We start from the raw sequence: 72,089 nt of genomic DNA, 5'->3' as shown, positions 1-72,089 counted from the left end.
TATTTTTCCACTAACTTATAGGGCCAAATCTTCAATTGGAGTAAGTCACGATAGTTTATGCAAAGTTAACTGGACCTTTTCCTCCCTTTGCTTGTTAAATTAAGGAACCATCTGCTGTGCCTCATACAGGCTCTCCCATCACAGAGGCTTTAATCAAAGTACATCAAAACCTTGATTTCAATACATTGATTACCTTGAGTTTTCCACATCAGATTTTTATATGTGTAGTCTGAACCTCTTCAGAAAGGAAGTAGTGGTGGGTTGACCTTGGGCTGCATCCAGACACCCACCCAGCCACTCTCTCCCTCCCACACCTCAACAGGATAGGCAGAGAAAATCACATGAATAAGCTCATGGGTCAAGATAAAGACAGCAAGATCACTTACCAGTTACTGTCACAGGCCAAACAGACTTGACTTGGGGAAAATTAAGTTAATTGCCAATTAAAATAGATTTGGATGGTGAGAAAGAGCCAAAATTAAAAGCAGACTGTCCCTCCTCACCCCCCACCCCTTTCCCCTAGGCTCAGCTTTTCTCCTTCATTCCCAGCTCCTCTGCCTCCTCTCCCCAAGCAGCACAGAGCGATGGGGAACAGGGGCTTACGGACAGTGCCTAATGGCTGCTCTCTGCAGCTCCTTCCTCCTCACGCTTTTCCCCTGCCCCAGCATGAGTCCCCTCCATGGGCTGCAGCTTCCTTCAGGTCAGACCCACCTGCTCCTGTGTGGGGTCCTCCTGGGGCTGCATGGAGTCCCAGCTCTGGCCCCTGGAGCTCTCCTTCCTTCTCCTCCTCTGCCCCTGAGGCTCACACTGCACTCTCACACTCTTTTTTCCCTCACTCACAGGCAGCATTTTGCCCCTTCCTTAAACAGGCTTCCACAGAGGCTCCACCAGCCTCGCTGATGGGCTCAGCTGTGCGCTGTGGTGGGGCAGCTGTGGAACCACCTGGAACTGCCCGGAACCACCTGGAACTGCCCGGAACCACCTGGAACTGCCCGGAACCGGCTCTGTCCAGCACAGGGCAGCCCGGCCTCCCCTCACAGAGTCCCTGCAGCCCCCGCTGCCAGCACCCACACACCGACAGCCTGGAAAGAAGCTTTTAAAAAAAGAGGGGCAATTTCCAGAAGCTGACGTGGTGTTCCTCTGTCAGAACAGTAGTTCTGCCATTAGTAAAGCAGTACAACCTGCCTCATCCTGCTTGGCTAAACAGTCATGCATCAGCCTCTCAGTTGCTCTGAGCAGTCACAAGCAGCTGGGTACATGCGATGTCCTCCATACCTCTTCAGATTAATTTACTTTTATGCAGCACCTCCTGGAGAGGTGTAGCCTAAATTATGAGCCTGGGTCTTGTTATATTGAAAGCAGACGTTGCACAACTTCCACCCACCACACAACCCCGGCATGCTACTGAAATCAGCCCTTTGCCTCATTTACACCAGCAGACCTTCGTTGGTGTTTCTGTGCCAAACCCATGACGAGACCCCAGAGGAACTGGAAACTTAACTTCCCCCGAGTGCCGATTCCTGATTTAGAGCTCCCTTCCACAAGCTATCATCGAGACAGTTTGGGAGCCGTTTAATATGTACAACACCGATTTTGTATAGCGATAATTGTTTTTAATCAGAATGTTGTGCAGTACTAAGTCAAACACATTACAGAAGTCTAAATATATTATGTCAACACAGCTACTTTAAATTAAGCAGAGCTAGGCCCAGCTCAAGAGCTCCACGGAAAACCACGATTCATTAGGAAGTAATGTTGATTTAGTAGTAACTATCTTGCCCCAGAAGAACCATTATCCTAATCATGTTTCTTGGGATGGATCTACTGGGAGGGAAAGAGAAGAAGTTAAGGGACTGTGGCCACTCTATTCACTATGTGATGTGGGCTACAGTCTTTCTGATACGGTAGAGGATATAGCAGCATTTTATGTGCATCATAGCTACCTTCAGTCCTGACAACACTATCACTGTTATCTTTTCAATAGCGTAGATAACGGACATCATCCCGGTAGTCTGCAGTAATTAAACATCAAGGCACCTTTTCTAAGTGTAACCATGTTATTGGGGGAGAAGGACAGTCTTAAAAGCTGTCCAGGGGTTAATTTTGTAGATATATTACTTTTTAAAAAATGGTTCTTAGAAACATTTCGTATAGACAATAATGGACTCATTTGTCAAAGGTGCTGATCAATGGAGGCAGCGTCAGAGCAGCGGGGACTATACGAGCTTAAAAGAAAGGGTCACCAAGCTCCCGTCTCTGCTGTTCTCTGCTATAAACAGAGGTCACCGCTCATGCATTCCTCTGCCACTTATTTGAAATCCATTTAAATTGAGTATTAAAAGTTCTAGATACTGTTCAGCATGCGGAAAACAGGCATGGGATAATGAAAAGGGGACATGGCATGAGTAAACAGGCTCCTGTCTCCAGCCTTTCCCTCTTCACAGTGCCTTCTGTGGTCCCATCAGGTAAAAAGGGAGGAAAAGAAGAGAAAAGAAAACCATTTTCTTCAGCTGGCAGGGGGGAATCAGGAACAAATTGTCCTTAAGCACCAATCTAAGTGAATTAAAGTAACTAACTGACCTTAATGATCGCTTTGGAAGAATCAGAATCTTGCAGTATTTTACTGCTCCTTTAATTCTAAATGGAGGAACAAGCAACATCTGATTTTCTTCAGTTTCATCCTGTTCCCTCTTTCGATCACAACTCTAACAATGCTGTATTTTAGCCCCCCCTCCATGCCTGCAGGAGGCTGAAGCGTGCATAGTCCATCACAATCTGTTCATATTAAAGATACCATTTTGATTCCTAAGCATTTTAAGAGTTTTATTTTTTCCCCTTTACAAAACCAATCCAAACCCTCCCCCAGCAAAATATATAGCGTCTTTTTCAACGAAATAGAGCAAATATGGAAATTTTCAGGCCATATAAATAATGGAAATGAACAAACAAAGGAAACATGAAAAAATGGCAGCTTAAAAGCAATTTCCAGTTATTATTATTATTTTATGCATTCATAAAATAAAACTTCTCTTGGGTTGTGATGCCTGAGCCTAATGATATAGGTGTCTGAAAGAAATAGACTTACTAGAATGGAAAATTGTGTAGCTTGGCTCTAGAACAGAATTTTCACCTGTCGTTATCACTAATCTACCAGAGCATCTCATGGGGCAAGAACTCTCCCTAGCCTTCCCCATCCTTCCTACAGAGATCCTGATGAACCAAAAAGCCTAATGCAGCAAAAAATTCCATGGCGTCCTTCACACAATGCTCTTTTTCACATGCCACATGCCCACGCTGTCATTGTCCCTAGCACGGCAGCATCAGGCAGTGAAGGACGAGTATACTTCAGCAAAACTTGCATGCACCGAGAAACAATCAGTGACTGCTACATAAAGCTAACCACATTACAGAAATGAACTTCCTTTAAGCCCACAAGCATGTTTCCTTGCATAGTAATTTGCAACAAAACCCTTTGACAACATTATGGTTATGGTACATTTTTATCAAACTAACTATATTTTTTCAGGAAAAAAACCCAGAGGCTCCAAACAGTATGGAGGGAGCTGACTCTCAGTCACCTTTATCATGTGCAGAGAAAATGGGAGACAAGAGAGAGCGTATCCAGCAGAGTGGTTCTCCCAAACCACTCCTGGGGAGTGACAGGTTCAGTTTTAACAAGCCAGCAGTGCACAGTTAGCCTTTCACAGAGAGGACTGTGGCTCATCAGGCAGGGAGTGCCGTGAGCTCAGAATCCTTCGGTGGTCCTGCACAGAGCTGTGAGATCCTGCACACAAACCATGTTTTTCTCTGCGTCAGACCTGGATCAGTAAGCAGAAGAGGAGACTCGATTTGTTTGTTGTGTGACAACTGTTCAACATGCAAAGTGCAGGCTTTAGCTGGAACCGCTAAAGGCAACTCACCATCACGTTCTCCCCATCCTCTGTGATCATTTACAGTCCCTTTCTCTCATAGGCTCATGGTTTTGGACACTACCCAAGGTGCACCATGTGTGTTGAGGCTTGTGCTATTTTGAACAGTGAAGCAGAACCACCCACCACCCTGGCTAAAATTCAGATTAATTAGGACCCCTCCGGTCTCTGCTTTCTGATGATTAAAGGCTAGAGATAGCCTGTAGAGATGACACCTGTCAACATGAGTTATTGAAATACATTAACCACACATGTAGTGGGGGTTGGTTTGTTTTTTAACTAAAGGAATCATTCTGCGTAATTCAAGCAGTTTTAAGTACCACCAGCATACTTCTTCAGCATAAGAAGCTATAACCCATTTTGAAAAGGGAAGACAGCAAGGCCAAATTAAACTGGCAGATTTGGAAATTTAAATTCAGTGGCAGTTCAGGTTATACACTACGCTTAGGTAAAAAAAACCTAATTCTATTTTAAAGGCTCATTTTCCACAAATGGCTGAGCTGTTTAAGTTAAAGTGAATAAATACCTAATGAGCCATTAAAGTCTATAAGACTGTATGGCCTCCAGGCACTGGTACCTGGATTCAGCCAATTATAGTTCCATAAGATAAGATGAAGACATCAGGTTGTTATTGGAATATATAAAGGTTGAAGACACTGTTAATAAGTCACTACAGGATGTGATAAAATTGTTTAAACTGTTTAAAAACTCTCAATGTGTTTTGCTAGACACATTTTTACTGCTAGTTTTTTTCCCCCATAAAGTCTAATCCTTTCTTTGCACAGCCTTGAGAACTACACTCTGCAATATTGCATTAATACCAAAAGGTGATTTGTTTCTACATTTCCATGTTTTTAGCACGTACTCTGAAGGTTATGAAATATTAATGGTGGCAATTCCTCAACCATGGCGTAGAGAGAATAGGAAGGAAAAGAAAGAAATTAAGGAAATACCTTTAAAATAAAAAAAAAAAACAACAAAAAACAAAACCAAAAAAAACCCCAAAGCAACCATCCAAGAGAAGAGTCATAAATAGTGAAAGCTATATTTGCTTTTAAGCAATACCAATCTTATGGAAATTATTCATACATAGCTCCTATATATCTACTCTTACATTTTTCCAAGCTGAAGAACTCAGCCTATTCATAATTAGAATATTCTTGTGCTGAATCTGTTTATTAATCTTTAATTATTTCCCCCCAGAGAACTAAGCATATAAGATTTGACTATACAATCCAAGTACATAATGAGAAACATGTGAAAAATCACCCTGAACACATAGGCACCAGTCCTGCAAAGATTTGTGGATACGCATAATTTTCATCCCACTGGTTTAAGTTTTCCAGGGGGAACTTTCAGTTGTCCTCTCGCTGAATCACCCCTAAGGCACGTACTCCTCAAGTACCTCGGAAGCAACTTATTTGTCTTCTTTTAAACCCTTCAGTAACAGTAAGCCTGCCATAAGTCAGGCCTGGCTAGACTTTTGCCTTTCAGACTGACCACAACATTTTGGCACTTTCTATACTCTGAGTCTGCTTCTTGGTGTCCATCTGTTTTCTCGTGACTTTACCTGGAAGACTGTTGGGCCAGAGATGCTTCTTTATTGTGTGTCTGTACAGCATTAGTGCAATAGCATCCCGATGTCTCTCCAGGGTTCCTTGCTGTTACCCGGCTTAACTAACTGATATTAAAGCAGGGCATCAGGGGGGCCGTAATGGGACAATTCACAGAGCTCAAGGTTAAGCATATGAATAAATATGTACAGAATAAGAGGCTGCCTGATGGAGGCTGAAACATTTCATTTGTTAAAGTCACAAATCCTTTTAAGATGAGAAAAATATCTCAGTACAATTTTCTTTATGACTTGCTCTCCTATGACTTAAGTATCAGTTATTTAAAAAATTGTGATTCCATCCTAAGAACTACCATATAAAAGCCATAGACCATAGTATATTTTTACAAGCACATTATAAACCTCCCAGACTGATCAAGGTTTCTGACAGGCACATTTACACATTTTCATTCCCCCTGCTTTCTCACATAAATGTACCGAAGGTTAAAAGCACACAACATCGCTAGCATAGCTTTATTTCCCAGCAGCATAACTTGCATAAAGACTTATGTTCATGCCCTGAACTAGGGAGCATCTCACCTAATGGCCTGTCGTGCCCTGAGCAGAGCTTCGGGCCAGTGCTCCTGAATTATCACCTATGACTAATTCAGTTTCCCACTGTCACAGTTCTGTTCTGTTTTGGCTCTAAGTCACCAAAGGGGAATAATCATTCCTCTAACTTACAGGATCAGATCCTCAGCTTGAGTAAGCCATCGTAATTCAAGTGACATCAACAGAAATAAGGCATATTATGTCAGTTTAGGGACCAGCCTGTGGATCCTCAGGACAAACTAGCACAGGCGTTGCACCAAATCGTAGAACTTTGCCTCAGTGTTGCAGCATGAAATCTTTATTTCCCATGCATGCATTCCTTATCAGTTCTGCAAAGGGTATCTAACTCCAAATTTACTCAAGCTTGTAAAATCTGGAATATCATAATACAATAGAAATTCCAGGTCCCCATGAGAATGTTTTACTCTTCAGAGCTGCATCTTGCCGATGAATATATGTATATTGATGCTATAGGCGGGAATTTAATGAAGCACTTCAGTAAGCGTGCAGCTCTTCATGGCTGTGCAAATGAAGGGCTTGATAACACATCCTTGGGAAATACAGTACCAATATTCATCCTGTAAGATGGCTTCATTGATTTGAATCTCCTGATTTTATACCTACCCCTCTCATTAATCTCGTGTGACAGAGTCCCTACTTCACAGTGGGGGTTTTTATGACACTGCAGTCTTTCCCTTAATGGCAACTCACCAGCCCTGAATTTGTTACAGACAAAAAAAAAAAAAGGAGGGGGAAAGAAGACATGGTTGAAGTTACACAACAAAGCAAATAAGGAATCTGACAGTGTGAAAAATGTATTCTAAAGTACAGCAATCATATCTCAGACAATAAAGAGGCTGAAAGTTGCGGCATTTGACTACTTCCAAATTACTTTTGCATGAGCCCTGCCTTTTTGTCTGTTAAAGATTGCGCATAGCTGCAAATTAAATATTTCAGGTATTATAGATAATGGAGACCCAACATCCTAATGGCACTTGGAGTCATGACTGTATAATGCAATCTGCTTTTTATTAAGGGAGATTATTTTCTTCTTTCTTGATTATATTTCCTGGTTATTTCTTTGCCTTTTATTTACTGTTACTATTGTATATTATAAGCATATTGTTTGCTACAGGCCAAGAACATAATTTAAAAACTGCTTTGAACAGCTGTGTGCTTGTTGGCCTAAGTCATATTGTTTTATAAGTCCCAAAGTATATTAAATATGTATAGGTGACAAGAAAAAAGCGTAGCTTGGGCTTGGAGGAGAATACTGGTGGGATGTGTAAATATTTTAAAGATTATTACAAATATTTTATTGTGATGTAAAGGATAGATTACCCATAGGTTGGATGCAAGGGTAAGTTAGTTTTTACTATTATTATTATTTTTAAAAGGGTCCATTCTTTGCTTAGTACACGTGGAATAACGTAAGTGGCATTTAATAACAATACAGTAAAATACATGTTTAACTTTCCCCAAGACAAAACAGACAGACCTTCTTTGGTTTGCAGTTACAAGAAGAAATTTAGAAATTAAAAGATTGCAAAGTATAGCAGTAATCTCCTCTAGTGCAAACTACAATTGCACTACAATTTACCGCCATCAAAAGAATGTAATGCGGGAACTACCTGGAAAGCCAAACTGAGCGGGCTGGAGAAAACTTTCCCATCCGGAATGGAAGCCAAAGAAAAAGCAATCAGTTAGTACCTATACTAAACACTATGCTGCAGATGAAGACCTCAAATTCTTCTGCTTAAACCGTTGTCCTGCTTTATTGGGGATCTGCTTGCATGAGGCACTGGAACATTGTCAGTTTTGGAACAACCCACCAGGGCCCTAACAAGTCATCTACATCTAGAATTCCAGAGCAAAACTCCTTTGTATTTTTTCAGCCTCCAGCTTTAGCAGTTGAATCCATACTTCATGATGATGCGTCACTTTTAGCTTAACGACAATGTTTTGAAGTTATATAGCAGCTTTCATTTCAGGATCTCAGTGTACCGTCAAACAGCATTTATGAGTAAGAACAGAATGCTACCCATTTTGCAAAGGAGCCAAAAGAGATTAAACTCTTTCTGAAAAAAATCACTCAGCAAATATTAGCCAGAAAGAATTGAGGAAACAAACACCCCCATGCCAACCTGCGCCTGTAAGCCAAAGAACTCAGCAGCCATCATTCCCACGCTTATGCTCCCAAGACTACATTTCACTGCTTAATATGTCCATGGCATGGGAGCTTCTATTTGCTGGATGAAACGCCCAAGCAGTGATTCTGTATTTATGGTGATTCTGTAAAACTGAACCTTTAAGAATACCATGGGAAGAAAGGTCTTCAATTATTTGCAGCATAATCAAGAATGCCTGTTCTCAAATCTGTTACCTCTGTTGAGCAAGCAGCTGCATATTTTCAAAAACCCCAAAGAGCAGAAAACTAAATACCAACAGATATATTCTCTTCAGATCTAGAGAGATAAAAACAACATTTTAATGTGTTATTTACCTTTTTTTCTTTTTTTTTTTTCTTTTAAGAGCTCTGAGAGAGCTCTCAAAGGATAAATTATATTCCTGCAAACCCTGTTTTCTTTAACATACATTAAAAAATCTCCTCTGTGTTTTGATGTTTACCAGACTGGGCAAGAGAAAAGCCTAGATCTCAGCAGCATGGTGGAATGGTTTGGGTGTCTAGCAGGAGATAAAGGCCACTGAGGTGCTCCCTGTGCCACTGACACAGCACCAAGGATGACGCTCGCCCCTGAGTGCCACTTTAGCCTTGGATGCGGATGAATTGCGTTCTGTGACTGCGTTACCCGGCTGGGGTCAATACAGGAGCGCTTAGAAGGATGGGGCAGTCTGTGTTGTCACTCCGTCCCTCCAACCTTCTGCCCAGGTGAACACAGACTATCTGCACACACCAGGTCCCAGCAAGTCTGACCCAGACAGTGCAGATTTCAGATTCTCTAATCTCCATTTGCCCACTCTTCATTAATGAGACTCCTCACTCGTCAAATTAATTTGGACCTACAAACCAAAAAGTGAACACTAGGTTATTATTCGTACCATATACACTTACAAATGTCTTCTTCTAACGAACTAATGGAGAAAACAGGGTCACAAAGATGTAACTGAGGAAATTTTTTTGTCCTTGGATTTGCTAAATTTGCTGAGATATGACAAAAGAATCTGCCCATCCAGCCTTTTTTTCCAAATCTGTTTTAAGCAGAACCATCTCAGAATGACAGAAAATAATATCATCATGTAACGTAGCACTCATCAAATGCAATCCACTTAGAGCTATGCAATGTTTCACAAGCTTTAAATAGACTGAACATTCCTTCTTTATGAATTATATATTACAACCATCTTACAAAAAGGTAAATTGAGACATACAGGGATTAAGACTAACAAGACACTGATTTCTGTGGCTCAGCCGGTCTGCTTTTTGGGGACACAAAGAAAACACCTCTCTTCTTATGCCAGTTTAAGTTGTAGCCTCTGACTGATTTTGCTTTACAATCTGTTTATTAAACTGGACATCTACTACTGGTTATGGTGATTGCTCAGAAAATAATGGGAACTGCTGAAGTTAATCCAGGAAGGAAGTGGGAGACTCGAGACCTAAATCTTAGTTTCCACTTCTAACTACAAAACTGATCTGGCTCCTAAAATAATATTACAGAATGGTTTAGAAGGCTCTCTGAACTTAAAATAGATACACCAAGGAGAAAAATTAATACACTTAAATTTAATATGGCAACACGAAATAAAACAAGACAATTTGTTACATACTACGGATTCTGAAGGGAAACATTACACCCATTATTTCTTATTATTGCTCCAGGAAAGAAATTCACAGTGAAGGCAAAAAATGAAGTTAGCAATGATTTTTCACTCATGAACCTTTCTCCAGGGATGATGTATAAAGGGAAAAAAATCTTGCTTGGAAGAAGAGAGAAAGCAAGGATTATCTATGTTCACGTATTTAGCAAGACACTTCCATCCGCACTTACACCGCTCTAGAAAACCATTAAACAGCACTTTTACACTTTAATTTTGTCCTAATATATGAAAGAACTGTTTAGTCAAGTAGTAGTAAATTAATGTAAGCATTATGGCAACAAGAGAGTATCCAGTATGAGGCAAACTCTTTCCAGAGTTCGGCTAAACTTCTGCCATGTGGGAGCCAGGTATTCATATCTGGGTCAATTACTGGAGTGATTGCGCGCGCTCCGCGCGTGACTACCTCTTCGCAGGAGTTTATTGCTCCCGTGTGCAGTTTAAGTAAAATATCCATGCAACCTGATTCTGTGTTGCTTATATCTTATCTGGGGAAAGATGAACCCCAAGGCGCTCTGAATATCTGCTGGTTCACAGAGGACCAATAACGCTAACAGAGATTATTTGTATAAAAATGTGTATAGAATAGGCTGAGGTCTCAAAGAAAAGCGAGCAGATGGGAAGACAGACAGCAATGAAGAAGTGTGCCGTAATAAAAATATGAGACGTTTTCAAACACGGAGTGGTAGGGAGGGAGCGCAATTAGAAAAGGTTACAAAGTGTTGATTTGAAAAGTAGTTCGGAAATATCATAGAGTGGGAAGTCAAGAATGATGACAGGAGGCAGGAGATCAAAGGTAATATTACATGAAGCAAAGCATGAAACATCATAAAAAGCAGTAGGTACTGAAATGCAAATAATAAGTAAATAGAGGAAAGGCTAGTGGAAATACAGGAAAGAAGGAACATGTGGAGTGAGCAGACTATGCAGAGAGCAGAGGAACTAAAAACCCAACAGAAGCCAGTGCAAAATGAGGCTGCCATTTAATAAGTTTGCACCAGCTGTTCAGTGGAGGATGGAGGGATTATGTTGGTTACTTTATAAGCCCAATTGCCAAATCGAACGTTAGAATCTTTGGGTATGTTTGTCTACTGCAAACAAGGATGATAGTAAATCTCTTGCAGAGGCATTGAAATGAAGCAAAACTGTATTTTCTGGCTCTGAAGGTGGGTTAAGAAGGCATGGAGCAGAAGCCTTAGTGCCTACCAGGCTAGAATCCTCCCAGTTTGCCAGCAGCTATACTAGGGTGCCCAGTGTCAGCATACGTCCGGGTTTTGCAAAGGATGTGCAAACAAACTCGAGCTCTTGGCGCAGTGGTGCTGGCTGAGCAGGAGACCTCGCAGAGCCCTGGGTAAGGCACTCATCCGGACACGCTGGCTCTGGCTTCCTCGCTTGTCCCGTCTGGTCAGCAACGCTTTGCAGAGGTAAGAGAATGGCAAACGGGGATTGCCCCTGTTATAACTGGGCTTGCTCTAATCTGAAACTGTTTAAACATGTGGGTCCAGACTTTTACCTAAGTTAGCTCAGCAACAAAGCTTATGAGCTTCGACCAATCATTTCATTAATAGGCCTGTACGGTTTCCGAAAGGGAGCCAGCTCCCATCTGCCCAGCTTGGAGCAGAGACGACAGAGGCTGGATTCATCTGATATAATTTGATACAATGTTGATACAACCTGTAGTCCTAATTCATCAGGGTACATCAGTAATTAAGTCAAAGAAATGGGACCACTCATAGGCTTAAGACTCGGCACATAATAAAAATATAAAATGAAGACTCTGAAAGATCCCATGGCAGAGTGTTTAGTCTCACCTAGGCCTCCTTCAGGGGTTTGTTTGGGAAATATCTCATGTTGAATTATTGATCATATAAATAAATAGAGATGGAGAGAAATGGCATACTTCCAAAGTGAAAACAAAGAATGGAGAGGAAGGAAATGGTAAAGTGTAGAAAAGCTGAGGTATGAAGCATAGACTTTACCTATATTAAAGGATATTTGTGTTATTCTATGTCAGAATAACAACATTATGCCTTCTGGCTCTTGTTAATACTTTGGTTAAATCCCGTAAGTAGATTAGAAAGAATTACACATGCTACTGGATGAAAAAACCCTACAAAGAGGTAGAGTGCATGTTCTAGTATATATAGCTACCAACAAAGTACTGTCATAGTACAGAAACACGTGGAGAAGCAGACTGACTCGGATTCGTGAGGGGGAAGTTAGTAAGAAAAATGAAGGTTTGGAATTTTAAGCTTTACATGTTCCCTTCTGATGATTTCCATGGTCAGCTGCTCCCTGTCCCTTTGGACAAATTTCAAGATAAATTCCTTCTCTTATAAAAGAGTAACCCCAAGACACTTAAGGAAGGATTGCAAAAGCAATCTTCATGCTGCTTTATTTCATATCTTCATGTGTCTTAATGTGGTTTTGACACTTATTGAGTTATATCCTAAGCTAGAAAAGTCCCAATGAATCAAAAAGTTAGTGTTAATTCCTCTAAAGGTTCCTCCGATTTTCACTCTAGAGCTGGTATTTTTACAAACTAAACATACTACATTCTTCCACACACCTCTGTTCATAAGTAAGGCTTCAAAATATAACCCAGATCACTCCTGTAACAATCTGCAATAAACATACAAAACCTGAATGTGTACTCGTGTCCTCTCCAGAATCTTAGAGATATGGATGGCTTTACCATAAAGCATTAAATGGTTTTTTTGTTAGCATTCAATAGCTGTGTTTTATTCGTACCTCCAGACATTTTTCATTTTCTGCTTCAAGCAGTACTTATCAGACCTCCTCATGCTTCTCTAATTGGATTGTTTGCCCATTGGAAATGCACAGCAACATTGTACTCAGAGAACAATACATCCAGACAAAACAACAACTTGTTTAAAAATACATAAGTGCATTTCTTGTTTGAGCATGGAAAAAATAACATTTCAAATTCCTCAAGAAAAACTTCAAGGACATCAGAAGATCCAGGGCAGACTGATAGTGACCCAGCAGAAGGGAGACCTGTGCTAAGTTTCACTTTAATCCAGTTTTCTCCCTCAATCACCTTTTGCCTACTCCCCTTCATCGATAACTTTGTTCTTATTTTGAAATGTTCCTGAGACCCCTTCGCTATACCCTGAAGTTTCGGTGCTCTCCAAGAAGCACAAAACCACCTGAAGCCCAAGGCACCAAACACAACTGAAAACACGCAGACCACAGTCTCGTTATTCAGGAGGGTACATACATCCCATAAAACTGATCAAATATAGTCAATAATTTTCCAGAAGATGAGTCTGCATTACTATTGCACAGAAAAGATTTACTGAAGTATTGTATAAAACAATTAGTAAAGCTAGGTGTAAGCTTGGCAATGCAGTATTTGATTTGCACAGCAAAATCTGCACGTATGAGAGAACTGCAAAGGCTGCAAACTCCGCAACAATCTCTAGACATCTTTCCAGGATTTCAAGACAACCTCTTTGAGATTTGGGGCGGAGAACTGTAAGGGAAAGGTGAATATTGATGTGAATGGAGAACAAATGGGAGTGTCCGGATGTGGAGGCCCCGCGAGGAGCACGGAGCAGGTCTCCGAGCAGTCGGTGTTGGCGGCACGCGGATGAGCAGCTCACCAGGGCTCCAGAAGGGTTCGAAACAGGGACGTTCAAAACCAGCACGTGGGCACCAGTCTAAGAAGACCCCAGGAGACACGAGGGGGACCTGACAGCTGGTACCTCCACATAACATTAAAATAATAATAATTTTTAAAAAAAATAAAAATAACTAAATAAAATGTTGATATTTTATTTTTAATTATGCGTCTACTGTATTCTGGCATGGGTATTTGCTACACTGTTGATACAATGTTGCAACAGTATTTCCTACAGAAATTATGAAAGAAGATCTGGATCAGGACTTTAATCCTATTACTGATTATGACTATTTTCCGATTTACTTGGATTAGTTATTCTGCAGATTTTCCCCTCAAAATGTCTTGATGCCTCTTATTGCTGGAACACGTGTGGCCACTCTAGGACAGTCCATCACTCACCGCTTATGAACTTTCCTTGCTGTGTACAGACGGACCCTACCGAGGGAAGGTAAATACCATTTTTCCTTTCTTTTCTTCTCCTTAAAAAGGGCAATTCCCTGGAAGTTTGCAGTAATATGCCATAGTTTCATGTGAAGAGCTCAGCTGAGACTGTAATATAAGTGTCAGTCATTTGATTGACAGCATGTGAGGGAGCGTGATTTTTTTCTTCCTCACCCTGATGAAATTCTGATGACAAATTTGTGCTTATGATGCTAGAGGTAGTTAGTCCTCACAACCAAAACATTTTGAGGACAAATCTTGACTCCTCATATAAAGAAAACTAGCAGGATCTAAACTGGAGATTTATCCCTGTAAACCCCAGTAACTTTCCAGGCCATTTTTTTCCTGCAATGATGAGCATGGAGCTGCCATTAACTGCATTACTCACCAGTTAAAAAAAGTACCAAACTCTCATCATGGCTTATCTGAGAAAGAAGATATCTCTTTAAAAATAAACTATCTTCTTCCCCACCCCCCCTTTTCTTTAAGAGTATCTGTTAGAATCTCTTTAAGAGAATCTGTTTTGAGAACTGAGATTCACCAAAGCCATGTAAGAAAAAAGTATCTGTCCAAAAAGCATGGCTCTGGCACTGAAGCTTAGTTGTGAAAAAAGGCCCTTTGGCAGCGGCTCCCGAGAGCCTTTGGACCATACTTACTCAATGTACCAGCTGCCCAGCCTGTGAGATGATGCTGGGATCTAGAAACTAAGCCTGACTTCTTTTGCATCTGGTCAGATGCTCCTAAAAGTGAGCGGACCTGTACGGGTGTGAGTACCTAAGCCAGGTATTGGTAATTCCTCAGTGTGAGGAGCTGGATTACTATAGACTTCAGAAACCCAGGCTGCAAATCAGCCGGAGGAGAGCAGCAAAGACTTGGGGCCAAACAGCAACACGGCTACATGGGAAGGAATCACTCAGGCAAGGCAAACTTGAATTTGACTCCCCATATGCGATGCTCAGCTTAATTTCAACAGGGTCCTTGTAGACACAGACTATCCCCTTTTGAAGGAAGTGAATTTGATCCGTGGGGTCAGGATTTTCAAAGGATAGTAAGAAGGGCTTGTTCACAGAACCTTTTCCTGCTCCAGCAGTGCTGGCTGAAGAGGTTATTAGCTGAACGCCCTACGCCGCATGCTGGGATCCTCATGCTGCAGATCGGTACCCCTTCTGACATCCCATCCAGGAATGTTTTTCTCACAATGAACTGGTTTGGCTCAAATAGTTTAAATGCCAGTGAGGTCTTCAGAGCCCTGAAATATGTTTGTGAATATTCCCGGCAGCCATTGAGCTGGAAGGTCTTAGGGGGAAGTAACTGCCTGAAGTGCAGAGGAGCAACGTGGGCGGATAGCACCTCGAGGAAAGAGAGTGGGCAGGACAGTTGTTAGGGATCATGGCATCCAGCTCCCAGGAAACTTCATTAAGGTTTAAGATAACATTTTTAGGCCTAGTTGAAAATGTCGTTCCGACATGACAATCCAGTGTTTCTGTTTTCAGTTTTACTGCTCATTTATATGATCCTGAGAGTGCGGGAGAAGCAACATGCAAATAGGAACAATAGGAATTAATCACTCTGTTAAAATAAGTGCATAAAATCCAGACCCTGTTGAAATTAATATCAAAGCAGTTTCACCAAGGGCAGGACTTCACTTACTGGATGTACTCTGGCAGAAAGCCAGTGGCAGTAGATCAGTGTCAGGGTAGCTACAAATGACTGCTCTGGCAGTGATGGAGCACAGGCACTTTCTATTTTTCAGTTTCCTTATTCCCATTAACACATGCAAATGATGTGCCTTTCTGTGTCTTTTTTGCTTTAGCAATCTCAGTTAATTCCCTGTTAACACAGATTTTTTTCAGTCATCCTCAGCAGACATTTATTTCATCTTTTTTTTTCTGTTGAGGTGGAGGGAAGAGAGAGCAACAAGCACTGATGGAGAGAGATTAAGAATGGCAGAGTAACAAAGCATAGGCATGAATACTGAAGCTACCTTATTCTTATATTAAGAACCCGATCAGACTAAAATGTACAGTACAGAAACATTCAAATAGCAGAGGTGTTTGTAAACTCTTGAATACACTTGTCAGGTAATTCTCAGCTGTGTTGCGTTTGTAGATGTATAACTGCTGCAGAACAATGGCCTTTGCATATGCCACGACTAGGTTTTGAACATATTTTTCAGACATATGCCATTCAGTGGTGGTTGTTAAATGCTCCATCCATAAACCATTATGCTCTTCTATGTCGAGGTTTCACTGCAACAGGCAGCTGTTTGACAGAGAATAAACTCCTGGGGACAGCAGCAAATCAAATTAAATATATCTCCACAGAGCTATCATAGAGGGTTGCATGGCTTGATAGGCTGCATCAAGAGCAATAAGCACACAAAGGAAGAGCAAACCTGAGATAAATCAAGATAGACCAAATGAACAAGCAGACAGACAAATCACTATTGGCTCCCTGAAAGTCATTAGGAGTTTCGATGTTGATTTCAATAGAACCAGTATTTCAGCTGTCTGTCTGTGGGCAGGAAGTTTCTAATCCTATAAAAGTCAGACATTATCTAATTATTGCTCTTTTCTCACTTTTATAAGCTCGGTTATGGGAAATGATACTCACTGATATGCCAATAAATAAGCTCACTGAGGACAAAAAAAGAAGTGGAACATGCTAATAGTTAAGACTTGGTTCATTCTCTTTTCAAATATATATTTTCCTCATGTAAACCTGTAAACACTGTAGAGTTTAGTAGGGGCTAAAGAATGAAAATGGCTCGATTACTTCAAGGAACAGACCCAGACGTGTATTCATCTCAAACATTGCGTTATTCTCATTAAGAACTTTTCTACAAACAAGACAATATGAATGTTTTCTTTCCTCCCATTTTTCTATTATGTATGCATCAAAGCCTATTAAATACATACTGGCAGTATATACGTACTCTACGTTAGGGAGGGAGGAGAAACAGCAAGAGAAGTGCCAACATAGCAAATAAATTCCTTTTGATAAAACCTCTTCCATTAACAATGGCCTAAGCGTAGAAGCGTGCACTTCAGGGAAGCACAAAGTGCTCACGTGATATCTTTCTTCAATATATTTTATATCAAAACCTGCTCTTTCAATACTCCCTTTCTCAGCCACTTGTTTCAGCCTGAATATACTCAAATCCTCAGAATCATTTCCTTCTGGAAAAGAAATGATAAATCTATGTAGAAGTGAGAACAACCTTCTTCTGTTTTAAAAGCGTTCACTCCTACATCATTCACTCTGTTAATGTTCTTTCTCACCTGACATTTCACAGGCTCCTGATCAAACTCTGTAACTGGGGTCTCCAACAATACCCTCTTTTGTTTTTACGATTTTTCTGAGTAATCTTATCTTAGTCAGATGCACAATGAGAAACAGAGGAAAACACTCTGATGCACAGAATAATTTCTTATAATCAAATGTAATCTTTCATGGATTTGTCAAGTGTCCCTCCACAGGCTGACTGGGAAAAGGTGGGATGGAAACAGTGGGCAGAAGTCCCTTATTAGGCTAGCCCAGTATTATTTTAAAAATACCATACATTTATTTGCCTGTCTCCAAGCCAAATTAGACCATTCAGCTTGAAAGTTCCTCTGCAACACTTGTAGTTGTGTGTTTGTCGGTAAATTTTTTCAGCAAGGAGAAAAGCCCTGGATATTTCTTTCAGAACAAAGCTATGAGGAACAGGTTCCATTTTGCTCAAGCGTGTATTACCACTATTTCAGCGAGATGCTTTAGCACCTTCCCCAACTCCCAGTGCCCTGGTGATGAAACTGGGAGATCACCTTGTTCCTGTGAAAGGTGGACAAATCTCTTCTGATTTTAAGCCTTGAAAATCTTTGCTTGCACAGGCTCAGGGTAAAAATAATCAGACAGCTAAATTCTCTGAAGCATTTAGCTGCACGCAGCAAGCTCCATTGCTTGGGATTGCAGAGTCTGAGCAAGAATTGCCCCTACAGCTGTGTCCCTGGCACCCAGAGCAGGGTGCAGCACCGGGCATTTCCACTGGACGCAAGCAAACCGTCTCCTGCAGCGCCAGCTCTGCCGCTGGTCACCGAAAGGAAAAAGGAGGGAGAGCCTACCCAAAGCAAGCAGGGAGGAGAGCAATGCTGTAAGGGGGTCAAGGAGCAGCTGAGAAGCAGAGAGCTGATGTCCACCCACAAAGCTGAATTTTGCTGGGGCCTTTTCCCATGTCTTCTCTAAGATTCTGAAGAATCCAGGCTTTCACAGGCACAGCGGGATCCCCCCCCACCCTTGTTTTTGAGTGTCAAGCAAGAGACAGCTGAGTCCCAATTCATAAAGTTGTGAAGCAGAGTAGACCGCAGTCAACAAACAGAAACTCCGCTTTGCACAAATAATGTGCTACAAAAGTAGTAGCTAGAATCAAGTTGCAGTCATCTCGTGTTGGGTGCTCAGAATTAGTAGGACCCTTCTGTCAGGCACAGCTCTGTAGCAGTTACCCTGCTTCTACCGCAGCGAAGCTAACAACCCCGCCAAGCACGGCGGTGACACCATCTCATGACAAAATCTGCAACTGTCATGTTAAAGAAAGGCTCGACTAGTGTGCCATAAATAAAGCATGGAGCTTCAGATTTTGAGTACGAGATCAAAGATCTGTGGTGTAGTATGTATTTCAAACACGGAACTATCTGAAATTTGGTTAGAACTCAAAAGATGATTATTCAAAAATCCAATTAAAACTTTATCCTTACCCTAAAGCCATCCTCTTAACTTTAACATAACTCCATATGAGAGCTTTACTTGCAGAAAGTGTATGAACTTTCAAGGCCATCTTGTCACAAGAGTATTCTTTGAAAAACACCACATTTATTTAAAAAAAATAAGCAAACATATCTTAAATATTTAAACTGCATTTGCAATGCTGTTCTGGAACGCAAAGTCTATCTAAGTATATTCTTAGATACAGACTGTAGTAACTTAACAATTTTTTCACTATTTATAGTTCTTGCATCATTTCATTTTTTTGTAATTAAGCAGAAACCACCTAGGTCATTTTAATTCTCATTCTTTCCCTTTCTCCACCACTCCCCCCCAACACTCCCAAATTCTGACTCTGGTTAAGATTCACTGAACGATTCCAGCCTAATCCCCAGTAATTGGGTTCGTGAGTTGTCTGGTTTAAAAATCACATTTGGGGGAGAACTTCACATATCTGTTTCAGCAAATTAGTTACCTTAATTTTCCTCTTTTTTTTGATTGCCATTTCTTAAAAATGGAACCAGAATTTATTTCCTCACAATCCTACTGCCCCAATGCCTGCCTAGTTTATGTCTTTCAGCTACTAGCTGCAGGTGCTGCCTTTCAGAGATTACAATTGTTAATTCTACCCACAATAAAGAGATGATAAAGAGGAAGAGATGGATATTGATAAATATTATACATAATACAAAAATGCAGTATAACCTTCTGTTTTTCAGTAGGTGAGCTACAGCAGTGAGTGAATGCATCCTGCAGGGACTTACGGCATCTCCAGAAACAGCCACATGAAAAATGAATGCAACTCCTTTAAAAAAAAAAAAAATTGTATTTGCACATGTTCATTATAGCTTTGGCAGCATACAGCTCTTAAGTTTGCATTTGTAAAGACTTTGCTGTGACAAAACAATCAATACAACCCAAATCCCACACTTTTTAAGAAAACAAATCTCCCACTGACTTCAACAATGGTAGCACTTAAACAAGATCGGCAGATTCCAGCATTTAGCAAACCAAATTAAAAGGGAACTCCTGAGCCTCACCTTAAGCAGTCTGCACAGACAGCAAGCATCTGGAGTTGATACCAGACTTTAAGGCTTGTTGATAACAAGAGAAAAGTTGGTTAAAATGCCAGAAGCTGTTCTTCCAGACCTGCACCACTGAAGGAATTAAGAGAAGCCCTCAGAAAACTAGCTCAAGCTCGTTCCAGGAGTAGTAGCTAATGAGTAGGCTGGTATTGAATCCAAAGAAGCCAATGAACTGTGACAACTTTAGCAGGGTTTGATATGTGTTGCGCAGAGTCCCTCCTACTGCAGGGCTTATCAGGTGGGTAATGGCTTCCAGAACTGCCATAACAAACCACTGTTGGAAACAGTGACTGGAAGACAGAATCCCACGTTAAGCTGTCCTCGAGCTACAATCTGAGTGTAAGGTTTAATGATTTATCCAGCATGTCAGATTACATATTGCCATTTTCTCAGCATTCTCTAAGTACTTATCAGTCCTGGGACAGATTTATTTTAAGAGCAATGAGTATACATTCATTTATTAGATGTCTTGAATCTAACCCACTTACACTATGCTTAGCTCCCTACCTAAAAGCAGCTAGCTTGGATGTGACACATCAAGGCAATCCAGCTTGCCTTTAGTACCCTGTGTACCGTGTAGTCGATGCCTTGATGGAAGATTTATGGCAGTTGCCATGTGGAAAAATACCGGTCAACAGACAGTTGACTTGAGTAAGTGCGGGAACAGATCTGAACAGGGTCATGACACAGGACTGCCCTTTAGGTCCATCTGAGTCCTCTTCTGAAGACAGGCACTAAATGGTGACGAACGTCTATACACCTCCCTGGTTAGCACACCTCCTTGGGAAACATTTGGGGCCTTCACCTCTGAGTGACAGTAATGTAGTATTTTTCTTCCAGCTGATCTTTGCTGTGTGGAAACGAGTGTCTTCAAGATATCTGTTTTTCTATCAAATTTGTTGAAAAAATCAAATGCTTTTGGAAGAAATAAAAAAGACAATTGTTTATTCCTTATTTTCTAAAGATACCAATACTAAAAATGTGAAAACTGCTCCTGGCATGCTGACCAGAACCCTGATCTTTCCCTTCCTAAGGGAGTTTCCTTATCAAGAGGCTGATGAATCAGACCTCCACTGCCTTACTCTATCCGGTTTAATAAAGCTTTGTGCTCATTTCCACAAGGAGACCACAGGAGGCATGTTTTATAGGTTACGACCGTCAATAACTAAAAGAAACTCCAGTAACATACATGGAAAGTTTGTCTGATTCAAGAAGCACTTACTCCTTTCTTTTAACAGGACTTTGTGATGGCTCAGCATCTGCAAATAAACTGAGTATCCCCCATACAAGCAATATTTTGGCCTCTCATTACCCATCCAGGGCACATGTTAAAACACAGGTCCTACTCAACTCCATACAACTTGTACAGAGGTCCTACGCCTGTGACAAGAAAAATAGTGTAAGCTGATCATAAAACAAGCATAAGTGACAAAGGAACATCATTTCTATTGATTTGCTTTCAAAAGCGGGATGCAGCTGTGAAACCATGATGTTTTTATAGGCAGCACCTAACAGCACAGCAGCTACGGTTGCCTACTGAGGAAGTGAGCCACTGAAACCAGCCACCAATTTCCTTTTTAGACACTTGGCAACAGAAGGTGACAGAAGTGTCCTGAAATAGCCAGGGATCTGGGTTGAAGGGCCAGGGTTGTTGGCAAAGTCTACTGGCAAAACCTGTGCTCTTAACAAGGCAACCGTATGACTCTGTCGGGGAGGGGTTTCCAGCAAGAGTTGCATCAGGTGTGTTTCTATGAGGAAGGAACGGCACCATAACTTACGAGTATTTTGTTTGCTACTGACTGTGCTGAGTAGGGCAGCTGAGAAAATAAATGATCCAAGAATGCAAAGTAGCCCCTGACCTAAACATGTTGGCATGCCTCCTGCCAATGATAGAAGGGCTGAAATAAACTTCCTGAAAAAATAGCTGAAATTTCACCTTCCTTAAAGGCCAGACAGTTACCTGTCCTTTAACATTACAGGCATGCTCTTCAGAAATGGCAGAACAATTTTTACACACTGAGAGGGAGAAAAAGAAACTGGCCACCTGAGTAGTGAAGACTCACTTCGATAGACCAAGATCCCTATTTAGCAACACAGTTATTGCCCTAGCAAGTAGTACAGATGGTGAATATTTATTTGTTTCTCTTCAGCATCGTTCATGCTAAAATCACTCCTTAATAGCAAGTTGAAAAATCCAAGCATGCTAGATACTTAAGAGTCAATGACCAATGAAAAAAAACTAATAGCACTTAACAGCTGATGGCTTTTATGAGCAAAGACTGTCCCACCTTCATCTTCAAATGATCCTTTTGCACTTCAGTTTGTGCTGTGATTCTGATACAGAACTCACTGTAGGAATTTTTTGGCCTCACATTGCTAACTTACCAATGTAACAGATGAAGTGACCTCAGAAAGTGAAACTGTTAACAACTGTTGAAAAGGAAATAACTGCAGGTGCTAGAGTTCTGATGGAGAACAGATGTCATATAACAAACATACCCATCTGTAATAGCTCCAGTAAGATGTTGCTCCATTTTTGCCTATAACCAGCTTCTCAGCCCTATATCTCAGACACCTTAGAACAGCTTCTGTGAATTTGACTAAATTAAATTGGCTAAGGCAGGAGTGACTGGTAATTCAGTGTCTAGAGAAACGTGGCATGTGCATGAGGTGAGGTAGAAGGGGTAGACCTGTTCGTGACATGCCAACTGAACTGCACTGGTAAGCAGCTGAGCAATCAGTCCTGGCACCACAGGGTACAAACAGGTTTGAATTTGAGAAAAACTCCTATGGCTGGTTTGACATGCCCAAATGCCAATATCTATCATCCTGATTTTAAGATTGGTAGGTAGAAAAAACGCCAACAGATATGCCTGCTTCCCTTAAGCTGCGGGCTGATCTATGGATCTGTAGTGTCTGTATTAGATATAGGAAGCCAGAGGTCTAGGGAAATAACTGAAGTGTGAACGAAATGTTAGCAGCTTTGCTTTTTCTTCCTTATAAGCTACTATCACTTCATGTCACTGAACCAATTCTCATACATTTCTTTGGGGGTCCAAGTGGAAAAAACTCATTATCCTTCAAGTCCAGCTGTTAAGAATATAGGATTATGTCGTATTTCCATCTGCAATAGAGCGGGAATGTTAGCTCTTTTTGAAGTATGGCCAGGTGGATGCACATTTAATTGCCCTCATAGCTCCTCCTGTTTCAAACTAAAAACACCTTTCAAAGTCATTGCATTTCCAGAACTCTTTCATTTGAAGTAAGTGACCTGGTTTCCTCAAACCTGAAGAGCTTAACATAAGACAGGGTTCTACTTCTCTATTCCTCCCAGCCAGGAATGGCTTGGACATATTTATATAAGCAGCTAAATTTCACCTTGAATTCTAAAGTTCAGAAAGTTTAGAAAACGCAACAGGAGAATGAAGCCATCTTCTGACCACTGTTAAAAACAGAAGTAGTCTGTTCTGTAGTAATTTGCACGGTGAAAATATCTGTACTAATACAGTTATGTGTGTAGGTTCACCCTAAGGCTCTGTACAAAAACCTGAGTAGCAAAATGCACATGCTACATAGAAAAGAAAAAGCAGCGTGTGGTAGTTTGTTCAGTCTGATATTCTAAGCCGTAGACAGCCACATTTTAGTATGCTTTTCACTCAGGGTGCTAAATACATATATATATATATACACACACACATACACACACACACACAGAGTGTACTCCCTAATGTTCATGTTCCACATCTAAATCTTGCACAAGAAACTTCAGATGGAACTTCAACAAAATTATCATAATGCCTTAAAAATTTGGGGTTTAAAGTAGAAGTGGCAACCAGGTTCTTCATGTAACAACGCTATGCCAGGAGAAGACGTGTCTTAATTAATCCAAAAGATTATATACATTTGACTCCAATTGTTCAGCTGCCTTCAACCCATCTCTTTTCCAGCCTTGAGTCTCCTCTGGACGTTCAATTGTTCAATACCTGTGATCAACTTTCAGCATTTCTTGAGGGTGAACCATAGACTTTAATTTTAAAACCTTCCATATGAAGTACTGTACAGACTATACATACATGTGGTTGTGCAGACTACTTACCATAACTACTGATCCAAAAGTGAAAATTGACAATCACTCTGAAGTTATCTCCTCAGGTTGGCCAGGATGGAGTTCCCTGTTCAAAGTCTCTCACTAAAAGTTTCCAACGCTTTGAGTGTTTAATCCTTAGTCTTTAGCTCCCCAGTTGAGAATAAGGAAAGTATAATCAAATAATCTTCAGATTTCTTTGTATTTCTAAGTGTTCCCTAGTGCACATTCAGCAAGCCACCCAGAGAAGGTGCAAAAAAACCAACCTCAACTTATATTTTGGTTTATACCATATTGCGCCTGGTATATACACCAGAACGCCACCACAAATCAAGGGAAATGCAACATTTCTTTCGTGGTTTTGGCAACTGAAAAATTGCTGGACACATCTTGCTTGCAAGGGGATGATAGGATTTTTTTTTTTTTAATCATAACTGGTCAAAATCCATAAACAGACTTTAACTTGTTGACCTATGAGAAAGCTGTTGACTTTTTGGGAATTATTCTTAAAAACATAATGAAGGCAACATGGCATAGGAGAGCTGCAACTGCTAACGTGGCATCACTGCCACTGATGACTAGCTGCTGTATAAAAATGTCCTTGCTCTCAAGGGAATAACAGGCAGTCAACGTACTCTCTCCTTTACCTATGAGTGTTGCAAAGTCTACCATCAACAGAAGTTACGCCAAGCTTTTCTCTGCTTGGAAGACATGTATAGTAGATTCCCACAACAAGTTACCAGCTTGGAGGATGAGATTTTTATTTTCTAATAACCAATATGAAAAAAACCATATCCAATTATATAATTTCATTCTAGGAGAAAGGCTAATTGGACACTTACAGCTTTCTTCACTTCTGTTTCATACACAAGCAGGAACTCTATCACTTTCAATTCCTCTGTATAATTCTTTTCTTGAAAACAGGACAGGAATTTGACCAGACATGGAATAAATCAGAAATTACAAAACAGCATGAAATTCTGTTAGGATGGTCCTTCTGCTGTGGTGATGCTGTTATCAAGGAGGGCTGTTAGGTGAAGGAAGGTACGTGCTGAAATACACAAGACATGATTTATTGAGAAAGTTTATTTTATTGGTTTAGAGGTCACACCTACCTCTTAATTAAAAAAGCTCTTTATTAACTTAAAAAATTACCAGAGCCAAAGTATAATATACAGATTTGGAAATTTCTCAACTGATCCCTAATTATGAGACTCTCTTATTCCCTTCTCCTATTTGAACACTTCCTTCTTGCTCATTATACTTTAGCAGACAAAAGCACAAATAGAATACTACGTACCTTCTGCACTGAGAGATCCTGATTTTTCAATAATATCAATGCAAGGCTTTTCCATGCTCCACCAAAGTAAGGATTCAGTGAGATTTTTAGTGGGTTTGATAAAAGGAAAATACCAAGAGGTTTTACATGAGAGTTTTTAAGGGAGAAAAAGAGAGATATTATTGAAATAAAATTGCAGATTACTGTTTTGCTAATATATTTGACCAAAAAATTACCTTCATTCAGTAATTCTTCCCAGGTACTTTGGTACTGCACTATTAATAGTATTATGACAAATAAGTCCGGCTCCTTTTGAAGACACAGTTTATACAGGTTTATTATCACCAGAATAATGGTACGGCTCAAGTCTTTTCCATTCAAGTTACCACTGAGTTGTAACTAACCGGGAGAATTTTACTCACCCTTTAATACATACCTCCAACCCATTTGCACATAACAGATATCTAGAACTTACAGTGGCTCAATCACACCAAATCAGGTTTTGAATATATGGCAATATAAGCAAGACAACTGATAAGCTAGATAACTTGCCATCCTGCTTTGCTGAGTAAATTTGTTTTATACCAGACATTCGCACTTAAATATAGACACTGCAAAATATTACACCTCTTTATAGGTGAGGAACACTTGTTCATAGTTTTCATGGTATTTAATTAAAGCTTGCTATTTTGCTGGAACTGAGACACCAAGGAAAGAACCTGCTCTGAGGCTTTAATTTGTTTAGTCCCTAGGTATGCTGCACTATTACTGGCTGTATCCTCTAAGAAATATCGGTAGTTTACCATCATGCCACAAGAAGCAGCAATGCCCCGAGGGCTTGTGTCCGCCATCCAGTTTATCCGCCACATCACAGAGCCGTTCTGAAGATGAAAATTTGCTACTGGATTAAGAGCATAGCCACGATGTTTCTCTCCATACAAATACCAGGCACAGAGTCTCATAAATGGTGAATGAAGCACTTTAACTAATTTCTCTGATCTCACCCACTCGTTGTTATTTAAGAGTTTCTTTAGTGTTTCAGTAGTAGAGTCTCCTGTGATCTCAGAGATTTCTTGCCATTCTGATTCTGTAAAAAGTTCACTTCTTTCCAGTTCTTTTGTTTGTGAAGAGAGGAGACCAATAAGCCATTTTGTGAATCCCGGGATAGGTGAAAGAGTAGAAAAAGCTTTTATCTGAGGAAGTTCTTTCTGCATGCAAAAGGAGAGAAAGAAAAATAATTCATGAGTTTTGTCATGATTGACAATGAGAAGTTTGAGTGAAAGAACAGCTGCTACCCTTCACTTGATGTCAAGCAAAGATTAGGAATTCTGAGAATTAACTGATACATGTAGACAAAAAAAAAAAAAAATCACCCTGCCAGTAATAGGTTAGCAACTAGAAAGCACTTGGAGAATGAAGAAAATTTTAATGCTGACTGAATTACAGTCCACACACACAATCTATATAAAAGTACTTATGCAGTACTTACCAACACCACATTCTGGTGTATCATTTTATAGGGAGATATAAACAAATACAATCGCATGCCAAAAAGAAGTTAATCAGAGGAATAAGATTTTTTTCTAAAAATAAACACACGAGTTTTCAAAACCTTTAAAATATCATTTATTTTTCATATGTAACTATCTTTTTTTAAATCAAGGGCAGTTTATTATTTCTATCTATTGTAAAATCAGAGGAGGTACAATTTCTAGATTTTAATGGAAAGAAGTATTTCCTGAAGTTCTTTTAAAGAGGTTCTTCATACAGGCCAGCTCCTTTTCATGCTATTCCCAAACTGTAAACTACATTGACAAAATAGCAAGATAAGAAATATATACTTGCAGTAAAAAAATTGATCACACAGTTTAGTATTTGTTTTAACAAAATAAAACTTCTACTAATTTATGAGTAAAAACTGTTCACTATGGAATCATGTAAAGCAAAACATACATAAGGAAAACTGTGTGTTAGTTTTGGGGCACACTAACGTGAAGAATAGAGAAGGTTGTTAAAACTCCCTGTCACTTGGAATTAACAAAAATTACACCAGTCAACCCTGCTGAAGGAGTTGGGGAGGCAAGGGACAGAGGGAAGACGGAGCTGAAGTGAAACAACCACTGTGTTGTTTTAATTACTGTTCATATAGGAAGAAGTGGTAAGAACCACGACATTTATCAACATTACAGAAGTGTCTTAATGTCAACAGAAAATTGTGTTTAAATGACTACAAAATGCATTTTTTCTACTTCGAGTATCACCGAGATAACCATTAAAAAGTCATCATCACTCAGATGCTACCTTACATCAGCAAATGTTAATGGAACGCTTGCTGCTAGCTTGGTTGTACTGCACCTGCACTGTGGCATCCTCAGGTACCGCTGTGCCCCACACAAGGCTGCCATCTGCGTTCTGTTTCATGAGGCTGCAGAAGCTGGAGAGCGCAGGGCTGGCATACCTCTGATACAGACTGGAGCCAAGCACCATTTCTAGTAACTTTGATAACTGGAATAATATTCAGGGGGTTCTTTACAACATCTTTTCCTTCCCAAATAGTTTACTGCTGTTCTGCTGGTTTCCAGCCCCACGATACACCAACCAGCTCAGATGTACCACCTCTTCAGTTTTGTGACTTATAATTGCATAAACTGAATAACCTCACTTGCTCCCTTTATCTGAAGTTCTTGGACTCTTACACAGATAAGTAAGTCAAAGAATTCTGGTTTTGGGACCAGAGAGGAACAAGAAAGGCAGACCAAGTTACAAAGAAACACCCCATTTCATCTCCTTAGAGAACTGGACAAAGCAAAAAGCAAATTGTTTCATAAAACCACCCATTTCAATATTTTACTGAACAACAAAACCATTTATGTAATCAGAGAGACCAGGAGATCCTGACTGTCTTATTCTCAACAGCTATAGCTACCATGGTCAGATAATGCAATACTAGTAAAGCATTGATCTCCTGTGACTTTTTCAAGTGTCCACTAAAGGACATGATGATACTTTATTTTTAAGAGTAATTCTGAAGCACAAGTCTGTAACAAGATCTGTGAAATACAACTATCAAGTTTCATCACGTGTGTTTCATAAACAAAAAAAAAAATATTTGGAAATTGATGTGAAGAGATGTTTGTGGAAGGCAATTTCTGCTAGTATCTTAGCACCTCTTTGTACAAGTTTAGAGAACACAACATTTATAAAACAAAGCAGTTTATTAGGGTTGTGGTCTTACTGTGCACCATGGCTACAAGAGGCATGGATATAGAAAATACTTTTTAATTAAAAGAATGTTTCTTGGAGTAGACAGTTCAGTCTTTTCAGAAAAGTTTCCCCTCTGCTGTTGAAAAAGAGAGCAATGACCACAGTAAATTAAAATAAAAAAAAAAAATTGGGAACAGAACAAATCAATTCCATTCACTTCAAAAATCTTTCCCTTCCCAACCTCACACTAAATATTTCCCCATGGATATAAAGACTATTTATCCACAAATCAATTCAAAATAACTTTATAAAATTTGAGTATAGACTCAAATGCACTCACTAAATCTTCCTTTGATCACCTTTCATCCACCTCCTTGTAGGGTTTCTGAATCAAGAAGTATACCTAATCATCATGTTTGGAATCCACTTTTCTTTAAAGCAGCAGGATCTTAATTAGTATGGCAGAGGAGAGCTATGCTAAGATGCCCCCCTTGTCAGCTACACTTTCCTTGATTGAACACAGCCCCCACCAAAGACAACACCACACATTTCCTGGAGGAGGAGGAGGGAGAAAGATCGCATAGAAGTTAATTTTTAAAGGCTACTGGAAAAGTAACTTCAAGATACTTGTTCCTGGAGAGAAAGCTGATAGCTTTCAGTTTTGTCACGATGCATCACTTGCTACCTTCATTTCTCCATCAACGCACCGAAAGCTGACCAATGGTGACTCTACTGTGACCAGCAGTAGCTTAGCTGCTGAGACAGTCTGCTGTCAAGTAATCTGACCTTTTGCATGTCAGCTCTTACTGCTAGATGAATTTCTGCTCAGAAGGAAGGGCCACAACTCCCTTCTGAAGATTCAGTGACCCAGTACCCTTCTGCCTGTCCACACAATAATGATGGATGACAATTCAGCAACTGTCTAGGATGTGACAGACCTGCAAATGAATCTTAAGGTACAGAAACACAAACCTGTAAGCTATAATGAGAAGTACCCTTTTCATGTCAGCATCCTTAAGCAGCAGCAAGCTCCCCCCAAAAGGCACTGGATTTCAAAATGGGGTTTCATTCTTCTATGTCTTCATTCCCAGCTGTGCTTTAAGGTTCATCTTTAGTCCATAACACAGAGAACACAAGAGACAGGGATAAATTGGTAAAAGTTTTCAAATTAATGACCTATCAATAAGAAATCCTAGATGTGCTGCCAGAGGGAGTACAGATGTTGCTGTTGTGCAGTGGGGTGAAAAAGGAGGAAAAAAAAAAAAAAAAAGAAAAAAGAGAAAAAGGTTGTTAGAGGCTATTTTCCTCTAGGTAGGGATTCAAGGAACACAGGATATGTTTCTTTTTCACCCGAATATGGGATTATATTCCTTAAAGGTTTTCCTTTTTTTCTAACTGTATTACTTATCCTATAAAAGACAGTGCCTTTGAGAATATATTCCTTAGGTCTCTTTCATGAATTCTTCACAGATGTTTGGTGTTAAAACCCGCGAGGGGAAGAAGGAAGGTAATGTTGAAATCTGAGAAGCAGAAACTCTTCTCTCTGCTAAAAGCAAAAGGAAAAAGTGATTGGACCAAGAGAAAAGGCTGCTTACCACAAAGTCAAGTCTGGAAGGGAAGTCTTCGGCACCATGTCTGCTAACAAAGCACAGTGTTTGAAACTAGTATTTTGCTGTTGAACAGAGCTAACAAACAGGGCTTTTCACACAGGAGCTGAGCCATGCCCATTGCTTCCAGAGGGGAACAATTCCCATCTCATCTCACAGCTTGCAGAGCCGAGAGAGTAACAATGCACCACCCACAATGAGAAAAGTGAGAACGAACGGTTTCTTCCCATATTTGTGTATTAATAAAAACCACTGCAAAGTTCAATGAAGCAAGTGACATTTTGCTTCCTTGTGATGTTGACTGCTCTTTGTTTATCATTCACTTTCAGGAGTGACCTGTTCACCAAGCCAACCCAAAATATTTATCAGAAAGTTAGTAGCTCCTACTCTATTAATAACTACAAAATGGGAAATTGTGCATATTTTTTACTTTTTAGGACAGATAAGACATGGGAAAATGACCCCATTTTGAAGCTACAGTACAGACTACTACATATCTGATAAATGCTTGAGCTTAGGACCTTATCTGAGGCAGCCATTTCTTGTAGAAAAATAAATAGACGGCAGCAAAGTGTGCACATTTATGTTGTTGCCAAACTGATGTGCTAGTTTCTAAGGCTATTGGTGGAGATCCATTAATGTTTATTTTCTTGTCAGAAACCCACACACCATTAAAAAACAGCTGCTCATTTTGTTTTGGGGTAGATTTCTGATTTTGGTCATCTTTTAGTTTTTGGGTTTTTTTCATTGCAGAAGAGTGCAGATTTCTCCTATTATCCATATCTCATCTGAAACTGTCTTGCAGTCTGAAAGCTGTAGTCCAAGGTCACATTTTTCATCAATGAAAGCAAAGCCTGTTTTGGAAATTATGATCTCCCCAGGTCACCTAGATCAAATCAAGGTAGCAATTATCAACAGCCCAACCAGAAAGCTAAAATCTGCCACCAATTGTTAAGCATTCAATTGAGTCACACAGCAGCTATCAGTTTTCTCCCCCAAATGCCACAGGCTATAAAATTCTAAGCAGTTTTCTCAAAGGCTTCACCAGTTATCTGTGTCTGTCATCTGCAGACTGAATTGCTATGATGTACCTTCTACAGAGCTACAGACCATTTAGAGTGGCTATAAACACATTCTGAATTAAATGTCTGTCTAATGAGAAATCTATCTGTCTGCACATTCACCAGCACCTATCAGCTTGCTAGAAATGCATCTGTCTGCTTGTTTTCCAGGACCTAATTTGGGGTTTGTTTTCTTACTAGTTGTCTGAAATAGTTTCAGAATCCAATTCATTTCTGGGAGCAATACAAGCTTAAATTTAAGAAATACAAGATATTATTTCTGTAGTCTGCTCGCTGCTTTATGTACATTAATATAACCAAGAGACTACACAGAACACCTATTCTCAGATTTGTACAGGGAGAACTGGGACCAAAGTGGTATCAGCAGACTAATGAATTCATCCCACTGCCTGCCCAAAAATAATCCAAGCAGGAGATGCTCAGAAAACGATAGAAGCCTGTTTATAAAACCCTTCTAAATTATTTGTGTAGCAAACCTCTGCCAAGCAACTACCAAAAAATCTTCTGTTTAGGGCAGCATACCTTCTCCCAGGACACCCTTTGTATGCAACACACGCTACATCCCTACAGTCCTATTCTGATCTCCATTATATCCCTCCCCTTTACCCAATTATACTGCAATACCTGTGGCAAATGCCAAATCATAATGTCTAGGTAGAGATTAAGGATTCAAACTGCTAACTGAGCATATATAAAGAGATGAAACTGAGGACCCACTCCTGTGACTCAACTTCATACATCCTCCATCTGCTTAAATTAGTGAAAGACTCAAAAGCAGGGGCCATTAACTTCTATGCAGTGCCTCAAACTAAGAGTGCTTAACATTGAGGGCTGTAATCTTTGCCAGAGCCTCTACTGCTGCAGTTTTCGTAACAGTCCTAATAAAAAGCCATTTGCAAGAAATACTTTCATGAGGGAATCTGTACTTGACATTCTCTGAAGGTGAGAAGTGCTACCTACACATGTTCATGTTTAGCAATGTATATGACCAGTTCAGACAAATTAGGAAGCAGATTTCTAAAAAATTAAGCTCTATCTTAATTGTCCATTAATAAGATTTTAAGGAATCTGGTACTAACTGAATTTATAGACCTAACTACAGTGTAGATACCTGCCAGATCAATGTTTCAGTACAGTTTTTAAAAATCTTGCCAAGTAAAGGCTTCAATGGTAGGGAAAAAAGAGTGGGTATTAGCATATTTCTAACTTAGTGCATGCCTTTTTCTGATCTAATGATATACATTCATGACAGGTCCACTTTGGAATTTTCCTTACGAGGAATGACAGCTGAGAATTCAGTTTTGAGGTTACAATGGCACTTACAAGTAGAAGTGTCAGAGCAGGTTAAGTTAAGGCAAAGTCAGATAAAGAATTTTCACTAGAGGATAAAAAAAAAAGTTTTAAGAGTTTGCAGTGCCTTGGGAAAATATGAATCAAATAACATTCTGCAGATCAAACAGATGTCCACAAAAGTTAACTCAAACAAATGGCAAGTTATAAAAGTGTATTAATCATCAACGATTCAAATATAATGAAAAATAAAATCCTCAATCCCTTCAGTCTTCTCTTCCCAAAGGATTTTATTATCAGTTAAATTAAAGAGAGTCTCAACTTATGTAACCTGGAACACTTGGTGATTTAGCAGCACTTTAAAGATTTGTTTATTGCAATGCCATGCAAAGGTTATATAAAAAAAAAATCCTCTTCCTATCAGAGACCTCAACTATCTATTTTTACAAAGGCTGCTGAAAGCTTGCTTAATGAGATGTAATTCTTGACCCAAGATTTTTTTTGCTGAGGCTATATTGTTTCAGCTTCTGTCACCAAGTCAACTCAGCACTACTGCTATACCATTTGTCCCTTTTAAAGTAAGTGACTATAATGCTGCTCCAAAGAATTATGTCCAACCTGAACACAGACAACCTTGGAAAGTCCTTTGCTTAGACCTGACCACAGAGAAAGAGAACACGTGTGCGCAATTAATGCACTGAAGTAGGACTTCCAGAATTCTGGGAGATGGGTAAAACAGACTGCCAAGAGTATTACTCATCACATGCCCTGCCCTTGCCCTCAACAATCTAACTTTGTAGCAACTTCACAGTGTAAATATTTTGAAGCTGAAATACACAGGGCTTCTCTCCACTGAAAGGCAAAATCCTCTGAGATGGGAGTCACAACATTTACAGCAAAAGTGAATGACTACGCATTATAGAAGTGCATCAAATAATTCTGGTAACAACAGTATTATGGTTTAGGGTCACTTCACAGATGTAAAATACGTAATGGGAGATAGTTCTTGCAGAATTCAAGACACCAAATTCAACAATAATACTTTGGAATGAAGAGGAAGAAAGCATGAAGGACTGGGAAGAAAGTGAGGAGAAAAGAAAAAATATTAACAACATCAAAGAGTGGGAGAAAAACTATTAGAGAACCGCATCCATCACACATAAACACTCCTGGATTATCCTTTGTATCTTTTTTTAGCCCTACAATGGTACCCCAACAAGGTTTATCATCAAGAAAAGCAATAGTGTAGAGACAATACATAGACACTGTTGTACCTTTAAAATATATAGATATAGAATAAATACAAATAGGCAGTTCAAGTTTTGCTACAACTTCATAGTCAACTAAGTACATGTCCAATTCACCATCTAAAACCTTACTAATAACAGCACATTTTTCATAACATCTTAAAGCAGTGTATGAAATTTAAGTAGGGAGGAAGACCTCCACCTTTGGCACTGTATGGCAAGCAATTAGCTTTCAATATTAAATAAGTTATTTAAGCTTGAGGCAATAATTTTACGATTAGAATGTATTTAAAGGCATCTCAGCCAAAGTGGTTCCTATTCATCATGTATTTGATCAACACTGAAGGGATGGAATTTACATTGAAATGCAGAAACTTTATCATATGTATAAACAAGAAACACATTCTTCTGTTGGACACATCAAATTTTTAGAACTTGTAAATAGGTTACCAAAGTATGGTATGTCTATTTTCCTTTATAACTCACTCATAACTTTTCTAGTGTTGTAAGTAATTTAGTGATGGACAAATACATTGTCAATAGGGTTATTTTATGAGAGCCACTCAATTATCCTGAAATTATTTTTCAGATGTGAAAGCAGATAACTCCATGAATTTATTCCAATTTCTCCTCAGTCAAGATCAGACATACAGCGCAGCCTAATTATACCTGGACTACTGCACTTTATACAATTAATCTAAATGCCATTCCGAAAGCAAGAAGCAACAAAATTCAGCCAAAATATCCATTAAAAATAAAATAAAAAATTTCAGGGCAGCCAGCTATGATTCAGTAGTTAACTAATCCATCATTTTGCAATAGTAGAAATTTGGTGCATCCAATTTTCAGTTATTTTTGTAAGTAGAACTGAAGTTCTAAATCACAGACAATTTTCCAGATATCATTACTAATCCAGATGTTGGAACAATGAATATAAACAGAAGTAGTGATTATTACTTTTAAGTGGTAGCTTTGTTAATAATTTAAGTAGTAAAGACTATTTAATAAAGTAATGTACTCAACACAGAAAAGTGACTGTCTCTTTCAAACCACTCTGTATATGGTGATGCGATAGGTTGTGTATAGTCTCTGTAAACAAGGTGATGAGATTATTAGCAATAGTAGGGTAATGGTCAAATGATTGTGTTGTTAGTTATCAGTCTTGCTGCTATGGTCCCTGTACAGCCCCAACCTAACAGGTAACTAATAAAAACATTTTAAGAATGAGAACCTGAGAGCTTGGTTGGCACCATGGAGCTGATAAATTGTGTAGTTGGTACATGAGCCAAGTAATATTTCATTTTCTGTCAAAATCATGTCCTATGAGTGAACTTTGTTCATTATAATCTAATTATAATACTAAAACACACCTCCATTCTAAAAGCTACCTGCCTCCAAGGTACAACCACCTCTCACTGGGCATGCTTTCTGAATCTCTTTAAGTCTATAGCTTTAACAGCAAAGCGAGAAAGTTTTACACCAATCATAATGAATTAACTATGTAACTATGTGATGTAATTGTAACTATGTGTGTTTTGAGAATATAAATATGTGTATGTTTGTAGGCTAGGTGAGCATGTTAGGAAGAGAGATCCCCCATGCACCCCAGTGCTAAATAAACCAATGCTGGCTTTCTAAACTGCATTTCTGTTTGGAAAGGTTTTATTGCTGTTTGAGTGGTAACAATAGCATGCAATGATATCATATAAATTCATAGAACTGACTTGCATAAAGTAACTGATTCCTGTGACTTTCAAATGTTAAAGACTTCTTCTTTACTATATTGCAAGAAATGCCTGGGCAAAGAAATCTCTCGCCTTTTTTTTTTTTAATAGACATATTCAAGGCAAGCATGCAAACTGCATACATAACCAGTGGCAATTAAATATAACAAACAAGAAAATGAATTAATTAATGTATGGGAATTATTTTTGTTACTGGAGCAGCTGTAAGATTTTGAAAAATGGAACAGTCAGGTACATTGAAAAGAGAAAATGTTGATCAGGGGCCTGGAAGGCAGCCTGTTTGCCTGCATTAACATTGCGCCACGTACTCAACTGAGAGAGAGCAGTGAATCATACAGTACACTACAGTGCAAAATACAGCTATATTAAAGCTATCTTCAATAGAAATGTACTAACTTGACTTTTAAGCAACCTATGCACATTAGGCAAACACAAGTAATTCATGCAGCACACGTCAACTATGTAACAGTGTCTACATCTGGCAGACATTAACCAGTGGCAGAAAATGTTCTTCCAACTCTTCAAAGATTGATCTAGTAAGAAGCTACAGGTGTAGTGGAAGACATAGCAGCTCCTTGCCTTGACCTATGACACAAAATGGAAACTAAAAGAGCAATATAAGGGAAGCACATTGGCCAAACAGCATCTTAAGTACACCCTAAGTACACCTACCTGCAGCTCTTTTACAACCCGTTTGATGAGGTAAGTCCCAAGTTCCACACCTTGCAGTCCCTGCTGAGTCAAACTGATTGAGTAGAAAATTGCTGTTGTAATTTTGTCTGTATCTTCTGTTTCTAAAGGCAGCACTTCTTTCACTATGGCCTGGGGAAATAAGAATTAAAAAAAAAAAAAGTTAGTAGTAGTAATCATCATCAATATGGGGGAGGAGGCCTTTCTTTTCACCTTTCAAATGTGTTAACACTTTTCCCCACCGTTTTATTCATTATCCTCTGTGAGAAACAACAAAAATCTAATCAAAATTAGAAAGAAGAGCTACTTATCCATTAGCAAGTGAAGGAAATAATTGTAATGTGGCTTAAAATTTTCAGAGGTAATCACAACTGCTTTGAAGTTTCAATCTTACTTGCTATCTTTTCTTATATATTTATCTTTTCTTATTCTTATTGCACTTGAACGAAACCCCAAAATTTCAACTCACATAATACAGCAGATACACGGAACATCCCTTTTTAAGTACCGATTCTCTCATCTCTTAAAAAAATGAAACAAAAATAAATGTTCCCAAATTATAAGGAATTACAGATTTTAAAGAAAGACATTGCAATTTGAGCACTTTGCTGGGTATTAAATGCATCAGTGACTGTACCTGGATGCTGCTGGAGATGTCACTGGTTAGTGCAACATGCAACACTATCAATGGTTCTCCTGGGATTGCACAGTGAGAAAAAAAGTAGCATCTTCTATATGACCCAACTCGACGCTTCATATCAACCCAGTTTCTCACAGGATGCACAGCTTCAGAACTCAATGAGAAAATAAAGAAAAAAAAAAGGTAAAATTATATATTTTTTTCATTTAAAAATAAGGTCTGCTGCCAACCCTACAAGCTCTGTACTTTTCCCATTAATGACAGTGACAAAACTCCCCAATCAAAAAAGGAAAATCAGGCTGTAAGTGAAAAAAGTAAAATTCATCAGCAAATTGTAATAAAGTAGATTGTAAAGGCGTATCACACATCTTTGGGATGTGCTTATTACACATCTGAGATTTCACTTGCGCTTTCTGTTCAGTACAGGATATCCGATTGAGATGACTAAGTTGTTGAATGAGTCTGAACAGACCTGTAAGGAATTAGTTTTCCCAAGCTACAAAGGAGTCTGTTAGCACTCCCACAGTCATGTCTCCCACCAATCATTCAAAATATTCTTTCAATATGTAATAAAGTCTAGTGTTTTTGCCAAAATACCTTGAAGAATAATTAAATATTACTAATTATTTTTATTTTGAAAATTTAGCTTGTATAAGATCTCTTTGCCTCATCAACATTTAAGTCATGTACTTTCAGAACTCTTTAGAGATCCATAATTCTTCAAGCTTTTTATATAACAAGATGTCACCCAACATAACTTTGATTCAGTCACGTTCACTACAACTTTGAGTATGTGACAGAAATTCAGAAATAAATGTTGCAGATTTTAAGGAATGTTTACAAAAACCTAAGTGCTCTCATCACATACACTTTACAAGTGATTCTGTGCCCCTCACCAATTCCAGCCAGGAAGGGGAGCCTCACTACATTAGAAGTAAAACATGCTGAGTGTTGGGTACACCACGCTGCATCAGACTTAAATATTGATTCTCTACCAACACTGCTGGTACAGACTGAGGGGAGAAGGTGGCAGCAGTGATGGAGGCAGCAGCTGCATCTGTGGGAGGAAAGGGAATGCGAGAAGGCAGTGCTCAAGAGGCTGGGTTTGTAGAAGAAGTAACAGCAGCACCTCTGGGAATGTGGGAAAAGCAACTGAGAAAGTTGGAAGAAAAGACAGCAGTCTACAAGTGCAGTATGCGAGCTAAAGGATCAAATTCTGGGACAAATGACTGCCTTTACCATTTACTTATTTCAGTTTTTAAAGTGTGCTCTTTAGTGTGTTAAATACAACTACTCCTTATGGTTCAGTATTGAAAAACAGCATCTTGAAAATAGTGGACCTGTGCAGCCACAACCATTTCATCACCTTTTCATCAACAAGCCTTAGCAACTTTTAGCACTTACTCACTAATTTTCTGGAGTACTTCACAAGGAGATTGCCAAGTGACCCGTTCCAAGTTTAGGAATCCTGTGGAGAACCACTCAGAAAGCATGTTCTTTAGAACTCCATTCATCTCCTGCAAACAGAAGAAAGAGGGACTTAGCTGCTAAATAAGCTAGGTAGAACATAGGAATGCGAGTAAAGATAACCTTGATTATTTCAAACTACAACACTGGGAAGTTCAAGGAAACTAATGCATCTGTTTGAGAAGATTAACCACATAATGGTTCAGCTCTCCTCACACAGGACTAAAACAATAAAAATGTTTAAAGACTCTCTACAGTAAACTGCAGACAGGGAAATGGAAGGTAACGCAAAACAATGTAGATGAAAAGCAGACAATAAGTAGAAGTATTTGAGCAGTCTTGACAATAAGGTTGTAGTTGCACAGGTGCTCAGATTTAAATACCATGAAAAAAATTATGGGAAATTTGATGAAAATTAGGACTTGAATTTCACTACAATTTTCTACATCTGAATCTGTTCTGAGTATTCAGTAGTTCATGCCTTAGGAAAACTACTAGTACTAGCTTATTAATATAAGAAAGCAACTCACCCAACTAAAATTTTCCAGTTCCTTATCATATTTTATTAGTCAGCTCTACTTTATTAAACATTTTTCCCATTGCTCTTTATGAGAAAGATACAGAATAGCTATTTACTCCTACACATTCTGCACCATGATTAACACATGGAACTTTCTACTTTTGACAGATCTCCATAGCACACAATGTATCTACTGGAGGTGACAGGAACACATACAGGCACATTTATGCATCAGTAAGGTATAAAAATGCTTCAATTTGGAATTTAGCATGGATTTTACAACTCAGCACAGGAGCTGCACATGCCCACTCGGGATGATTAATTAGAAAATTTGAGTCTTTCAGCAGATAAAACCGTAGGCTTTACAGAATCTTTCTTCTCTGTAAGTATGAAAATTTTTGAGCAAGAAAAACAAAAAGCAGCAGCATAAGACTACAGAACTCAAAAATCACAACAGATATGGAACAGTATGATACAGAATTAAAGTCAACTGTAATATCAAATCCTTTCTGAAACATTCCTTGTAATAATGAATTTTATATTCCCTACTGATTTCCTGCTGCCTATATTACTACAGATTTTCATGTCTAAAATTCTTTGAGTTTTGAAAGCATTCTTGAACTCAGCACAGCATGAATACCCCTTAAAGAGAATCTAGAGCATATTTTTTTTCTTACATTTGTTTTGTATACAGGACACAGTGTGATACCAGCACCAATTTACCAATAGCCTCATCAGAAACATAGGCTTACCTGAAACTTAATAACCATTTATTTAAAAACAAAACCTCTTCGCCTTCTATTCAGATCTTTATTAAATAGCCACTGCTGTACATAAAATAGCCAAAAATTATATTCCAATGTACTTTAGCTTGCTACATTTAAACAAAACAACAGAAAAAACCATATGTATCTATGCAGAAAACACACTTAAAACATCTTTCCAAAGCTCAGATGTAGTCTCAGAACTTTCATGAAAAAGCAAAGATATCTCCTATTGCAACCTAATAAAGATGAAAGTTGTAGAGGTGCTTGTCAAGAGACACACATCAGAGAGGGTTCCTGTTGGCCAAAGTAACTACAAGTATTCCAAGATCGAAAAAAAGGACAGTTTGCATTCTTTAATTCAACATACTAGAAAAACTAAAATTTTCAAACCCTGACTACACTTGCAGCCAACTGTGATGAGATACTTCAATCTACACCCAAACTTAATTAAATTAACTCCTCACATAAAAACTCCTCAAATTGATAGTAATGACCACAGTCATGGAGTTCGCAAGGTAAATTCATAACAAATCCTGGCTCTTTTCCATACCTGAAGTATGAGTACCTGAGTCAATTTTTCCTTCAGTTTTCCTTTTTCCTACCTACTCCTTCCACACTTACTAAGTTGTATTAGTGAAATATATAGGCTTTTGTTTGGCATCTATCTTTGTTTCTGCAGAAAAGGATACTCTGAGAATGATCTAGAAGAAAACAGCCATTCGCCTGCATAGAACAATTCCGTCATGCATGAAAATTTTATGCTATCTCTACTTTTTTCAGTAGCGTCCTCCAATATATAAGAAAAGAGCTTACTTATTGAAGCATAAATTGACATACATGTCAAATAATGAAAATGTCAATTGCATTGTTCCCAGTACAGGGAGTATCTATGAACTCTTCCATGATGTCAAGTCTCCAAAGATTTGTAAATCAGGTTTTTGTTAGTCTTTCTCAGTAGAGCTCTCTTTCAGTTATACAATAAACTGTGCTGAAAGTCTTCTGCCAAATTGTACTTCCACCTCTACTTGTACTACCAGGCTGAACAAAGCCTGCCTATGCTAGTAACAAAAAAAGTTGTTAAATAAATATGAAACTAAAATAATACAAAAAAAAAAAATAATGCGCCATAAGTACATTTATAGGATAAGCAGTCTCCACTGGAAAACAAAGGAAGCTACATCATGCACGGCACCAGCATAAAAAGAAACTTCTGAACAAAATGCACATATGCGACCATCTGCAACAAGTACCACTGAAGAACTGAGAGAAATGAGGGATCACACTAAACAAAATCCACCCTAGGAATGGAGACAGTCTTCACAATTCTTCACTGAGGCTTAAAATGCTCCCGCCTTCTCTGTCTCAAGGTAACACTATCCTTGGTAGGGATAGTAGCAGGGGCAGGTGGAGGAAGTAACATAATACATGCCATTAAAAAGGACCAGATTAGTTATGTCAAAACTTTGCAACTAGGATAGTTAAGAGGGATGTATGCAGTATACCTTCCCCTGCCTAATCAACAGATCTACTGCACATTTATAACAAGTCTGATGATTTGGGGGCGTTACTAGACACATATGTTAAATCTGTGCTGTCTTACTACCTCAAAATACTATTTCTATAATATGACATTACTGTGAAAAATGCATAATTACTGTTGGCTCAGGGCACCTCAACACTTGACTTGCTCTGACAATACATGACTCAACTGCATTTAGAGTAGCTGTAATCTATACTGGCAAAACAGTTTTTGCTGGTGCTTCTGGGCTAGCAGATTAAAGTGAAAGCAGCAGGCAAAACAAGCTGTACCAAAAACAGCCCAGAATTGTCTACATAACAGCATCTTCAAAAAAAGAGCTCTTTCTGGCACAGCTAAGTCATGCAGGAATTGCATCTCCTGGGCAGTACAACTGAGTGGGTACTGGCCTGCAGCCTCAACAACAGTTTTATTGGAAAAAGCTGAATTTTAGTACTCTCTCACACACAGATTTGTCTTTTTTTTTTTTCTCAATACATTTTTCATCTTGAATTGTAGAGGTATAAGCATCCTAAACAAATATATTCTGATTATTTTGCTTCTTCTGGCTTTAAGGTACTTCCCTTGCAAATCCTCATTTCTGCACAGCTCTGAAGTTTTTAGAAAACAACCATAAATCATTTTGGTCAAATATCCCTTGGTATAGTGAAAGTCTCCACCTCTTTCAGGATTGCTTGGTTTGTTTTCTTTTGTAAGGGCACACCATAAGCCAGAAAAATAAGCTAGAATTGTCAGATCTGGGGTCAAACTAACAGATTCCTATGGCTCTCTTGTCATCCATCTGCTTTTTGGAACATCACTTCAAGCTGCAGTCTAGCAACTAGAAGGGAAAACTGCTGACGGCTGCACTCCTGCTACTCATTATTTTGAACACCCTGATCTGCATCTATTGGCAGTAACACAGCTCAGATGGCAATGAGTGACTTGGGAGAAAGCCAGTTACACTACATGGATACTGGCAGAAGTGGAAAACATAGGAATCAGATGCATTTTGCTTCTTTGAAGCACCTCCAGGTTTAGCAAGCATGCTCCATACTGTGGGACATAATGATGCCCAACTGAACTGCAGGCTACTTTTCAAGATATAGAATGCATTATAGAACTACTTTAGGTCCAAGATACAGCTGTATAAAAGCAATGCATTCATAACCAAAGACGGAAGTGAAGCAGATGTGTTTTCAGTAATGTTTTTGGAAGAAAGGAATATTGTTTATGGGGAATTACAACTCAATTCAAATAATCTGTCAGTTGTAAATAATAATGCTTTATAAAACAACAGGGCAACACACAGGTCAAAGAATTAGAATAATTCCAGTTGGAAGGGACCTACAATGATCATCTAGTCCAACTGCAACTGTGTATGTTGACAAAACTTCTTAGTGCAGAAAGACATGAACCACTTTATACTATCCAAAACTGTGTTTAATTTAAATCATCTGAGCAAAATGCTGGTTGTGTTTAATATCACAGTATAAGCTAAGTTTCTGAAAGGCTTGACTCCAGCAAGACAGTCTTGAGTTAGGTTCTCTTATTTTGTAAATGTAGTGGTAAATAAATTCTTATTTTCATTTCAGAGGCCTTTCTAGTCATAAAATTACATCTCCAACATTTCATTAAAAAGAAAAAAAAGCACACATTTATTATTCAGCATCCCAATTTTAAATTTGAGCAATAAGACATACTCAGATTAGTATTTATAATTACCAGCTATACATCAGTTTCTATCAGCCGAATTAATAAATTGTGATTTTTTTTTTTATTCCGTGTTCTTTCTACAAGACAGCAAGTTACAGGCTTTTTGGTCTTCACATCAGATCCCTATTTATTGGGCAACGAATGGGAAAACTCTTCTGAAAAACTTAAATTATTTTTTAAGAAAAACTGCCTCTCTGATGAGAGAACTATTTCAATTTCCCTCTCAAACTACTAAAAAATTAAATACCACTTACAATGAAAATTCATATGCAGATATTTACAGAGAAACATAATATGAAGCAGCAGTAACTAACACTCCATGCATACCAAACAGATGGCTCAGTTATTGTCAGTTGCTGGTTAGATATCTGACAGGGCTACAAGAGAATTATTCTGCCAGCCTCAGAAGAGTTGTTTTCCATGGCTTTAGAAAGTTTGAAGCTTTTAACCTGATAAGCTTCATTTGGGCATCCTGACTTACAGACCTACTCCGATACTGCCACGTGTTTAAAAGTGCCTTTGGGTTTTTTCTGCAAATTAACTTCGAAATATAGATACAGAATACCCTTGGTGAGATACTGAAAAATATACCCATCAGCAAAATGAGATTCAATAGTGCAACATAAATAAAAGAGGACTGTTTTTCTGCTTTTTTTTTTAATTGCTAATAGTAATTACTGCAGTGGTAATGGTAGTGTTGAAAACTTCCCTGGCTCTTGTGTTTTATATTGTTTCATGTCTTATTCTCAAAAAAAATATATATTTTTTATTTCCCTTCCCCCCCATTTTTGCTCATTTAGACAATAAGTAAAGCGTGCACAAGCACTTTAAAGTGACTTAATCACCCGTATATGTTACTGTAATGTATTGAGCAAACGCAAAATAGAAATGCTTCATCAACCAATATCTAACAGTACAAGCTGCTTCTGTGTTGATATGTTTAGAGGAAATAGAAAAATATTTATATTTACAACACAGCAGTGGGTAATGCTTGTTTTAACAGGTCTTTCAAAATGCAAAGTAAAAACTAAGGACTGTCTAAGAAATACTTTACACAGTTTGGGCAAACCCAAAATCCCAGTAGGCCATATAATGTATTCTGTAATTCTCCTCCAGCATCAGGAAGATCCATTTATTTTTATTTCCATGTTTCCTTGTCAGTGCAGATACAAATATACAGAAGTTTAAAAAAAGCTTGTTGCACATTTGCCTTTCTGTATGTTGGAATTTAAATGTACAATAATGAAATGGCTATACAGGACTTTTGATAGGTAAATACCAATCACTTTTTTTCATAGAAAAAACTTGTAACTTTCAGTTGTTTCTTTAGTTAAGGGCTTCTTAGATCTTGAAAGCAAACTGTTTCAATACATAGATTCTCCATATAGCCACTGTTTCACCTGAGTGAACAGATATTCTAATCCACTGAAGAATCCTCATCAATGAGACCACAGTTCTTTCGAAGCAGTAAAACTGGTTGAAATAAATACATCCTTCTGTGAATGTACGTAGGTAAGACATCTACCACCACAAGTATTTCCCCTCCCCAGAGCCATGCACAGCCTACACACAAAATACTCTCCCTTAAAGCCTGTTCTACCATTTCCAATTCCTCTACTATAATTTAAAACCATTTTCCCTGATTATATGAAGGTCAGTGTTCAAATCTGTGAAAAAGCTTTAAGAAAACGAAATAATTCGAGGAAAAGTCCAACATTAGGTCCTTGCTGTGTTTAGGAGTGGCTGCTATGAGGGGAAAAATACCCAAAACAATTATGGTGGTTCTTTTTTTCTAGTAGACCAATACAAGCACAAGATTACAGATACACTCCAACTACTGCTTAATTATGGAAGCGGGTTTATTTATAAATCAATTTGACAAAAATGCTATCTTTTTCATTATCTTTTGCCAGCAACTTGAGCCTTCCACTGACTTTCACTAAATCATATGGAAAGATGTAGTGTATTTTAAAAGCAATAGCTGAATGATTTGCTACCTGAAATAATAATGCTGTGAATTTTTCACCAGAGTCCATATTTCAAATGCTGAAACTAGGTAAGCAAACAAAATATAAAAAATCTCCGGAGGATAATGCTGGCACAGAAAAGGAAGTACTGCAGGTGAGAAGGTTCTGAGCAGTAAGAGGAAGAACTACACTCAGAAAACAGGTTTTCAGCAAATTGCACTCTGTGCACTGCAAGGGCTTATCAGAAAATCAATTCATTTATAAAGACCCTGGAAAACATGTGTCCTTTGGTGGAAGGAAGGAACAGAACACATGAAAAGAACATAAGAGGCAGACAAAAAAAAAAAAAAATCAAGCAGCATCATGAAAAAGAATTAGGCCCAGCTTTACTGTCATTTAACTTTTCAAACAATGTGCTATGTGCCAATACTGTTTTGGAGGTTTTTTTAAATGGTTGTCTTAACATTATCCGTGAGGCTTACAATAGTAATAATTGATATATATATTTAATAGAAAAGAAAACCAACACCTGGGACAGATTATGAAGAAAAATTTCTCTTCACTATATGTCCTGTATGTATTTTTGGTGGACTCTTTGGAAAAAAAGGCTGTACAGCTTCGAAAATACAATTTACCACTAAATTTTTGCCATCTGATTATCAAGAAACTTGCATCAAGAGTATTCATCATCTTTTACATAGCCACAGAAAGATATTTACTATGTCATAACAACTTGTCACTGAGGATACCTATAATTTTTCTGTCTTACTCTAGGTGACGCTTCTGCGTTCTAATAACTAACCTAAATATAAACAAAACCTTTTTTGCAGCATGTTCCTTCTCTTTGCACAATCCATCATTTTAAGTATTTTAAGCATTGTTCAGGGTTTATGTTCAAGATCTATGGAATTCTTCCAGTAAGGTAGTCACCACTCTTCTTGATTTCTTATAAGTCAGCTTTTTCAATCCAATTTGCCTTACACTGGATCCTGACAGCTAGGGCACTATGACTTCTGATTTAATGAACACTGATAAAATAGTTCAGTGACTTCAGTGCTCAGAATCTTTACAAGTCTAATAATGAGACACATTTTGGCACACAGTGCAGCTAGGCACATGTCATAAAACCAGAGTTAGGCATTCACATTTCTTGATTTACTTTAAACATCAATTCAACTTACAAGGTGATCTATGAAAAACAACTAAGGGCATTATGAAGATGTGTATACTTGGGATTAACCAAAGACAATATACTGCACCAGTTTGCAGTACATCATCTATTTTGCCAATGACTCAGGAACAGTGAAACCGATGGAGACACAATCATCAGGTAATTTGCATCTTCCGGTTTTAAAATAATACCTTAAGAAATTCAGGCAGACAAGAATTCATCATATGTAATAGTGAACCCTGACATGTTAACATCTATCCCCAGTTCCAGAGCTTTTCTATACCTTTTTTTGTCTCTTTCCTGCAGTTAGGGAAACCAGCAAAGAACCACTCCAAAATTGTCCTCTACAAGATCCCAAAGTTGTGTTATATCATGAGATCCATTCTCTACTCAAGACTCAAATTCTTTATTAAAAAAAAAAAAAAACCTCCAACAACTCCTTCCCACCCCCTAATCTATACCCTGAATATTCTGCCGTACAGTTTTCTCTGTTCTTGACATTTAGGCTCAGAACAGGTAATACAGTAAGTATCTCACACCTACAGCTTAAGGTATCAAATTAAATACAGACACCCTCACACCACTTCCTTGCAAACCACTTGCACCAGCTAGTTAGTAATCAGCTCCATTGCAGGGACTGTCAGGACTTGCGGCGGGTCAGTTGCTCGTAGTTACTCTGACACTTGCAATAGAAGCAAACAGATTCTAAAGGCTGAACAAGATGCTTATTTCAGAAGCAAGATATAACACCCTTCCCAGACACACTAGCAAGAACAGTGGAATAGCACAGAGTTCTAGATCTTGGTTGCTGTGGAAAACAGATGAGAATGACCTAAGTGAAACTCCAAACTGAAAAGAAACAGTATCCATGGTAAATTCTTACAGTTAATACAGTCACAAACAAAAACCAAACCAGTTCTAGCTTAATCTTTCCAGGCTTATGTACTGTTTATCACCAACTCTCATTTTTAGACTATATCACATTTGAAAAATAAAACTGATCAAGTGCAAAAAACATTAAAAGAATAGATATGCAGAACTAAGCCAAATCACGGGATGAACCCAAACATTTAAAAAAATATTTTGAGAAGATGACATAACAGAATGCTTATGACAGCCCTTCTATTGAAGCTTTAGTTTTGCAGACAGTATTTTCCTACTTTCAAATGTGTTTAGTACATTTCTGAACATACCGTATTATTTGACATGTATATTCAGCTGTTTTACACATTTCTATGCTGCTAATTTTGCAAATTCAGTCTTTTTACTCAAGATGATCCAACTAGATGTGGAATCTTACCAATGCTGTTGCTACTTCAGTTATGTGATGACTATGGTTAATTAACAGCACTGAAAACATCCTTTTCTTGTCAAACTTAATTTGGATCTGAATATTGACAAACAAGTTACGGTCAGCCCATCTGACCAACTTGCTGTCTTTCTTCACTGCCTTCTGGGAAGTCCTACTACCTCCTGCCACTGTCATCTCCTAAACCATTCCTTCCTCCACACCCATGTCACCTCACTGCACCATGTAACCACTGGGGATGTTCCACCTCATCTATTTTCTACACGCTACCAAGCTAAATCATGACAACTCCTTTCTCCTGTTGATATTCTTCAACATTAGAACAACATGGCTACTACGTCACTTGTGGCCCTATATCAGACTCAGGAGTCACGCCACTACACATCACTCCTGCAGTGAGTTCCTGAAGCGGCTTGGGAGCCCCAGCATCAGCTGCATGATGCCATGCTGTGTCAGTGCAGTACTTCCTCCACTGCCCTTATGCCAGCCCTTCACAGCCTACAGCCCAGCCTCCTGCTGCCGCTTCGCTTTGCAAAGCCCATTACTTCACACCATGGGCCACTCCCTTCCCGAGCTGTGTCAGCAAAGCCAGCTCCACTGGTGCCATGGCCTGTGGGAAGGGGCTTCGCTCGTGTCACACCACGGAGACCCCAACAGTGAACCAGGCTCACAGGCCACTTTTGAGCCCAACGTGGAGGCTCCATGAGTAGCCCCAACCACATCCCTCCAGCCTCCCCCCAACTCCCTTTCAGAGCCACCCACTCCCAGCCCAGCCCTCACCTTGACATGAGGCCCATCCACCGCCTTGGTCGCCAGCCCCTCCACCAGGTCGCCCCTCAGCTCCACCAGGAAGCGCAGCCCACCCTCGAGGCGGCCCAGGTGCTGGAAGAGACCCCGGTACTGGGGGTTGAGGTAGTAGCGGAGCCGGTCCTCGGCCTGCAGCAGGGCCCCCAGCTCTCTCTGCTGCTCCCGGGCCTGCAGCACCTTGGTGCTGAACTCCGCCACCCGGCCGTGGTCCACGCCGAAGTCGCGGGCCAAGCGGTTGAGGAGCTCGGCCCTGGGCGGCCCGGCCTCCAAGGAGCGGTAATACCGCACGAACTCCGCGCTGCGCAGCTCCGCCGGAGGCGGCGCCTTCTCCTTGGTCTCGTACGGCGGCAGCGGCGGTACAGAGCGACTCAGCAGCTCCTCCATGCCCGCGACAGAGGCGGAGCTGCTGCCCGCCGAGCCCCGACACAGGCCGGCCGCCACCGAGACGCGACACAGCCCCCGCGGCGCCGCCCAGGGCCCACGCAGGAAGGGCCGCGGGCTCAGACACGGGCCCAGGCGGCTCATTACGTGTCTCGCCTCTTGCGACAGCCCGAAGAACACTCTCCACCAGCGGCAGGCCGAAGCACCGCCTTCGGCGCCGTAGCGGACGGGCTGATTGGCTGGCATCACAGACTGCCAGCCCTCGTCGCCAATCGAAAGCGAGAAGAGTGTGGCGGGGTTCGGGAGGTGTCGGCCGCCATCTTGAGCGTGGCGTAGACGCACAGGTCACTGGGCTGCTGCACGGCGGCCGAGCCGCCTGCGGTGGGCTGCTGCGCCCAGCGGCCTTACCGGCGGTTCTTCGTCGCACAGAGCTTTTCTCTCCCTGAGTGCGCCTTCCCTTCACGGTACAACCCATTGGCTCCTGTATCTTTCTCACCTGTTGCTCCCATTTTTCCCCTACCCACCGCTGTTTCCCTCACAGCCCGCCTGTGCCCGAGGGAGAAGCTTGAGGTGAACGTGCACTAGGCCAGCCATCACGATGAGCCCATGGCCCTGGAAGAGTTCGGATGGCATCAGGGGTAGGGTGGTTTTAAGATTGGTGGCATCCAAAAAGGATTGTCCCCGTGGTCGTAGGAGGTCAGCAGGTTTGGGCTCCTGGAAGCCTGCCAGCTGTTAGTTGGGGTGGCTGAGCAGTGAGGTACAGGGCTTTCTTCACAGTCCCAGGAAGCCCAGGCCAGGCCTCCTGGTATCTGCTCTGAAGTGCAGGAAACTGCACAGATTTGACTGTGTAATTTGAGGAAACAGTTCTGAAAGTAGTTTGCCTTTTGGGACCTGTAACAACTCCAGTTATGAGCCCAAAGTCCTCTAAAGTACATCAGGACTGTTCATGAACAAAACTAAACATACACATACTGCTCCCAGTTCAGTCCTACAGAGATGTATTTGCCTCCTTCTGCCATCCCGTGTGCTCTGTCATTACTGCTGTTACTTGTCCATTAAACCAAGCAAAACACATAGGTTGGATTGATGTCAGTGAGATGAGAACTGAGCACCAATTGTCCTGACCTTTGGAAGCACAGGGAATTCTTGATTCTAAACTTTCAAAGTAAGAATTGAGGAGGGAATCAAGCCCTCTAAACCAGTGAAGAGACAAACATAAAAACAGAGCGCTGCCTAATTACAAATTTTTAGGACAATATGTTAGAGCTTCCCAAGGAAGCCGGGGTGGGGGGTGGGGGAGGAAGCACTATGTGACCCCTGGGGAACTGAGGGTCATGAGATAAGCTAAGATACCCTTAAGAGAAGGAAAGCATGGCTTGCAAGCAGTACAATATATGAAGAATACATTTTCAAAACATTTGAATCCCACAGGCAATGAATTAAGTTTCAGAGATTCCCTTAACAACTTTATAACTTCATTTTCAGCAAAAGTGAAAGCCCTCAAAAGTTGGCTGGTTAGTCCTTCTGCTTCACCTCTAAAGGAAACGGGCTGTCAAAGAAAGCTTCTGTGTATGTCAGATTCCCAAGCTAATATTTTCAGAGACAGAGCAATGAGTAAGTAAGAACTTTCACCAAAAAACAATGGCATTTGTATGAGCACTGCAATGTTGCAGTTTTAAATTGGTAATCATTAGCCAAGTACAACTTTTTCCATTTGAAAACCAACATAAAACATTTTTAGCAATGCTTCATAACAAGAGGTGGACAGATTTGGGTTTTTTCAATAAAGGGTAACTAGAAATTGAACTTTTCCTTCTATGTGTTTAATAATAATCTTTAATCTGCTGTATTTGTTTGTCATATATATGCTTACATAATAAACTTCTTTACAAACCATGATGCAGACTTGGTTAACATAAGCCTAAAAATTATGCTAAAAGTCCCCATGAGCCTAGTTAGTCTTAGTGGCAGTTTTGGTCAGCTTCTGAAACCATTAGGACAAAACAGCTGCTTTCAACTCATGGGCCAGAAAACCTAGATACTCTCATGCACCTACATATCCATAGGAAGACACATCTTTGTCTCCTTAGTTTCTTAAGACACTACTGTAACTTTGTGTAAATGAATTAAATCAAAGCATTAAGACATTTACAAAAGTATTAGTAGAAAGCCTTGTGCTCTGGTTCAGTTTCTGTCTGATTCAGAGATTTCCTGGAAACTTCAAGAAGCCCAATATTGAGATGTTAGTACAGGGAGACTGGAACGGAAGTTAAAGGCTTACAACCTCCCAGGAAATGGTCAGCATCTCTCAGGATCAAGTCCAACATTTCTAGCTTTTAAAAATCCTGCATAGAAATCACTTCTTTTCATTTTGACAGTGCTCTCAGATTGGCCTTGGTTACAATTCTTACAATAACATAGTTCTCTTGTGTAACCTGCAGGCCATGAAAACTAGCTACCTGTATTGTTCATTGACAAAAAACCATTGTGGTGTAAGTTATAAGGCTTTGTAAAGTAAGACATTTCTTTTGAAATCTTCTACTGTTGCTTCCCCACCCCCCAAGGGAAAACTATTATCTGCTTCAGCTGCTGCTTGAAAAATGAAAACACATCTCTTTCTCTCAGGACCTGAGGGCACTAATAGACTTTAATGGCCCTGACCAGCCTCACCTGGGGCCTTTTCTCGCACCCTCCCCTTTGCCCAGGAGGCCCATTTCAGCTCACCCTGGGGGGGTTCAGTCCCTTCCTGAGCTGTGCTGTAGGAGTCTCTAGTTCAGTCATGCTAGTGTATGGCTGGGGGTGTCTCTGATCCCAACTTTCTTGCCTGACTTTGGATCTGCCTTGCTGCTGTGCCTGGTAATTACTAGGCTGTGTCTGACTCTAGTTTCTGTCATTGGGCCCAATCCTAGCTCACATTCCTGGCTTACATTCCTGGCTTGACCTTACACCATAGAATTGCTTCTTGATTTGGACTCTTGGTTGAACCTGGCTGCTATCTGGGCCTGCTCTGCTCACCTTGTTCAGCTATGGTGGGGCTGGGCCATTGTCCTCGGCTCCCTGCCCTGTAGGGAGCAGCCAGCCCTTGCCACTCCCTGATGATTACTGCACAAATGAGACTACGGATCCAAAGGTAAACAAGCAAGTTGTTTAGGTCCAAGAACTTATTTTCCTTGAAATGATGAAGACCTTGCTAAACTTTGGAAATGAATTTATTATGGTTTTATAAAGTGAAATTTTGGGGGGCTTTGTTGAAAGCTGAATGTTATTATCAGAAAACTGGAGATTGAAAGAGACTAATTACACTTTACTAATTGTAACTTTTCTCTCCATGCAAAAAAAAAAATCATATAAAAGATGAAAAGTCAATCTGATTTTTTTTTTCTCTTTAGTCTGTTCAAATGTTAAGTAAAAATATGTGTCCTAGATTCTCTGCTAATAATTCTACTGTAATGAAGATAGACTGATTTATGCTAGATGTGAGTATAGTCCTATGCCTTGGGTTTTGGGGGTGTTTTTTTTAGTATTTGCACTTATGTGTGGAGTATCATATAAGTACGTAGGACAAGAGTCTTAAATGAGGAACAGACTGTGCTACTATTAAAAAGAATAGCAGAACTCCATCTTGTTTCCTTTGAAGTTAATTGGAGTTATGCATTTCCAATAAAGTCTGTGTTTGTGCCTGCATAGTGTTCATCCTAGGGAGATTTATAAGGAAGCATTTCTCCCCACCTATCATAAAGGTATCATGACTACAATTTTATTCTGGTAATAATGGGGTGTATACATGAATTTTCTTTTCCTAAGCATAGTTCTCACACTGAAGATTTTTTAAAAAGATCTATTAGAAAATATTAAAAAGACTTATTTGTGTAGTTGAAAAACAGCCCTTTTCAGGTTGAAATGAGTCAGAAGGCTGAGAAATTGTAAAAGGCTGCTTCCTCTGTTTTTCTTTCAAGGTTGGTGAATTAGCAGTGCTTACAGTGTCATAGCACAGTGGTAAGCTGTGTTGCAAGCTTTAAATGCATTTTGTAATAGTTTGGAAAAGAGTTTGTAAAATGACTTTAAATGAGAGAGTACCCCATTTTTGAGATTTCGTAAATCTTATAAAGTATTGGAAAAAGAATATCTGCTGTAGTTACTTAGTAAAAAGCAGGATCTTTTCAGCTTTCACACTAGCTCTTCAATTATTTAGACCCTCCACATAGGCAATTCTATATGGCAATGTTGAAGCTTGTTTTGTTATAACTCTCAAAGCTGTCTGTTTAAAATTAGATAGCAATGTTCGATTGTCAGAGCTGTAGTTGGTGTTTAGCTTTAATCTTAATTTTAAATAAGTGATGATTTTTTATAAAATTATCTGGCTTTAAGCACATGAGACTTGTACACAGAGGCTATAGAATAAATTCTATGCTTTCAACTGAACAATTTTGTTCTGTTGTAAGGCTTGCTGGGTTAAATGTTTCGTTCCTTAGATTCTTTAGATCTTCAAGTGCTTGTTTAATTTGCCTGCAGTGAGGAGTTTGCCAGGCAATGAAATGAAGTACTGAACAGGATAGGTGTCTGTCTTTGAAATCAGATCATGGTAATATTTGTTTCAAGTGATAAATCTTTCTATACTGAGTATTTTTCTGAAATAATGGTTATGAAGCTAAGGGTTTTTATTTAGATGTCTGTAGAATCAGAACTTTTACAATAAAGCTCTGGTTTATATGTCTTTTTCTACCAACTTTAAGAATACTTATAACTAAAGTGGACTGAGTCTATTTCTGACTGAAATGGGTTTTTTAAAATGAAAATAAATGCTCTTGAAGACTTTAACTATAGACTGAAATGAAAGACACTTCTTAAAATGAATGTGATACTTTTTTCAGTCATGGGTCTTAAGTACAATGTTGGAAGTTGCCAATGTTCTTATGCACGTTGACTTGATTTGCTTTATTGTCTGATGCTTCATTTTGCTCTTGCAGTGTTTGATAGTAAATAAAAGTGGAGTATAGTATGTGGGTTTATATGTAAACATACTTCACCCTTGAAACCACAGAATCCTTATAATTAGCATGGAGATTGGCAGCATACAGGCTTCAAGCTGTTCTTTTCCCATCTATTTATGTTGATCTCATGAGAAATAGCAACAAAACTCTAACTTCTGTTTAAGTATGAAAAATAAAAGGTGAATATTAACCACAGTTTTTCCCCCCTGGTCCTTTACAAATAGCCATTTTGGAGTCTTAGTTGATGATTCAGTTCCTAGATAATACTTCTATTAGTTCCATACTTCTACCAGTTCCTTGATATTAATTCTTGTTAAGGCTCAGATGGCACATTAGAGGAAAACGAGGCCAAAGATTTAAGCAGATGCTTTTAATTATGGCTGGCTTTAAAGTAAGGTGCACAGAATCCTACCAGACAGCATATGAAGCTAATCTTTTCTGCACAAAACTTTTATGCTTATAGCACAAATCATGCAGTATAGAAGCAAATTCTTCCTTATAATAGTTATTTCTAAACTAATGTTTGTAATTTTTCTCCTTGATTGCTGAGCCAGATTTTTACACTTCCGTGAATTTGAATGTCAAAGCGGTAAGTTCTTAATTAAATTACCTCCTAGCCTGCAGAAATAAGGCTGGATGTAAGAGTAAGAAGCTGGCTCCCTGTTTTCCTGCTTGCAGTAAAAATTATTAGATTTTTAAACATAAAGGAACAGAGGTCCCCAGGAAGGGGAAGCTGTGTGACTCAAATATGGAGGAAATATGAAAAGCAATTTGTATTTTATTTATGTGTTTAGTCATAGAACTTGAATGAGAAATTTCATGAAGTATTTGTGATTCTTCAAGGGAGGACATATAAGTTTTCATCTGTCATGACAAGGTTATAGATGTTGGGCTGAAGTCACCTGTGCTCTGTCTTAGATTGCGAACAGTATAGAATACTGTGTGAACTTTCTAGTTTTCATTGCTTTCTCTTTTTTTTTCTTCTCCATCACAAAAGATTAGATGAATAGCTCAATACAGCCCAATGAGTCTGAACTTTGCAGTGCTTAGGGGAATAAATGACCTGAAGCACCGACCATCCAAGTTTTTTATTGAAGTAGAGGCCCGATTTCTTGTAACTGGATTATGTGTGAAGTGTTATGTTTCCATGAGTGACCTTGGCATTGCCCTGGATGACCAGTCTCTCCCTCTCTCTCTGTTATTAGAGTGATTTTTTTTTTCCAGCGCATTCCAATTCAGCTTGAGGCATTTGCTGAGTTAAAGGATTTACCAGATCATATGAGGAGCAGTTCAGGATGCAACATAGTTATTTACTGTGTAAATGTTACTTCTTTCACAGTTAGTATTTAAATCTACAGGGATGAGTGTAGATTGGCTGTTATAATCCTATGCAAATTTATTTAGTCTCTTGTATGCTAAAAACTTTCATTAGTTTAATAAAATAACACAAGGCTTGGGAAATTGAGAGATGTGAAAATTGCTTTACACAGCATGGAACTTAATATTCAGGAAACAAAGTATTTTAAAATCTTTTGCTTTTATACTAGTGGCAATGAAAATACTGCTTTTATTTTGTTGTCTTCAACAGACCTGATTTTTAATGTTGCTGGAGCTTCCTTGAGGAAATGATTTTTGAAAATTATCCATTGGAATAGTTGCAGTGCTTGAACTCAGTTCTCTTGTTGCACACCAAATTGCTCTGTGATGTGGAAATATGCATGTGGTCTTATTTCATAAAGTTACCAGTGGTCTAATCACCTGTGTAATCCTACAGCTGATGCACTGAAGTGTTTACAGTGTTTAGTTTGTATATAAAACCAAGAATACCAAAATTGCAAGGATGTAAAAATTATTATATCAACCTGTTAATCTGTCGCCAACTCTAAAGGCCTCTAAAAGCTCCAGTACCATTGAGGTATCTCCACATTATTCCCACAATTATGCATGTATGAATTGCCAGTGAGGAAGAAGTCATGCTTATTTTGACATTTCTATTGTTTCTGTGCATTTGCTACATACTATTTGTTAGTTTCTTAAAGTTGCTACAACTGTGGAATTAAAGAAAAAAAATAATCAATGCTTTGTCAGCCAGTTAATCTAGCCTCTTTAAATGATGTTTGCAAAGGAGCTATTACTGGTGAGAGGGAAATATACATATAGATTAACTGCTGATCTTATGCTGATCTCACTAGGTTTACTCTCATAGTTGGTGGGTGGAGAGAGGTTCTTCCAGAAGGTAACTAAATGCGTTCATTTCTCTCCATTGACTGTAGAAAGATCCTGGTGTCTGTAGTCAATGTTATCCAAGCAAACTAGCTAGCATTTATTCCCTTTATGCCTTCAGATCACAGGGTAGAGACTTCATATAATTATTTTGAATAGGCCACAGTCAGCCTTCATGAACAGTGGGAAGAACTTTGCCTAAGCTCCAGAGGAGGCTGTGTTAGAAAGCCAGTGAAAGCTGCTGAACTTGAGCAGCACTGGAGGTATGGACCCATCAGCCAGGGCCCGGTGGGCACTGAAGTAATTGTTACTAAACCTTTAAGTTCTTCTAGTTTCATAGATTCGTTTTCCCTTCCAAAACTGGATCTTGTTGTAGTTTATGTACTAATAAAATGCATCTTGGAGATTAAAAGTGCTTTGGTGTGTTTGCTTCCAAGAGTTGCAAATAATTTTATTTTCAGACCCAAGCCAATTTTTCCCCATCACAGAAGCTCACTGCAGTAGTTCAGAACAGCAGATGTCAGTGACTTGTCCCTAGTACCCTTTCTGCTGCATTGTTGTATTACCTTAAGGTCTGCACTCTCTGCTTTATGGTGAACAATATTTAGGAGCAGTCTTGCATTCAGTAACACTGTGATGTAGGGCAAGGAGGTGGTTTTGAAGCCTTCATGTAAAAGACAAAGACATTCAGTAATGAAGTAATAGCATATCCATAAGTCTGAGCAAGTACCTTGCGCCTGCAAACACCTGAATTTCAAATGAAACTGCTCATTGTGTTGCCATTAAAATAATGGTGAAAACCAGAGACTTCTGTGTCGATCAGTCCAAGGGTTAAGGCTCAAATGTAATACATACTCAATGCAGGTAGCTCCTTCAGAATTAAGTTTTGGCTGTAATGTAGTCCTTATTCCTAGGCCTGAATTTAAGCCTCGCTGCGGGTAGCTGATGCAGTTAATATTTACTTATGAGGCTTGTGAGCAGAAATTGAAATGTAAATGTCTGTGTCCAGTTTTAGACGGGAAGAGGGGGGGAAGAATATTTTCTGAATTTTATACTAACATGTATGAAAGTGCTGTTATGCCATTGCTTAGAGATCTAAATGCAGCTGGAGCATAGTTCGTAGTTTTCATTTAAACTTTTATTGATTACTGACCCCAAAGATATTACCCACAAACTGGAACATGAAAACCTCTGCTGTGCAGAGGTGTATTTCATTTAACAAGATAGTAAATATAGTTATACAAGAGGGAGAAGAATCTTAGGGAGACTTGTCTGATGCTGCAGATGGCTTTTTTGCACATACTGTACTGGTGGCTGGTAAAAATCTCAAAGGATAGAAAAAAATAAGTCAAGGCCACGACCTCAATTTACAGTATAACAAAATTAGAAGCTGAAAGGAATTTTGGAGAATGCACCTCTTAAGAAGAAACTGTGATTTTTGTCTCTCTTGGTGTGCTGCTGTATCTCTGCCCTTGTAATTGAGTGTGGCACTGAGGATGTACAGTGTTTCTGGTCTTCCTTTGTACGGTGGTTAGAGACTGGGGCTAATAACTTTTCTGAGTTTTACACTGCAGTTACAGTGCAGGATTTTAAATGTAGATGTGCACAGTCATGTGCTTATAACTGATTGTAAGGTAATGCTGAATGTGTACTTAATGAATTCAGGTAATACAGTGTGTTCAAAGGACTTGGGTGTGAACTAGGTTTTTGCATTGATAACCGAGTGATCTTTGTTCCTGCATATGTAGTATTTACATCTACCTGGAATCACCTAGCTTTGATATGCATGGATCAATGTGCTCATATGCTCCAGTTATGAGTGATGAATAATATAACTAGAGGCTGAACCAATGAAATAATCTTATTTTACATACTAATTGCTGTACTATTTGATGTTTTCTTCAAAGCAGAAGCTTTTATCACCAGTTTAAGTTGAATTTGTATGGAATAACGAAGATTAGTATAGGAGTTTTTTAAAAAATGTGAACTAATACTTTGTATGATATTCATTCAGGACAAGAAAACACTTAAAGATTGGTGAATGGAGTTAAATCCAGTTGGTGGCCGGTCACAAGTGGTGATCCCCAGGGCTCAGTACTGAGGCCAGTTCTATGTAATATCTATATCAATGATCTGGATGAGGGGATCGAGTGCACCCTCAGTAAGTTTGCAGACAACACCAAGTTGGGTGGGAGTGTTGATCTGCTTGAGGGTAGGACAGCTCTACAGAGGGATCTGGACAGACTAGATTGATGGGCTGAGGCCAACTGTATGAGGTTCAACAAGGCTCAGTGCTGGGTCCTGCACTTGGGTCACAACAACCCCAGGCAATGCTACAGGCTTGGGGAAGAGTGGCTGGAAAGCTGCCCAGTGGAAAAGCACCTGGGGGTGTTGGTCAACAGCCAGCTGAATATGAGCCAGCAGTGTGCCCAGGTGGCCAAGAAGGCCAACAGCATCCTGGCTTGCATCAGAAGTAGTGTGGCCAGCAGGAGTAGGGCAGTGATTGTCCCCCTGTACTCAGCACTGGTGAGGCTGCACCTTGAGTACTGTGTTCAGTTTTGGGCCCCTCACTACAAGAAGGATATTGAGGTGCTGGAGTGTGTTCAAAGAAGGGCAACAAAGCTGGTGAAGGATCTGGAGAGCAAGTCCTATGAGGAGCAGCTGAGGGTACTGGGGTTGATTAGCCTGGAGAACAGGAGGCTGAGGGGAGACCTTATTGCTCTCCACAACTACCTGAAAGGAGGTTGTAGCCAGGTGGTCTCTTCTCCCAAGTTAAAAGTGATAGGACAAGAGGAAATGGCCTCAAGTTGTGCCAGAGAAGGTTTAGATTGCATGTTAGGAAAGATTTCTTCACCAAAAGGGTTGTCAAGCACTGGAACAGGCTGCTCAGGGAAGTGGTTGAGTCACCATCCCTGGAGGTAATTAAATGGCATGCAGATGTGGTGCTTGGGGACATGGTTTAGTGGTGGACTTGGCAGTGCTAGGTTAACGGTTGGACTTGGTGATCCTAAAGCTCTTTTCCAACATAAATGATTGTATGACCTATGATTAAGTTGCAGAATAACAATTAATTGTATGATATTTTTTATAATTAATAAAATTGTAATTTTATTTTGAAAATACTTAAGTAAATGTTTACCCTGTAGGTGGGTTGTAGGAAGCACAGCTGAATCTGTTACCTACATGATATTCTGGCTGGGATCAGCACATGGAAATTTAAGTTCCTTGTTAGGAAGCAGTGTATCTCTGGAATTGCTAAAGATCTTTGGAAATGGCATTGAAGGTGTGTAATTGTTTGTGTGAAACAAGAAAGAAGGCTGAGTGTTGTGATTCTTTCAAGGATGTTTTGTTACTGCTTAGAAGAATATAACCAACCCTTCTAATGTTTTCCTTTCTTTGACTCTGAATTCATCACCTGCAACTTGAAGTGCAATTTATTCCATGGTTACAGTATTTTCTCATGGAGGCTAGGGAAGATATGTCTAAGAGCAGACAAATTCATTTAATGTTGGCTGGTTGGGTCATCTGTGTCACTGAACAAAGACAATGCAGGTATAATGTCTTTTTCCCTAACTCTAGGACTTGCTGTGTATACAAACTTCCTACCTTGTCTACTGTTGTGCTTACCTTAATGAAGTATTTATTTGAAACCCCTTTCCCATTTGATTTTTTTACTTGCATCCTAACAAGATGTGACAGGGGGTAGCAGACTAGTAAAGCATGAAGACCTGTAAATAAAGGAGCTGTTCCATCGTATTAAATTTGTGCAAAAAAAAAAGAGAGAACTGTTTCATATGCTATTAGATTATTTACTTGTAGTTGCAGGTATTTTGATGAACACTGTTTCAGATTTACTGTGTTTTTAATGTACCAAACATAATTCACTTCCTATAGTTTTGTCAGTCATTCTTTTTAAATGATCTAAAGGTTTCTCCTTTGCTGTTTAATTATTCCACAGATTAATATATTGTAAATGGGCTCATTTCTATGCTCCAAATTAAGCTAGTTCTGTTTCAGCTTTTTCTCAATTACTGCTGTAATTAAGACCCATAAACCCAGAGCAGAAAATAAAATAAGTAAATAATTATAATAGTAAAAATAAAAAATTATGGGGGGGGGGCCATCTATTTGGCTTCCTTAAAACTCTCTGAAACAGGCACTACAAGGGAAATGATTAAGGAACTTGACAGCCTATATGTAGTTTTGAACATAAAGTTTTCAGACAGTAGTCTCATCAGGGATCCCAGTTGTAAACAGTCTGGAGTGTACCCACTTAATTATATGAAAACCTGGCATGGTGCTCTGGGGAAGAATTAAAAAATGCTAAACCTGCATCCCACGCTGAAGTGGAATATTTAATCAAGTCAAAAGCTTCATTGCACCCTATAGCAAGCCAAGTTAAATCTAAGCTGTTAAATATTTTATTAGTGTTGATGTTCATTCTAGCCATATATCAGATCATGGTAACAACAACAGAAGTATTTCCTTCACTTAGAGCGTAGGACTATGGTATGTAATTTTCCTTGACACTTATGATGGTTACTATGGTAAGTGGCCTCAAGGAGAGCTGTGCTTGAGATACAAAGTCACCCAGGCAGAAATGTGTTAAGATGGTCTGGATGCCATACAGGAAAAGAACAATTCATAAATGTGTACCATTTTTTATTCTTTTTACACTGCTAGGCACCATTAAATACATTAATATAAAAAAATGAGGGTATGGTAGTAACTCACTGACACACAGACTATTTTTACTCAAGCCCAAGGACACATCTAAAAACAAAATAATCTAAAAGAAAAACATGTTCTTTCCTTCAAAGCAGTATAGGTTTCCTTGTATGATACTTGTGAAGCTAGTCATATTAAAATTATTTATTTTTTAACCACTTTTAGCACTCTTTCAGTGCTTTGGCAAGCGAACTTGGAGAAAAAGTAAGTTTGTGCTGCAGTTTGGGTCAACACATACCTTTATTAGCTATAAATTATTTGTTGGGTATTCGGTGGTTTATGATGCTTGCGCTGGAGGGCCATCGTAAAAGCAGTTACACACATAGTATGTCAGAAATACATTTTTCATCGTCTGAGATCTTCTAGGGCATTGCTTAAGGATTAATGCATGGCTGTGTGCCATAAAGTTAAACGATAGCTGTCTTCTTTCTAAATGTTTATTTCAAAATGCACTAAATTTACATAGAAATATTTCTAGACACTAACGATCATTACAAACCCATCGCTGTCTTTGGCAGCTTACTACAGATAAGCTTTAAGTGGAAAATTAATAGTTCTTTTGTAAAAATAAAGCTTAGTTTAAGCAGCTTGTAATAGGCCGCGCATATTGATAGTATACATAGATTTCTAGTGACTTTCATGGATTTCATGCCATTGACCCCAAGTCAACATAAATGTTTTAGAAATGTCAGTTGATTGAAAGTATAATTAAGCCATAGATAGCTGAAAACAATGCAAACCTAAATCCAAGTTTGGCATTTTACTATATTGTCTGATTCCTGTTCCCACATGAACACAACGTTGGGTTGGGGCCAAGAATTAACACAGGACTTACTCTTGTGTCCACGGACACTTAATTTACCAAGGCAGAGTTCAGCTTGCGTTCTGAAGAAGCAAATCAATACTGGTTTATTATCCTCCTGTCATTTGATGCCTTTTGAAACCACCTTCTTGTTCCAATGTTGTGCAATAATGAAGTCTCCAACGTTGTTCCTTTATACATGTTTGTAACCTGTTTGAACTTAAAATGACCTCTTGTTTATTATCCGCTATGGAATAAGTGCAAATACAGATGCAGGGGGAAAAAGAGACTAATTACCTCATCTTGATAATTTTGAATACCACACTAAATATACCTCTGACTTTTCTCCTTTCAGGGGTGAATTGTTATTGCAGCCCCTGAGGCATGCCCACATGAAAAGGGAAGCTGAGTTTCCTGACTCCGAAATTGTTGGAATTTACAGTCCAAGTGATGTCTAAATATAGAGCTGGTATATCTCCCAGCCCTGAAACTTTAAAGTTTAGCCCCTTAATTTTGTAACTATTGGCCCTTCTGTAATTTTGTATTTGTTACTACATAATTTTAAAATTCCATCTTGGAGCCAGCTGGCATTGGCTCTGTCAAACACAGGGGAAGCTTCTGGCAGCTTCTCACAGAAGCTGCCCCTGTAGCCTCCCCACTACCAAAACCTTGCCACGCAAACCCAATACACACTTTTAACCTTCTTTGTTGCCTTTGACATTTGATTTCTTTGTTTTTTCTTTCTTGTGTACAGTTTAAATGACTGAATAAAACAAAACTGTTGTGGAGTGTACATGTTGTGACATGTATACATTTGTATTAGTGTAGGCTGACTATCAGATATTTCATGAGTTAATGTAATTGCATTTAAGTGATATACTTCTCATATTAATTTACTCCTTCATAGTCTGAAAAATTATTTCTCTTTGTAGACAGGTTATATTGTTAAAAAGGGTGTACAGTGTTTAAGCCAGCGAAGTACTTGTGTACACTTCTGAATGGTATTGCCTAATATATGTTTATAAATAAAAGTAGTAGTTAGATGAACAACTGAAACTTGCCTTTTGCATACTATGCATTTTGTCTCCTATTGTGTAACTTCATTGAAAAGCAAACACCTTTTCACCCAAATCCTTTATTTAAACAGTTAATTCTCTGTGTGTGACCTACTGAAGAATATGTATAAATTGTCAAGAAACAACCTTTTTTGATGAACAATCGGGTATATAGGGCCTTGTAGTAAGCAGGTCATGATAAGCACAGTTAAGTTGTTTTTTAACAACAGTATGTTGTGATAGGACAGAAATACACTTAGCAGTTCTGAAAGTAGTTCTGTTCCTGATGACGAGGACGTACTTACCCCCATGTAGGTATCCTATAAGTCTATGGCCTGATGTCCTTACAGTTGTTTATTTTGACATCTTTTGTTTGTGATTGATTTTGCTTTTTTCCCCGTATTTTTTGGTTCATGTAGGCATTGGATAACTTGTCAGGTTGATAGAATGTACTCTGACATCTTTCTGTGCTGTCCCTCTTAGTCACTGATGGAAGTGCAGTACTGTTCGGCTTTACCAGGGAATAAATGTGTATTTATTGCTATAAGCCTGAGCTTTTTCTGCTACTCCTAGAAAACCAGCACTGGGCTGCAGGCAAGCTAGTCTCTCTGCTGATGGATAACTGTGCTATGAAAGTCTTAATTTGAAGCATATGTTCTTCTAGAATGGACGTACAGATGGGGAAGGGCACTGAATTGGTGAGCAGAAACTGAGGGAAGTATGTTATTTTCCTGTTTCTATGGTTTGAAGGTAGCAAAAGCTTGTACAATGTGTCCAGGATGAATAGCTTGAATAATATAATTCTGCTGCTTTATATGTGCATGTGGAGACAGTGCCTGTCTTGAATATCTTACAACTGAAATACTAAGACCAATAACTAGAGAGGCATTTAACTAGAGAGGCAAGAAAGACTGCATTAAACACATAACCCAAAGACTTTTCCCGTAGATTTACTGTCGTGTTTTGACAGAATACAGAATGCCAGCAATACACAAAGCAGCCTGTAAAAGGCTTGCATGTGATGGTCAATAATGTGGAGTCACTTTTGTCCAACTCCCATGGACAAACTCACGGAGCTCTTACGCAAAAGTTTTGCTTTTCTCATACCTATCTTGCATTCAACCTGCCATGCTTCACTTTGTTGGTTTCATTACCACTGGATGTCCACCTCCTAAAAATTACTTGTTTAGCAGAATACCTTGTGAATCTTTAATTTGATCCTTTTGTTATTGCTCTAGTTCTTTTTTCTTAGGCACGTGAATATTTAATGAGGAGACAAAGAATGCTTTAGGATTTTGTGCCTTTCAAAAAGTCTTTCTATTTCAACTAAGTTGTCCACTTTTAATAGCAAGTCCTTTTTTTAAAAAAAAAAAAAGCAGGGTCACTTGACATGACTAAGATAGAAAACAATTATGAGCAGATTTGAGAGGATAGTTACACCTGGGATGAAGGGAGTGAGAGAGTGCTGATCAGGTCAGTAAACTTGTAACTCAGCTCAGTTGCAGCCAGAAGAGCAATCCTGATGATTTCACTCTGTTCCCTTGAGACATTGTTGCTTGAGATTTTAGAATACTTTCAAGAAGTATATGAATCTGCACAAAATTTCACATTCAAGAACTTTTAAATAAATGGTATATTAATTTAGGGACTGAGGAGATCTTGCTAACTTATCTGGGAACGGTACTGTGGTAGTCTTAAGACCTTTTGATGGAATTGTTATGATGCCTGATTATTGAAGTTCTTCATCTTGCAAACGTTCTTTCATTTCCGTCAGTAAATTATCATGGGTGTACCCCCTGACTGTCTTCAGAGTGTCCTGCCATGGATATACTATCAATGTGTTAAGAGAATAGATATTAAAATGCATTCAGGCAATGAGAATAAAGTCTTGCTAAGAGAGGATTTTTAAGGAAATGAGGGTTCCTTGAGTATTGGAATTGGAATATCTCTCTAGTATGTGGGCATTTCTGCATGCTGTGTGATGTGAGAAGATAAACTCTTTGTTGCAAACTGTATAATCCATGTGTGTAGGAAATTTGGGTTTGGTTTTCTGCTATACATTGCAACTGCTTTCTTAATTAGAAACAAACAAAAAGCTGAGCCAGATGATGATTGCCTTAAAGTCATGAAAAGCTGTATTCTTGCAAACATCTATGTGGGCATGGACGTTATTACCCTGGATAAGTACTTGAAGGATAAGGTCCTGTAATGCTTTGGAACAGTTTTTCTCTGCCCATGCAAACGATTGACACAATAATTTCACTGCTGTAGGTCATTGTGATTCTTGTGTGTTCATTTATGCAGAGGAAATAAGTTCCTGATAAGCAGGTTTGTATCTTTTATGAGCAAACACGGTGTTGGCTGAATTGGGAGTTTCCTGCAAAAGTGTCATTTTGATCTATGAATCTTCGCTGTAATGAGAGCAGAGAATAAAGCCACCACAAGAAAGAAACTAATGAAAACAAAATCCAGCTGTAATAAGAGAGTGGTAAGAAGAACAGTCTGTAGATAACTCTGGCTTCAAAAAGCTGACAGTTTAATTAAAATTCTTATTGGGAACACTAGGTAATATAGCTTTGCATTTAATAGGAATATTTTGCAAAACAAGTGTGTGAATGTATTTCAAAATATAAATTAATTGGTTGCTGGTGAGAAAAATTACTGAGATTAGTAGGCATTTGTGCCATCATCCTGCACTGTTTGGTGTCTTGCCATGTTACGGGTGCAATGAGATGGTGGTCTGATTTTGCATGACCAGTCTAGCAAAATCGAACTATTTCAATGTTTTGTTAAGACTTTTGGATGCCACTGAAAAAAGGCTGAAGCAATGCATACTTCTAGTTAAGTCTAGAGCCTTATGTCATGAAAGGAAGAAAAAAAAAATAAGGAAAAAGAGGCAATTAGTTTTTTTACTCCTATTGACACAAATCAAAGATGTGCATATTGTCTTGAATGCTTTTAATAAAAATGGGCTGAGTTTCAGGTAGGATTCATTTGGAATGTAAAATGAAAACCTGTTTGAATAAGAATATTGATAGTTTCCCTTCAAACCTCATAGACAGTTGTTTCTAAGCTTATCTTTGCAGAGTTCATGCAAAGCCTAGTGTATGTCTTGCTTATCTCTTGCATGTTGTAGTGCTTCAGAATACTGCATGACAATCATTTATTTTACACCACTATGAGTGGGTAAGAATTAATCCAGCTTTACAGCTAGGCTGAAAGAACAGAGGCGAAGCGATTTGTTCAAGGTCATACAGAAGATTATTGGCAGAGCCAGGATTAAAACTTACTTTTTAAATCCTAAAAGATGAGAATTTGTAAGAGGGCCTGAAAGGGGGGAGTGGGGGGGAGTCTCTTATGAATTTCAGCAAATTGAAACACTTTCTTGTAAGCTTATTTCTGTCCACAGTAAACCACCTAGGCATATAAGAAATGAAATGTAATTTTTCTTCTTTTGGCTTTCCTTTTTAATTCATGGTACTTAAGATTAACTGTTAGGGCCAAATTCCTCAAAGCTTCCTTTCTTATACCCCTGGTACGTAGGTCCCCTTGGAATGCAAAAACCTGAGTCTGACTCAAAAGACATATTTATGTATGCTTTATTTTTAACCTTCATATAAATTGCTACTGTAAGAAGATTAGAGTCAATGTGGAAATTCGAGGTCTTTAAGAAATGTGTGTCTATACGTCTGTTTTGATAATTTTAGTTGGCTCTCTGTCAAATATAATATGATTCTGCTAGTGAAGTGGTTCTAGACAAAATCTGACTAGCCCTGAAAAAAAATCCAAACCCCTGAAAAGGGTTACATACCACCAGTAAGATGATTGTAGTTGTTGTGCTGCAGGGGTTAAAAGCCAATGATTCTTTGGGTGGTTACTACAGTGTGTTGGTTTCTATTTTTACTGTAAAGCATGTTAAGGGATCAGGAAGCTAAATGAGGGGAGTGTCTTAATTAGCACTTGTTACCTCTGGTTTCCCCCTGGTTTTCTGTGCAGGCACAAAACAATCTATTGGCTGGTTCAGAGTTCAAGCAGAACTCCTTCTGATAAAAAAAGAAACAAAAGCTAAAAGAGTGAGATGATTGTTATGCAGTTGAGCATGCCAAATATCACGCAGTCTACAGAATACTTTTATCTGTGGATGCACTGACAAAACAACAGTACTTGGGCTATTTTGTTTTATAATTTTATTGCACTTATTTCATTCTAAAAACACATTTAAAGTTCCAACTTTAAAACTTTTTGTAATAAATACTTCTTGACCAAACTCTTAAAACAGATTTTTTTTTTGATATATCCATTTAAAATCTTTTAAAAACAGACTCCTTTTCAATCCCCAGTGTTTATTCTAGTTAACTGCTTCATAATGCATTTTTGCCCTTCCTTGCAAAAAGAGCCCTGGAGCAGAGATCCTTCATCGCAATTCTGAAAGTAAAGTTCTAGTTTTGGTATGTTGTGTTAGTAAGGGAAATTCTCAGTTGTTTTCCTGCCGTGCCATGCCACAGAATTTCCCTTAGGTAAACCAGAGGCAACATAAATAGTTCTAAATATCACCCAGAAATCAAATGACCAGTTGATAACTCTTGTTGTTCAGAAACACCGTCACCGTGAACTTTTTGACAATATGTGGCTGTTTCTGGTAGTAGCCCTCTTATGAAGTAGCTCGAGATTATTATTGCATGCTGGATCCAGAGTTTAACCCAGTCACCAAAGCTTCTGTTTATTCATGGAACTTGTAGATCACAGTTGCTTTATGGTTATGCAATAATTCAGGAACCAATCCTGAAAGAATAAATATTTCTGTGCAAGTAAAGAGCAGCATGGAATGTCTGTTTGTCAATTGCTTGAATTTATTGTGATTGAATACTTAAGACTTTTCATAAAGTGAACCCCAGGAGAAACTATTCATCTTTAGGCTGACCTTTTAGTTATAATTTTCTGTGTATAAAAACTCTATTAGTTCACAAATATAATAGGATCAACAAAGCTTCATGATGCCAATAACTTCCCGGGGATTCCACAACAACAATCTAATTAAAGGGGAGGTGATTTGAGGATTTGGCATGAAAATACTGGAATGCAGAGTGAGCTGAATCTGTAAGTTTTTGAAAAATGTGTTATTGCAAGTTGTCGGATTTGAGTGAGCTGCTCATTACAGTACATCTGGCATTGCATGCCCCTTCAGATGAGAGCTTGTCTTCTTCCTGATAACTTACTGAAATGACAACTTGAGGCCTAGCCATAGTAATGGGGCAGGGATGATGATAGAACAGCATTTCTGTAAATTTGGGTGGGGCTTTCCGGCTGTGTTGTCTTAAAGTACTTCATGAACCACAATAAATCGGGAGGTGTTATACAAATCACCGCCTCTCAAAAAACATTCATTGCATTTGTGACATTTAACCATGGGTGATAATGAGTACATATTTGTTGAACTTTGATTTTTACTGGGCTTGAACTCAATATGGATCACACTTCATTGTGCTGAAGCTAATGTGTCCTGTTGAGACTTGCTTATGCTTAACATGGCAGAACTTTGCAACTATGGAGCTTGAATGAACTGTGCTGTAACTTTTCAGCTGCACGTGATCTGTCGAAATGGTTTCATAGTAGAGGAATTGTCTCCTGAGGTCTGGAAACAAAATCAAATTGAGAAGCCAACAGTAAAGCTTAAACCTCAACAATTCTTTAAATGATTCCTACTGGGAACAGAAGCACTTCTTAGGCTTTGGTCAAAAAGTTAGAAAATAACACTACTAAAACATTTAACTGCATTGAGAGCTGCATTTATTGACCAGTATGCTTATGTAGTATTTACTTAATTTATGTATTCATTTACAAGCCTGCTTTTCCCCACCTCTTTAAGAGAAACATAGCCTCTCTGTCCTTATAAGTCTGTGACATATATTTGCAACTTTTACTGGGTTCTTCCAAAATGCGATGGAGATCTTGACAAAAGAGGAAGGAAGAAAAGGTGGAAAAAACAACTAAAAAAGAAAAAAGGTTCTTAAATCAGGGACCTGTCAATAGCATCATGCAAACTAAATTTAACAACTAATTTACTGGTGACAGAAATATAATCCATATAATTTATGCATCTAATATAATCTGTCATTTTTGTTTAAGGAGGAGAGCAAGGCAGCATCTAATAAAATGTAGAAGAAAAATGAGTTTGTAAGGTGAGTGACAGAAATGTTCATTACCTCAATTTTTTCTTGTGGTGTTCCTCCCTTTTTCAGGCAGGAATCTTAAGAGTTTGATCCTTATGAAGTACGGAATTATTACTTTAAAGGACATCTTTCTTTTTTTCTTTTCCCTTTCTTGTCAAAACTTAAAATTTTTCCAATTCAAAACCAATCAAAGAAGAAACAGCAGATTTTGACTTCATCCCTGTCCAAAGAGACCAAAGAGAAAAGAGGCCAAGGGCTGTTTCAGAGATGAAAGACATGTAAGTTAATTTGAAATCGCCATCCATCTTTGCAGATGACATCCAGACTATGTGTTAGATACATGTAGGTGAGTAAAAGAGGTTAGTACGTTCTGCAGTCTGTGCCAGATGAGAGGAAATGCAAATGCTATGAGAGACAACTGTAAATATGTGGTACTATAATATTATGCTAACATTAATTTATTTTAGAGTTGCAGCTGGAAATGCAAAATGGGGGTGAAGAAGTTGTGGGACACTGAAAAATACTTGAAGCAAAACCTAAGGGAGATTCTGGACTTAGTTCCCAGTGTATTTTTCTGTTGCTTTTGTAAATGGCATCTGATGATTAGTGATGCCAAGGTCCTAAAGAAGCCTTGGTACAGAGCAACATCCCATCTGTTGTAGTAGCACAAGCTGTCATAGGCTTATCACACTAATCCCAGTATAGGTCAGAGGTCTTGATAATCAAGACATTGACTTCAGAGCATTGACTGTAGCCATGAAGTAAGACAGCTGTAAAAGTATCTGCTGTAACTCTTATTTTGACTAACACATTTGCTGTTGTGCTATGATTTGAGGTTTTTGTGCTCTCTAGGCTTTTGGAAGAACAGGAGAAAGCAGCATGCAACAGCCTTACAAAGCTAGTTTCTGTACTTAGAGAAGAATTTTGAGACTGTTAATATTATGGCTGAGGGAAGACATTACTCTTCCACTTAAGTGCATCTTAATAACAATATAAAATAAGAAGCTTCTCTACACAATTGTATGAAAGGAACTTTCTGGAAAATATAAATCTAGCGTAAAATCCTTCTTGGTGTGACAGGCATTAGTTTCTGTAAAAATGTTGTCCATTTATTACATGTTGGCATTTGGGAGTTCAGAGATACCATACTACACTGCAGACAATGTGATATTTATGTGCTGTGATAAATGCATTTATTCACAGGTGGTTTTCTATTAGATTAAGAGATACTGTTGATTTAAAAATGGAAAAATGTTTTGTTTGCAGAATAGACAATGAAGCAATCAACCTATTACCTCTGGCTTTTTGTTTATTTATATATGATATTCTTTTAAAGCAAAAGGTTAGCTCCCTTGCTAATTGTATCTGTGGTATTTATCAACAAGGTATAATGAAGACAGCATATTCTCTTTAAGCTATTATAGAGAGAAGGAAACTCAGAATTTGCTTAGAGGTTTTTAAAACTAATGCTTCTGGTTAAGTACTTTATTTTTAAATTTTAAATGCTTCAAATGCTCAAATAGTTAAGCTTGAATAAGCAGTTCCAACTTTAATCGCTTTTATTTGAAATACAGCGGTGAAACTGGAGATACTGTGTTTCAGCAAAATTATGGATGCATGTATTCCTTCATGCAGTTTTATTTCAGATGTTACTTTGGAGGAAGAATTTATTGCTCTAGAGTTGTACAATGCCTGTTTTTCTACCACCATAGTCTGTTTTTGTATAGGCTTTTTTACTGCACAGTCCTGTAAAAGCATTGCTCTTGAATTGGTTTCATACCCATCTCATTGGCCATTAATCTTACATTGTTATTAAATGGTTATTTATTTATCAGCATGGTATTTAGGATCCTCAGTGAGGTTTGGGACTATTCAGTTACAAAAAGCAAGCAATAGCTGCTTCAGAGCTTGGAATCCAAGTAGGCAGCTTGAGGAGCAGAGGAAAAAAGCATATACAGTGCAATTACCACTACTTGAAACTTTCCAACAGAACGTTTTCTCACGAGGAAACAGCTTTGCCAAAATGGAAACTTTCCACAAGTCCATACCAACTTCAGTAAAATATAGTTGTGAAAAAGAAGTCAAAATGACTCATTTCAATAAATGTCAAAACATTTCTGAATCAGAACTTCTAGGATTTTTCCAAGTGTGTTTAATTTTTATACTATGTATTTTTAAATATAATACTGAAATAAAATGTTTCTCTTCACTGAAAATGCCTAACATGTTAGCTTTATAGGAAACTCTAAGTGGCAAATTTAGAGAATTGGGATGAAAATTGGTTTCACAATGGAAGTTTTTGGTGGTTTTGACCAGGACTGAAAAACAGAATATCTTACACTCTCCTACAGACTCCTCAGGTATTTGTGCTATTTTGGGGTGAAATTCACATCTTGGATGTATGCAGGGGCAAAGGTATAAAAAAAAAAAAGTCAAGCAGGAAGAGATCAAGTGACATATTGCTGAACAGAAAAAGGTTCAAAGGATAAAGCAAGGCATGCAGGACAACTAGAGTAAGGCTAGAATGAAAAGATGCAAAGGGTGGCTGGAATAACCAGTGATGGGAGATAAAGAATGCTTAGCAAATCCATCTGACATCAGTGTCAGAAAGCCATTGCTTTTTCTGTCTTTAGCCTTTTATCTCCTTTTTGGAGGCTTTCTCAATTCTAAACCTCAAGTCTGAACATTTTATCATGGTGTTTAATACTTAAGCACTTAATATTTTAAAATCACTGAACGCAAAACTAATACTAAACCATATATTTTGATTTTTAAAGTCTCTGCAAAATGTCTTGTTCTTGACCTAATAAAAAGGATGAGCTCATATCTTGCTGTGTCATCAGGTTAAACCTTTAAACATAGATTGCCAGGTTTGTCACAATCGTTGCCAGTGAACATTTAGTATGTCTGGAGTGAATTAAGTGCATGCAACAATAAGATATTAAGCATTGTGAAGGAAAGCCAGGCTAGGTGAAGTCAGAACTCCCCTGTGCCCTCTTCACGTATGACTGCTAAAGCTTCTATGTCTGTACTTGCTGTAATCCTTGCCATTAATGCAGTGCTAATCACACCAGCAAGGGAATAGCTCTTTTGTGGCGGAGTATGTTAGACACCAAAATGGCTCTAATGCTTTCAGGTTTACTTTAAATCTGATTTTGTTTATAGATCATAGAGGAGACTGTGCATTGAAACCATTTCATCAAGATGACTTTTTCAGATTAGGCTTCCTCAGATATTATGAAGCTAAATATAGCATAGAAAATGCTAGTAAAAATCTTTTTTTTCCACATACCTTCTTTTCTGTGAAGCTCTGTTTTGCAAATTATTTTGCACATAATAAAAAAACAGGGAAGATCAGGTGAAAATGCCACTGATTTGCACTATGAAGTTAGTAGCTACCAACTTCATTTTCATCAGTTGACTTTCCAATTTTTTTAAAGTTTCTAATGTGTACTTTGGATAAAAAAATAATATCTAAAATAATATATGTATTCCCCTAGTGTTCAGCTGAAATGAGATCACACTGAAGTAGAATCACTTCTGACTGGAAAAGCACACTCTGCTAATGGAAGTGATGGGGAAATATGAGCTGGTGCCTACAATTTTATTGTTGACTGTTGATTCAGCTTAAATATGGCTGCACAAAAAGAACAACCTCCAATGCAAGACTTTCAGGAGAAAAGCACAGCTGAATGAACCTCTTTAAATGAAGTCATCACCAAGGAAAAAATCAAGGATATTTTCCATTCTTTTTGTTTTCAAATACCCAATATCAAAGTTTACTGATGA

At 38.8% G+C, this 72,089-nt stretch overlaps 1 protein-coding gene across 3 annotated transcripts; it reads right to left on the bottom strand.

Annotated features, from left to right (window-relative positions):
• Positions 1 to 24,672: 24,672 nt before the first annotated feature.
• MLYCD (malonyl-CoA decarboxylase) lies at positions 24,673 to 48,517 on the bottom strand. 3 transcript variants are annotated; one of them, XR_008579131.1, is made up of 6 exons: positions 47,924 to 48,516; positions 38,115 to 38,227; positions 36,708 to 36,864; positions 36,053 to 36,202; positions 25,227 to 26,413; positions 24,673 to 24,977 (listed from the first exon to the last, which is right to left on the bottom strand). XR_008579131.1 is itself a non-coding variant. In XM_054840678.1 (6 exons), exons 1-6 carry the CDS (start codon positions 48,473 to 48,475, stop codon positions 24,957 to 24,959), a joined length of 1,398 nt encoding a protein of 465 aa, XP_054696653.1. In that variant the 5' UTR covers positions 48,476 to 48,515; the 3' UTR covers positions 24,673 to 24,956. The 3 variants fall into 3 exon arrangements, 2 of the variants coding, with proteins under 2 accessions (XP_054696653.1, XP_054696652.1); XM_054840678.1 differs by having other exon boundaries at positions 26,009 to 26,413; positions 47,924 to 48,515; XM_054840677.1 differs by having other exon boundaries at positions 24,673 to 26,413; positions 47,924 to 48,517.
• Between the last annotated feature and the right edge of the window lie 23,572 nt (positions 48,518 to 72,089).

The sequence above is a fragment of the Grus americana genome, chromosome 13 (genome assembly GCF_028858705.1).
Source record: "Grus americana isolate bGruAme1 chromosome 13, bGruAme1.mat, whole genome shotgun sequence".
Taxonomy (NCBI): domain Eukaryota; kingdom Metazoa; phylum Chordata; class Aves; order Gruiformes; family Gruidae; genus Grus; species Grus americana.
This window is presented reverse-complemented; position numbering and strand designations above follow the sequence as displayed.

Excerpts from the sequence above, each read along its gene's own strand:
- MLYCD (XM_054840677.1), bottom strand. The coding sequence starts at position 48,475 with ATGAGCCGCCTGGGCCCGTGTCTGAGCCCGCGGCCCTTCCTGCGTGGG. Across the intron at positions 36,865-38,114 it reads GTACTCCAGAAAATTAGTGA|TTCTGAAGCTGTGCATCCTG; the intron begins GTAAGTGCTAAA and ends TTTCTCATTGAG. Across the intron at positions 26,414-36,052 it reads GGGTTGTAAAAGAGCTGCAG|AAAGAACTTCCTCAGATAAA; the intron begins GTAGGTGTACTT and ends TTTTGCATGCAG.